General features: G+C 25.9%; 1 protein-coding gene across 5 annotated transcripts; it reads left to right on the forward strand.

Moving 5' to 3' along the window:
* The first annotated feature begins 5,900 nt into the window (after positions 1-5,900).
* On the forward strand, positions 5,901-60,713 carry LOC135924221 (multidrug resistance-associated protein 1-like). Of its 5 annotated transcripts, XM_065459272.1 has the most exons (29): positions 5,901-5,908; positions 5,953-6,055; positions 9,534-9,650; positions 11,004-11,141; positions 11,896-12,066; positions 12,246-12,305; positions 12,350-12,411; positions 25,074-25,220; positions 27,548-27,832; positions 28,562-28,739; positions 28,930-29,184; positions 30,002-30,205; positions 31,623-31,769; positions 32,148-32,241; positions 33,189-33,541; positions 36,434-36,662; positions 37,095-37,267; positions 37,466-37,673; positions 38,127-38,199; positions 38,660-38,957; positions 42,991-43,216; positions 51,028-51,172; positions 51,502-51,667; positions 51,735-51,934; positions 56,407-56,635; positions 56,971-57,351; positions 59,479-59,645; positions 59,741-59,935; positions 60,348-60,713. In XM_065459272.1, exons 3-29 carry the CDS (start codon positions 9,561-9,563, stop codon positions 60,460-60,462), a joined length of 4,989 nt encoding a protein of 1,662 aa, XP_065315344.1. In that variant the 5' UTR covers positions 5,901-5,908; positions 5,953-6,055; positions 9,534-9,560; the 3' UTR covers positions 60,463-60,713. The 5 variants fall into 5 exon arrangements, with proteins under 5 accessions (XP_065315344.1, XP_065315343.1, XP_065315342.1 ...); XM_065459270.1 differs by lacking the exon at positions 5,901-5,908 and having other exon boundaries at positions 5,958-6,055; positions 37,466-37,586; XM_065459269.1 differs by lacking the exons at positions 5,901-5,908; positions 5,953-6,055 and adding an exon at positions 6,689-6,706.
* Positions 60,714-68,046: the final 7,333 nt, after the last annotated feature.

The following is a 68,046-nucleotide window of genomic DNA, read 5'->3' on the forward strand; positions in this document are numbered from 1 at the left end:
GGTAAATTTTTTTCCTTTTGAAAGTTTAGCTATAAGATCATTTATACGTGGAAGTGGGTATCTAAAGTCTTCGAGAGCTGGGTTTATAGTGCCTTTCAAATCTGCGCAAAGCCTGATGCTCCCATCATCTTTGTATACGGTGGTTATAGGACTCGCCCATCACACATCATTTACAGGTTCAATAATTTTTTCGTGTATCCATCAGAGTTGTTAAACGCTATTTTTAAAAGTAGCGCGCTACCGCTATAGCTATTTGTCAAAAAAATTAGGGCGCTACCGCTTTCGCTATTTGTCAAAAAAAGTAGCGCGCTATTAGCTACTTTTTTTCAAAAGTAGCTTGAGCTACTTTTAAGCTACTTTTTATAAAAAAAAATTTAGAAACAAATGAAACAAATTTTTTTTATTTTGCTTATAATGTAAATGTATAATAAATAATATATAAAAAATCAACATTTATAAATATAAAAATAAAGTTAGTTTAGATTATAAAAAAATAAGCAATATAAATAAATATTTGATATGGAAATGAATCTTTATTAATTAGAATTACTTCTGTATACTCTTTTATAAAAGTATGCTCTTCATCGTTAATATATTCAATTTCAACAAGATCACAGAGATAATTAATCTCTAATCTTCTTTCCTCCAGAAAAAAAGCGATTAGTTTTATTGCTTGGTATACAGAATTCCATCTTGTACGATTAGGGGTTAATAAATACCTCCCTAATTTTTTTTTAAACATGTCAGAATTTTTAGGAGATTTGTTCTGCTTATTCCATAAAGTTTGACATTTATAAAATGTCGATCTTGACACCCTTTTAAAATCTTCATTATTTAAAGCTCCTTCAGCATCTACTGTTGCTATCAAATTTAAATTATGACAGGAGCATCTCTGATGGCTGGGTAACATTGTGGAGATAGTTGAAGATCCTATAGAATATTGATTAGATTAACATGTATTATAAAATAATTTAAACCTTCTTCTAATATCTCATTAATATCATTGGCATCAACACCTATTTCCTCCTCTTCCAATACATGTTGACTATCATTCTGTATCTCATCTTCAGCATTATCCTCACCAAATATTCTATATTCATATTAAATAGGACAAATTAAATTATTCATCCAGTTTTAATAGAAATGTCTAGTAATATTTATCAAAAATGGTGTGGAAAAATCATTTCTTAGTATTCTAAATTTTGAACCTCAGGGATTATAATGTAACTAAGCAAAAATATTTTATCAAATGAATACATTGAATGAATTCCCTGTACTGTATATAAATTGATGGCAATTAATCAATAAGAAATAAATATAGTAAAAATCTAATCATCCATGAAATATTCAATAACCATATCTTATTAAATGTTAGATTAGCTCAATGACACTGTACAATAAAAATTAATGAAATAATCCACCTCTGTTTTATATTTTATTAGTTAATTTCCCTAATTTTATTTATAATTTGATATAAATTATGATAATCATAATATTATTAAAATATGTGTGTATTTAGTTAATAAAAATTCTATAAATAATGTGAAATATTAAAATACTAAATATTTTATAGATTAAATAATAACCATTCCATTCTGATTAATTTACTGCCCAAAAAATCATAACTTAAAATAAATATTATAAATAAATTTGTGATATAACCTAAATGCCTTCAGGTAGTTAGACCCATTATCAGTAACCATCTTGCAAACTTTATTATGAATCCTAAAAGACTTGTGGATGTCAATAATTTTATTTGCAAGTACGTCATATGTCTGGCATCCTATAATCCTTTTAAGGGCTAAGGCTACAGATCTTCTTTTTAAAGTCCTAGGGTCTAACCAATGGCCTGTGATTCCCAAATAAGCTCTAAAAATATTTAATCAGATCAATTTATAAATATAAATAAGTTTTTACCTTCTGTGATGTGTCCAACTATCTGCCGTGGTACATACATAAGATATATCTGATAACTCTACTATTAGAGCATCTTTCATCACTTTGAAGTTGTCGGCTATTTTATTCATAAGTGTCTGGCGACATAAAACTGTTGTTCCAGGGGATAAAGTTTTAATCATCATAGTAAATGATGGATTATCAACCAAGGACAATGGCTGAACTGTGTCAATAATAAAATCAACAATTACTTTATCAGCCAATTTTTGTGAAATATTGGCATGTTTATTATCAGTTAATTTGGTTTGGATAGTATTTGTCTTTTTGAATGAAGATTCTCCTATATCAAAATTTTTTATATGTTTCTCTATTTCCTTATAGCAATTGGCGTGAACAGTCTAATAAAATAAATAATATTATAATGTAAAAATAACAATTTACCTTTAGGTGTTTCTTCAGGTTATAGCTACTCAATTGATTTGATGATATATATTTTTTAAAATTTTAAGCACAGGAATTTGAATCCAGATTTTGTTTTAATATTTATTTTAAAAAATTTTTCAAATCTAGGGAATGGGAAATCGTTATTAGAGTTATTAAGTACATTTTCTTCCATTGAATCTTCCATGTCCGAATCACTTTCAAGGATTTGGATATCCATGGGTGATGCCATTTTAGATTATTAACACAGATTGAAAATATAAATTAAAAATTGAAAATATATTTAAATTTCAAAATTAAATAATAAATTATAAAAATTATAATTAATTATGATATTATATTTAAATTTTCATGTTTATACTTACATTCATTATATTTTTTAAAAGTAGCGAAGTAGCGCGCTACTTAGCTACTTTAAAAAAAAGAAGCGCGCTAAAAAATTAAATAATTAAAAAAAAAGTAGCGGCTATTAGCTATAGCTACCAAAAAAGATAGCGCGCTAAGTAGCGTGCTACTTTAACAACTCTGGTATCCATCTTATCAGTTCTTCGCCCACAAGATCAATCTTTGAATACGGTATACGCCTTGGTGGTAGTATTTTAGGTTGGGCGTCACATCTTAAATGTAATTTGACATTTACTTTGTTAATTGGTTCGCTAGTCAATTTGGATTCACAATCTTTAATAAGTTTATTGATTTCGTCTTCATAATTGGTATCGACATTTCCTATGAATTTATTTAAAATATTTCTAAAGGCATTGATCCAGATTCTTCCTAATAATGCATTCTTTCTCGAATCTACAACTACTGCTAGTAAATATTTAGTGATTCCTTCATAACTTACTTTAACCTGAGTTGTCCCGATGATTTTAATAGTTTTCGTCGTAGGCTGTAAGCCGCAAACTGGATTTCTTCATTTCTCTTATACCAATTTTTTTAGCCATATCATGAGGTATGATGGTATATTTTGATCCAGTGTCGATCTGCATAGTAGCAGTAATATTATTTAATTTCAAAGTAGTCATAAAGGCACTGTCATCACCTTTATCTGTATTTTCAGCCAGGTTGTTGACATTGAAATCATTCTCATTATTATCTTTGGCAGTGTCAACTTTATTTCCCCAATTTCTTCAATATTCATATTACAATTATTGCTATCGTAGAAGTTTTGATTATCATACTGGATTTGTTTTTTGATTAAAATCCTTCCACCTATTACGATCGTCATATTCGATTTGTTTTCTTTGGTTATCATTATTATGCCACCTGTTGTTTCCTCCATAACTTAATTGTTGTTGAAAGATCGGTAATTATTATGATTTTGATAGTCACATTGAATCTGCCTCCTCTGATTATAATTAAACCAGGCGTTGTTCCTACCATAGTTGTTGTTATAAGATTGATGAATATTATTATGAAAGTTTCTGTTGCTGTTGTTATACCGATGTAATTTTGATAGTTACTATTATTATACTGATCATTTCTATAGTTGTTATTATTATAATTGTTATTGTTTCTAACGTTACTAAAATTCCTATTCCTGTTGTCGTTAACATTACTAAAATTGTTATCACCATGATTTCTATTCCTACTATCAAAATTTTGCCTCGATAAATAATTAGGTCTATTATAGTTACTATTAATCTCATTCCTATTAGAAATACTTTGGGTATCTAAATTCTTATCATTATTTCTATTATTGTCATTATTTTTATTAAATTTTTTATCCCTACTAAAAACATAATTAACATTGTCACTTTCTGATTTAATGTTAATACTATCTAATTTTCTTCCTATTTCAATCATTTCATCTAATGTGTAGTTAATATTTTTATTTAATTTATTTTTTATGTCATTTACATTAGATGTTCTCAATTTTTTTTTTAAGCGATCATCATTAATAAAATTATATTGTCTACTTAATTTAGACAATCTAAAAAACCAATCCAAAAAAGATTCATTAATACCTTGTGAAGCAAGATTCAATATCCAAACATCTTGACTGGGTAATAAAATTTTTAATTTTTTGATAATATTATAATCTTTGATATCTTCCTTAGTACATAATGACTTAATTTTATCGTATAGGTCATCAGATAAATTGCTCATCAATGTTTCAATTTTTACTGAGTCGGATAAAATTGTTTGAGAGAAATAATCGTCAAGTCTTTCCAAGTATATGTCCGTTAAGGGTCCCTCCAACTTTGGGAACTTAACTTGCTAATTTTATCATCCATAATGCAGATTTTTATTTAAAAACTTATTTAAATTAGCAAAGATACATATTGTCACTATTATGTATTCAATTTTTTTTTCCCAAATTGCAAATTTTTATTTTAAAACTTTATTTACATAAGCATAAAGAAATTTTTTTTTTACCTTGTATGTCCTTTATGTCAAATAATTTTTATAATTTATTACATAATTTCAAAAATTTTTATTTTTATTTTTATTTTTTTATATTTATCGGGATATGCACAATATATATGAGATTTTTTTATACATCATTGTGAGTTATCATTCCGGAGCATCATGTTATATAACAATAACTATGGTAAGAAAAACGGTTTTAAGTTATAATTATTTTATTATAAAACTAAAAAAGGATACTAAAAATAAATATAATATAAGGTATTTATATATATGTATTATAAAAAAACAATTTAAACGAAATATATATTTTAAGGCTATAATAACAATTTAAGTTAAATAAAAAAATCAATCGATACTTAATAGAATTATAAAAGAAATCTTTCAGGGGGGGGCAATCAAAAAAATTTATTTTTAGTTCAAGGGGTTAAGACTCCATTAAAAAATTTTTTTTTTGCTTCAGGTGGCTATTTGAATTTTTCAGGGGGCTCGAGCCCCTGCGCCCCCCCCACCCCCATTAACGATGCCACTGATGACATGGATCGCGGCCTTTTGAGAAACGGTAATGGCGATGGCCTAAACTGTCGATGGGGAGCTGACAGACATGATAGGAATGTGATCCTATCCTAAACGAAAGCCTAATTCTCAAGATTCTTCATTGGAAAGATGTAACCCAAAGTTGGAGCTAGGGATAATCTCAAGTCATTTATAACCTAAGTTGAAAGGTTGGATTGTTAGGAAAATCACATTTTTGATTTATTGACGAGATGAGGGTTAAATAATTAATGAAAGACCATTGAAAATTCAAATAAAGACATTATTGGAATGACGGATTAATTGTTTCTTCTAGTTTTGTTATCTGGAGGATAAAGGCAAGGGAGCATTTGAAGCCAACTCCAGATAGAGATCTCTATTGCTGGTTTATATTGCTACGACGTGAATTAAAAGAATATAATTTTATTAAAAAATTTTCACGTCAATACATATCAACTGTCTCAAATAATATGACAAGTTTGATGTTAGATGTCAACATTCTCATTTTAGGAAAATTACAGAATATTTCTCAAAACTGAAGTAAATAATGTTTCATGGATTAAAGTTTTGCGATTCTCCTTTATGGGTAATTAGTATTTTCTATGGTATTCATCTTTTTTTATAAAAATAGGATACAAATTTTACCGTATTTTCAAAATATCCAGATGTAACAAAATGTTTTCAAGATTCTGTTCTTTTATTTTTACCCAGCTTTTATCTTCTATTTACTATCCCATTTTATTTATTATACTTGTATCGATATGGCAAAACCCATATACATCATCACATCACTACCTTAGCATTATTTAAAATAGTAATACCACTATATTTTAAATTTATGCTGAGTAAATTTCTAATTGTTGATATTTTAATACAGTATATTATAAAAATTAATTTTTAGGTAATTCTAGTAGAAACATTAACTTGATTTTTCAGTTTGTCAGAGATAATGAAATGCTCAAATTTTTTATCCAATATTTCATTAATATTCTAATTTTTATGATAAATTATTTCTTATACTTCTATCTAAAATTTAATACCTTCAAGGAAATCTAATGTTAAAATTTAAAAAGTTTTTTAAACTGATATCACAGGCATTAACTGCCATAACTTCATAATATCCAAATTCATTAATTATGAGTTTATTAAATATTATTTCCAATGGTGGCTATCATTTGATTTTGTTTATAAATATTGAGTATCATGCGTTTGTTGATATTGATATATAATTTAAAAAAAGGATTTATTCTTTTTCATGAAAATATTTTGCAAAAATAAATATTATAGTTTACCTCTGGAAGCACTTGGTATATTAGATTTAAAAGATTCCTTTATGAAGGAATTATGATCAATTATAATAGAATAGGAATTATCTAAGGTTTTGATTTGCAATCACAATAGGATCTAGATGGTGATTTATATCATTATTTACTGAATGTTGTTTACAACAGAATAAAATTTTGAAGTAGTTTTAATAATTGTCATATATATTTTGACAAATCATTTATTAGTTAATATATTTTTAGGGCATCACTAAAATACGTGCCCTCGAAAAACTACGTGCCCCCTATGATAGAAGCCTAATTTAAATTATATTATTTTAGAATCGTATTTAGCTTCATAAGATAAGGCCGAAAATGTTTTTTTTTTCATTTAAAAAAATGATAACATAAAGTTTTTAAAAAATTATTTTTTTACATGACTAAAATATGTGCCCCTACGTGCCCCCTATCAAAGAAGCTTAATTTATAAAAAATGAACGCAGAATCATATAGAGCTTATTAAAAGGTATAAAAAATGTTATTATTATTTTTTAAAACTTATTATAACCTAGTGGGCTTTTGAAAAAACAAAAAATTTTTTTTGACTTAACTACGCGCCCCTATGTGCCCCCTATCAAAGAAACTAAATTCATAAAAAATTAAAGCATAATCATATTAAGCTCATTAAAAGGAATCAAAAAATGTTAATTTTAAGTTTATAAATTATTTATAACTTATTAAAATTCAGAAAAAACACTAAATTTCTTCTTTTTTTGACTAAACTACGCGCCCCCATTAAATATACATTATTTTTTAAAAATGAATACAGAATCACGTATAACTTTTCAAGGAGATTCAGAAAATAATATTATTTATATATTTTTTAAAAAAATTTTATTATCAAAATAATTTTTTTTGACTAAACTTCGCGTCCTCTATCAAAGAAGCTTAATTCATAAAAAATTAAAGCATAATAGTATTAAGCTCATTAAAAGGAATCAAAAAATGTTAATATAAAGTTTATAAATTATTTATAACTTATTGAGATTCAGAAAAAACACTTAATTTCTTCTTTTTTTGACTAAACTACGCACCCCCCTAGGCGCTCCCAGTAAACATACATTATTTTAAAAAAATGAATACAGAATCATGTATAACTTTTCAAGGAGATTCAGAAAATGGTATTATTTATTTTTTTTATAAATTTTAATTATCAAAAAAAATTTTTTTGACTTAACTACGCGCCCCTTATTAAAGGAACTTAATTCATAAAAAAATAAAGAATAATCGTATTAAGCACATTAAAAGGAATCAAAAAATGTTAATATTAAGTTTATAAATTATATATAACTTATTGAGATTTGGAAAAAACACTTAATTTCTTCTTATTTTGTCCCGGTAAACATACATTATTTTTAAAAAATGAATACAAAATCATGTATAACTTTTAAAGGAGATTCAGAAAATGGTATTATTTATTATTTAAAAAAAAATTTTTTTTTTGACTAAACTACGCGCCCCCTATCAAAGAAGCTTAATTCATAAAAAAATAAAGCATAATCGTATTAAGCTCATTAAAAGGAATCAAAAAATGTTAATATTAAGTTTATAAATTATTTATAACTTATTGAGATTTGGAAAAACACTTAATTTCTTCTTATTTTGACTAAACTACGCGCCCCCGTTAAATATAAATTATTTAAAAAAAATGAATACACAATGTATAACTGTTAAAGGAGATTAATGTATATTTAATGGGGGCGCGTAGTTTAGTCAATAAGAAGAAATTAAGTGTTTTTCCAAATCTCAATAATTTATAAACTTAATATTAACATTTTTTGATTCCTTTTAATGAGCTTAATACGATTATGCTTTAATTTTTTATGAATTAAGCTTCTCTGATAGGTGGCGGGTGGTTAAGTCAAAAAATTTTTTTTTGATAATTAAATTTAAAAAAATAAATAAATAATACCATTTTCTGAATCTCCTTTAAAAGTTATACATGATTCAGTATTCATTTTTTAAATATAATGTATATTTACCGGGAGCGCGTAGGGGGGCGCGTAGTTAGGCAAAAAAAGAAGAAATTTCCAAATCTCAATAAGTTATAAATAATTTATAAACTTAATATTAACATTTTTTGATTCCTTTTAATGAACTTAATACGATTATGCTTTAATTTTTTATGAATTTAGCTTCTTTGATAGGGGGCGCGTAGTTAAGTCAAAAATTTTTTTTTGTTTTTTCAAAACCCACTAGGTTATAATAAGTTTTAAAAAATATTAATATTCTTTATACCTTTTAATAAACTATATGATTCTGCGTTCATTTTTTATAAATTAAGCTTCCTTGATAGGGGGCGCGTATTTTAGTCATGTAAAAAAATAATTTTTTAAAAGTTTTACTATGTTATCATTTTTTTTAAATGAAAAAAAACATTTTCTGCCTTATCTTATGAAGCTAAATACGATTCTAAAATAATATAATTTAAATTTAGCTTCTATCATAGGGGGCGCGTATTTTAGTCATGCCCTATTTTCAAATTAAAATTTTTTGCAAAATAGCATATTGTTATTTTATAATCTTAATTGGGCCATTTAAAATCGACTCGAATCTGGCTTTTTATTAACAATACCACCAACCTTAATAAGCTCGTTTTTTGGGTGAAACTGCTTTAAAAAATTCTCTCAGCCCCATGAAAATAAAATCAGATTTAACCCTGCTTTGCTATTACCTTATATTGTGCATTTGATTATTTTACAATGTTTATTGGTTTGTCAAAAGGCCTGATGGGTCAATTTTTTAAAATGGTCCAATTAAGATTTTAGCCAAAATAATATTATGTTAGCCTGGAGATTTTGCCCATAAATACCAGAAAGGTTTGGACCTCTATTTGCCAGATAATGAGGCTAACAATATTATAAAAAATTTTTTAATCAGGTATTTTAAAAAATCGACTCAAATTGGGCTATTTAATAAACACTGTTTATTATAGATTTACATTTTCTTATATTTATTGCATCCCCTCAGATCCTCACAGTCTTGCTATGCTTAATCATGGTTGCTGATTTAGTCATACGAATTATTCATTCGAAAACTTATATTATTTCAACGATTTTATTTCCCGCACTTCTTGTTGTATCTTACGTAATTAATTTTTTTTTACATATAATTATATAATATAAATTTCATTTTTTTTTCTTTACAATTTAAGAAACAATATTTTTAAAAATTGATTTAGAATTGTTATTTTTAATCATAGTACATTTAGTTTAAAATTATCAGATAAAAAAACCGGTTGGTTATCTTATATAAGAAAGACATAATTTTTATTCATAAACTATGAATAAAAATTAATACTTTATTTATTAGGCATACAAATATAAAAGTAATAATACAGAATACTTATCCAATATATACAAATAGTTTACATGTACAACTTAAAAATATACTAAATCTAGTATATTAAAATATTTAATTTCACGTAAATATACATTTAAAAAAAATATTGTATTTATGAAAATAATAAATATAAGTAATTTTTACATAACGGATTAAGAAAAATATATAATTTAACAATTCTAGAAATTTTAAGAAATTTAACAACCAACTACTTCATAATACAAAGTATAATAATGGGAATATAATTAGTGCAAATGATAATACGAGGAAGAAGGGGGGGGGGGTAATTTTAAATGATTTAGGGAAGAAGAAGAAAATCTAGATTAATCGAGATCCTCGGGGAATGAACCTATGAAGCATGTGAAATTAGATTTTATAATCTGAAATCCTATGCGTTGACGTAAGTTGAAATGCTTTTTTAAATAATTTTTTTTTCGATAAAAGCTTATTTTAATATGTGGCACTACATTTTTGTGTTTATTATGAATTAAAATCAAAGTATAATTAAAAATTGTCCACCTTATATTTGATGTTTGGTAAGATTTGAAGTGATTGCTAAACATTACTTGTGATAAAACAGAACTAACTGAAAAATACAACTTGTTAAACCACAAGCATAATTTAATTGGTTAAAAGGAATTATTAAAAATTTTGTTAAAATATAATAAAATATAAACCTAACTCCAGCCTATATTCTTTTTATAAGGTGAAATATTTGACGCAAAAAATCAAAATCACACCCTTTACATAAACTTTTAAAAACAGTTAAAAAACACTTTTCATGTTATTTTTCAAGAACTGGCTCTTTTGTAAAATTGATTATGTAAATTAATTCATAATATTTTTTGCGGGAATACTTGACTTGAGGTCAATAGTTTTATCTCAGGTTTAGGCTTAATCTTATGATCCTTATAACTCGAATAAATGATTATAAAATAATTAATTAATGTGCAAACCACAAAATTGCGCTACAGCTATCTCCTGTGTATGGACACTTAATTAATGAATCGCCAATCTTGTAGTATATATATTAATCATTAAAAAAGTAAATTTATCTGCAATGTACCTTTTTTTTAAACAAAAAAATTAAAATGTCAGGCTCTTATGTCTTTCTTATTGTATTACGAGAGGCTGAAAGGGATATGGTCTTCAGGTTACACCTTCAATTTTTGGGTTCTGTGCTCTTGCTACCTTATCGTATACATTTGGTCAAGAAGTATATATATGGAAAAATCGGTGAATAATATTGACCTTTAATTTTAAATTAAGTATTAAAAAATAAGGTTAAAGGAAAAATATTTTGGAGTGAGGGGGGGGGGAATTATAACCAAAAAACATAAATTAAATCATAGGATTTCAGGAAAGCGGATATTAAAATGTTAAAAGCATTAAAAAAACTTATACCCGAGGGCGTTATAAGGGCTGGCCATGATTAACTTCTTTAAAGCTGCGTTAAAACGCTTTCAATATTAAAAGCTTAATGTCAAAAGTCATCTTCCAATCTTTTAACATAAAGCCTTTTTTAAACGCAGCGTTAAAGTGAATCAAGACCAGTTTTTAACATTGCAAACGTTTTAAGAGGAAAAAAGCCCCAGGCCTCCTATTTTTTAGCCGGTAAAAATGGGCTTAAATGCTAAAAACATAGTAATTACCCAATATAGTCCTAAGTGGGTTATACATAATTGTTAATTATCTATATCATTTTTATAATTTAAACTTTAAGAAATAAAAAATTATTTTAATACTCTTATTTAGTGTTGTTAAATGGCTCGTTTTGAGCCAAATTTTAAAAACGGCTAGCTCAATATTTCACCAGAATACTATACGCAAGCCTGAATATTTTGTTTGTAGAAGGAACAAAAGTTTAGACATATTAGCGAAATCTAATATTGAGTTAGCCGTTTTTAAAAATCGGCTCAAAACGAGCCCTTTATTAACACTACTCTTATTTGATAAATGAATACATTACTCTTTTATTTTTTTTAAACAGGTCCTTACAGAATTTTTCCAGTATACCCTTTACATAATGCAGTTGGCCATAGTTATTCTCCAAATAATTCTGCATTGTTTCAATGCTAAAAGTCGATCCAGATTTGACGATAATAAATTCTTATTCTTGAATAAGAAATTTCGAACCGGACGCCTTTCTTCAAAACATAAAGTAAATGATTATATTATAAAAACAAAATTTGTTTTATTATAAACATCTTAATTGGTGCTCTAAAGGTTACTTTAACAGGTGACGTATTTTTTTTTACTTTAATATCACTTCATTTTAATTATACTTTTTATAAGTATATCGCATTTATTATAAAAATCTTACTTTTCTCACTTACATAGGCTCAAAAATCAGAAGAAAACATTAAACTTACTTCAAAATCAAAAGATGAAACCTCTCTGGTAATGATTACATCTTATTTTTTTAAATATTAAATCATAAACAGAAAACATGTCCTGAAATATACGCTTCGTTTTTATCGAGAATTTCTTTTTGGTGGGTTAACAAGTAAAATTATTCATATCAAATGTTTTTTAGCTCACTTTCAACGATTTCTGTTTATTTATATGGGGACATCGCTAGGGAGGGGACACGACGTGCTTGCTCAGGACTAGTGTTGTTAGACTTTTCAATTTTTTAAAACAGCTAATATTTTAGTCAAAAATACTAACAAACCTCTAGATTTTGTTACAGGTGTCTAATCTTTTCTGCAATCTTTGAGCAAAATCTCAAGGCTTGCGTAATATTTTTTTGGATAAAATATTGGGTTAGCCATTTAAAAATGGTGCCGCTTAACAACATTACTCAGGACGTATAAATATGACCCTTTAAGCTTGGTCAGAGGTGAGACCCCAGCATAAAAAATTAATTAAAATTTCTTGGGACTAATTACAATAATTGGATTGGTATATTATTCTCTAGGATTAGGATATTATTTATCTTTTTTTTTAATCATTGAGATGTCCTCTTATTTTTTAAATATGAAATTTTAATTTGGAATGAGCACTCCATTTTTTTCCGAAATATTTATTATTATAAAATAGCAATATACATTTTGGCATTAATGTGTTATTTTTTCAACTTTAAATGTTTTTTTGACCGCATTTTTTTATCCATCATCTAGAAAACCTACCCTATAAGTTTTTAATAATTTTGCTATTGATCTTTGACTCATTTTCTAATTTATATAAAAGATCTACGGAAAACTAAGATGTTATGTATAAGTTCAAAAATTAATGGCAATTTTTTATAAAAATCGCAGAGTAGATTTTGTTAAACAAGTTGGAATACATATCAGGTAAAATCAAATTTTTAAAGTTGAAAAAATAACACATTGATGCTAATATAGACCAAAAACCCGACTTACCTTAGAGCCGATACCTTGAGCTACACCGGGCAATTTTTTAATTTTAACGGATCAAGCCTGGCAATTTTACATGCAATATTTTTGGATCAGGTCTGACAATTTATACTAAAATCAGGCGGGGCTTCACAAATCTTTGATTTTTCGTAAAATTATAATAGGCCAGCCAGTGCATTATTTTGTAGTGCTGTAAGCATTTCCAAAAAGATCGAACGCATTCACGTTCTTCAAAATTTATGGTAATTTTTTTAAAAAATTTTATTTTATATAAAATGTTAAGAAATAAAATAGTTTTATTATGATAATGTAATTATAAATACAATATAATATAGCGAATAAAAAAATATTTTTATTTGTAAAAATTTTTTATTAATTTTTAATAACAATTGTTTTTCAAAATTTTCCTCTGATAGAAAGGAACGTTTGGCAGTTTTACAGCATTATCTATAACGCGCTCTACAAGGACAGAGAGGGTTGCGGTATTATACTTACTTAATAACTAACTCTTTTAACCTAGGGAATTTATTAAAAACATTTATTATTTTGTCCTTTGCTTCAAATAATTGAGATAAGTTATCCATCCTTTACTCTCGAAATTAAAGTTCTTGCATTATCATTTCTAGGGTTTTCAATGCATTTTTTTAATAATGTACGCTTATTTTTTATAGGATTGTTCTGTGGAAGTTTTATCCATGGCCATTGAAGCTTCAATGCTGGATGTATAATTGCAGATAGAACATATTGATCTTCATATATATGTTCAAATCTTTAAAAAAATAATATATATCTAATTAATTTGATAAGGTTTAATATCCTTTATTAATCCCATTTAATACTGCGTCTATCATTGGTTGTGCATATTTAAGGCCACTATTTAAAAAAAAAAATAGCTATTGTTATTGTTGGGGTCAAATAGTCCAAATGCATTTTTCCTCACTTTAGTGAGCTAAGTTGCAATAGGTTCCATGATCTATTTTAATATTTGAAACAATTATTATAATATTTATTCTAAAAAAATTTATTAGGACTTACGGTACAGTATTTTTCCAAAAAAAATTATCATTTATTGAAAGTCTGTTCAATCCTCCCATGTCCCACACTTTGTCAAATAAGTTGGATTTTACTAATGAGCCTCAAAGAATTATAATAAGAATTCCATCTTGTAACAATAGGCCTTATAAGAAATCTTGAGAAGTTATTCTTTACATCAGCTCCAAATGAAGTAGATTGATTTTGCACTTATCAAGTGCACTATATGTTTTTAAAAGATAAATTTTCTAATGCTTTTTCAGCATCAACACTTGCCACTAAATTAAGATTGTAACAAGCACAATAGTGATGTTTGAGCAGATAAATAAAGTTTCCATCATTATTTTGATTATCAAATACCTAATGGTACTGGTTTATCTTCCTCATCTTCAGATATTTTCTTTAATAATCTATAAATTATTTAAAAATAAACATAAAAATTAAAATATGGACTATTTATTTATACTCAAATTTTAAAAGATTTCTTGCATTATCGGTGTATTTTAAATTTTTTGAGAAGGTTTGTAGGAAAGCTAAAAATGTCGATTTTCTTTCCAAAATGACTGAATCCAACCAGTGGACAGTCATGCCTAAAAATGAACTAATAATATATTTTAACAAATTGATAGATTCAATGTATTATATAAATAATACCGATGGTATGATGATCAAGTATCTGCTGTGATACAAAGAATTGTTTATTTGCCCAAACAAGTTATTTTTTTATCTAGTGATGTTGTAATCTTTAGATATTTTTAATACAAGTGTTGGTGTAACATAACCTTTTTATTTGGTTGTAAAGTGGTTATCATATTTAAAAAACAAGGTTTTTCAACTATATTAAAAGGCCCTAGTTCTTCTATTATAAAATTTAAAATTGCATCATCTACTTATTATTACATCACATTTAATGTATTTTTTTTCATATTAAAAAGCAGAGACCTGCAGAGTACCATTTGTACGGCCCGACCCAGATTTTTTTTAAAAAAAATTTTTTCGGCTTGGCCCTGATTATTTTTTAAAAATTATATTCGGCACGGCCTGGCCCGAGTTGTTTTTTTAAAAAAAATTTCAGGCCTGGCCTGAATTTTTTTAAAATATATTTTTTTTATTTTTAATTTTTATACCTAATAATGGCGATTTCAAATATTTCATTTTAAAATATACGGCTCGGCTTAGGGCCGGGCCTGCAGGTCTCTGTTTAAAAGATTTTGTTTTTTAAATTTATAAGCTTTTAATTTTTTTTATTATTATCACTATAATTTTTTATATATTAATTAATTTCTTGCAGCAAACTATCTTGAGAACTCTATAAAAATAAAGTTGATAAATTATGTTACAGATGATAATATTTTATTAAATTGGTAATAGCAAAGTAATGACTTTAAATAATTTAAAATTATTAAAAAAACATTTTGCAAATGCAATTTGATTTAATATTAATATTTATATTATAACTAGCTAATAACCCGTCAAGAATGACAGGGTTGAGGGGTAATTAGTTAGTTTGTGTATATGGTACTAAATATGCTTTATAAAATTTAGGAGAAAAAGAGATAAAATTGTTTCAATGTAACCCGTGAGCATTAAGGGTATTAGAAATATCAAATTAAATTTGTGATAGAAATCATATTGGGTAAAATTTAAAATAGATATGCTTGAAATTTTTTTAATTTTAAATATGTACCAGACATTGGCCTGAAATTTTTTTTCTCAAACCTGGTCAACCCATAATAATTTTGTAATTTTTTTCCAAGCCTGGAGATAGGTAAATCTCTGAAAACCATATTGTTGGGAAAATTTTCTCAAGCCCGCCAAAGACCATAATAATTTTGTTAGTTGAGAACTGAAATAAAATATATAAAAGTCATAATTCATTTAAAAATAAAATCAGAATATGAATGTTGCATGGGCTTGGCTTTTTAATCAGGCCTGGCGATTTCTGTAAAAAAAAATTTTCAGGCCTATGTCTAGCCCATATTTAAAATTAAAAAATTTTCAAGCATTTCTATTTTATATTTTACCCAATATGATTTCTATCACATATCTAAATTTTATTCTAAATATAAAATTAAATTTAAGACATTTTTATTAAATTACAATAAAAATAAATGGCAAAATTTTATGAAAGTTACATGGGACTTGGTATTTTGATCAGGCCTGGCTATGTCTGCAAAAATAATTTTCAGGCCAATGTTATAACCCATATTTAAAATTCAAAAATCTTAATCTCTATTTTATCCAATATGATTTTCATCACAAATTTAAATAATGATATTTCTAATACATGCTCACGGTATAATTGCAACATTTTACCTCTTTTTCTCCTAAATTTTAATATTTTTATATAATTAAAATTTATTAATAAAGTAATACCATACACACAAACTAAATAATTACCCTTCGACTCCATCAGCTAGTATGGTGATAAACGGCAAAATTTTAAAAATATCAGCTATTAATTAATATTTTAAATTTAATTATATTCAAGTTGGTGCATGCTTAAAACATACGCCTTTGAAACGGGAGGTTTGTGGTTCGACTCTCATAGAGAGCAAAAAATAACATTACACTATATATTCTCCTTAAATTTTAAATTATAAATACATTAGGAAGATACGAAAACAATCATGTTTTGATTATGGAGATTATATATATTAGATAATTGCAGATTCTTTTAATTCAATATTCATTATTTTATATTAAATATTTTTATAAAAATATTAAATTTATCATTTATAGTATTTTAACATTGTAAATAAAATTATAAAATCCTAGGTATAATAGATTCAAAGAAATCATTTTTTTTAACTCTTATATAATATATAAAAGTTAAATTATAAAAGTTAAATATTTCTACATAAATTTATACTTCAAATTGTGTTCAACAATTAAAATATAAAATCCTTGATTAAAATAATAGTAATTAGATTATAATTTAAAAAAATGACATTAAAAAAATGATATCAACAATTTTCTATCTATGTACAAAATTTAATGATTTTTTCTTAGAGCAAAAATAAATTATTAACGGGCTGCTTAGTTAAATTACATAAAATAAAATAATCAATATTACAATCAAATGTCGTTTTAAATTGGAACTTAAGATTTTGAAACTGATATAATACTTTTTGGGCACATTTTACATTTGGTTTATATTGAATTAGTTCCTTCAATATAGGATGTTTATAAAATATTTATCATAATTAGGCCATGGTAAATTCACGTGATTTTGAATTTTGAGAGTCAGATAATGATGATGAAATAATAATATCCATGCTTATGCCAATCTATAAAATTAAAATATAAATAAAAACTATCATATCATATCATATCTATCAAGCACTTAATAAAGGCATGTTAAAAAAATTCAAATGTGAAAAAGGAAAAACAGCTGATTAAAAAATATAAGTTTTCTTAAAAATATCGGATTAATATTAAATTTTTCAAATAAATAGAAATAAAAAGTGTTTTTTAAAACTGAACGAACGTAAATTCTAACGCGTTCGTCAAAAAAAAGGAACGCCGTTCATCATTTTTTTCAACAACACTAAAATTTTGATATATTTATTTGAATTTCTTGCTAATATTTTGAATTATAGTATTTGAAACTTAATTGTAGTATACATTTTTTTAAAGAGCTGTCTATCTAAAATACTAAAAAATTATTTACGATATAATTCATCAATTACACAATACAGATTACAATTTTTTAAAATGCTTATATTTTCCTTATAATTGATAAATACTAAACTATATTTTTTTACTTTAATTAATATCATATACACTACGGGCCATAAATGACTGCCCACCCTGCATTTTTACATAAAAAATTAATAAATGAAAACCTTTTAACTTATTTTGGTAAAAGCGAATTGATTAATTAATTTAAGATGTCTAGACATATTTAGAAATAAAAAACTCGTAATTTCGATAATTTTTTTTATGAAACTTTAGCCTTTGAAAACAACATGTCAAAAATGACCAATTTGGTAAAATAGGGTTCATTAGTTTTTTTCAGCAACAATTTTAAGTTGCCCATTGTTTTTTGGAAGAAAGTCATTAATCACATTCTAATTGCTTATTAATACCTATTTTTAATTATTTTATAAAAAATTCCTAGATTTTTTTTGTTTTAAATCATTGTTTAAAGAAACTTTTAGTCTTTATAAATTTTAACGAACATTCGACCAAAATGATTAAAAGAAAAGAAATTTATATTCTAACTAAATGCAAAATAATTAATTTACACATAGGTGGTAAAAGCAATCGCCGAATTTCCAGAGATTTAACCCTTGCTCGACTAATGCAGGGTGGGCAATCATTTATTTATTAAAAATACGCGGTTACCATACAAAAAATATAGAAAGAAATAAATATATAGATTTAAAAAATGTTAAATTTTTTTTAAATAAAAAATTGTTACATAAAGATGTTATCTTATAATATATTATTTTTATATAATTTTATTTATATTATAATTAAATATATGAATATTTTTTTTATAAAACGATCTTATATATTCTTTTTGTATAGTTTTATTTTATTATATATTGTCGGAAAAAAATAAATATTATTTTTGTATATATTTAATTTTTTTAAGTAACGAGTAGCTCGTTACTTTTTTGAAAAGTCGGTAAAGCGCGTTTCTTTTTTAAAAAGGTAACGAATAAAGGTAACGCGTTCCTTTTTTCAGATGTAACGAATAACGGTAACGCGTTTCTTTTTTGTAGTAACGTTTACAGCACTAATAAAATATCACATTTTGAGATTTTATTTATTATTTTAATTTTGAAATATTTTAGGGCCTAGCTGGCACCATTATTTTTTTGTATATTTTTTAAAATTATTATTTAAAAAAATAAATGACCAATACCTCCCCCGTCTCTCTCCCATTGTTTTATTTAAAATTTGTAACAATAATTTAGCAAGATTTTTTGGTTCTTTAATTTCAATTTATTATAATTATTATTAATATTTTATTTATTATTTTAAATTTCAATGATTAAAGCGCCTAGATGGCACCAGTAAGTTTTTGTTTTAAATTTTTATTTAAAAAAAATTTTTATATTTTAAAATTTTTTTCAGACAAACAAGAGCGCTTAGTACTCAACACAGCTGGTTAAATAATGGGATGTTATATAGAGTATTTTAATAATAAATAAAATCTATAATGAAATTCTCTGTAAAATTTTGTTATTGGATAAATCCTGGCTACGCCACTCTTTCATATTTATTTATTATGTAAACAAAGTTTTTTAAAATCACTATTTTTTATTCTTTAAATTTATTAACAATTATAGTCAAACCAATAGCAATACTAACACAAGAAATAGAAGATGTAAAAAACTCAATATAATACTTTGAACCAACACCAATATTTTGTTAATTTTGGGTTTTTAATGTTGGTTTCCAGCACAATACTTTAGCATAATTTAATTGCTTATATTTTGGGCTGTGCCGATCCACATATTTTTACCGATCCTATCAGATATTGCTCCAAAACTGATGCGATACTGATACCTATCCGATATTTATATTGAACCAAATGTAGTTAAGAAATCAATACTTTTTATGCAAAAAATTAAATTATGCATTTAATTTAATCTTTTTTATTTCTACAATTAAGACTATAATTTAAAAAACATATATTTGATAATATATCCATTTTATGTTGGTATGAATTATAAAATTGTATTTAATATATAAAATTCTATATTAGATTTTTTTTAATAAATACGAGAGCCTCTAGATTTTCTGGCAATAAGCTTCTACCATATGGAGTATCTATATGCTGTACTGAAGGTAAACTCAGATGATTCCACAGATAACGCATTTTGCAAAATTATCTTTGTCTTTTGTAAAATATTTCCATAATTCAGATACCATATTTAAAAATATTCTATTATTTAAAGTTTAATTAATAAAACGTTATTATTTAAAAAGATTTAAAATAATTAAAACTTTGGGTGTTCCTTTCTATTTAAATAAAAATTACTTTAAAAATAATATAAATCTCTTTTAAAAAGAATAAAATTTAAAGGATGTTGTGCATTTGCATTGTTTAAAAAAAAATTATTTAGAAAATATTATAATGTAAAATAAATATACATAACATAAAATAAAATAACAAAAAAAAAGAAAAGTAAAAGATCGGATCTGTTTTTACAGGTATCGGCTCGATCCGTTATTTTTGGAAAATTCTAAATATCGGTGGCGATCCTATCTGATATTTAATATCGACACAGCCCTACTTATATTTTAATTCCATGATTAAGCTTTTCAAAATATTATTCTATTATTAAAGTAATATTTAAAATAATGATATATTAATTTATCTTTTTACCTTCAAATGCTTTTTAAAGTTTGAACTGCTGGACATTGAGGTTGAAATATTTGTGTTTGGATATAATTTACATTTCCAAAGTGTAGACTTAGTACCATTAATTTTCTTTATTGGTATAAAATAAATATATTTCAAATTGGGGCCAGGGAAGGGTTAAATCATCTTCATCTGAAGAAGTAAGTACTATGGACATAATATTCTTAAAATAAATTATAAGAATAATAATATCATTATTAACATTTACTTTGAATTTTGATTGAATATTAATTTCGACAGAAAATTTAACAACGAGAATTTAAAATAAAAATGAAGGCAGTGGTTGATATGAATTAAAACTCGGATTAAATTATTTATATTAATAATTAAAAAATAAATAAAAGCAATTTTATAATACAATAAAATATGTCCTTCTTTTTGTTGATATTTTTTAAGAAAAAATATAAGCCCAAAAAAAAGAAACGCGTTACCGTTACTCGTTACCTCTAGAAGAAGATAACGATTGGCGTCACTTTTTGACGTTTCTTCACAGCACTATATTTTATTATATGAATTAAAAATAATATTGACAATATAGGGGAAATGCGCCATTTTCCTTTTTTGAAAAAAAATTATTAAAAGAGGAAAGATTTGTTTTGACTTTTAAAGAAAACGGGGTGTATGATCAATTGCGAGAAAAATTTAGTGAAAATTTTTTTTTGAGGGAGAATTATGAAAATTGATTTTGTGAAAAAAGGTTTAACTAACCCCCCCTCCCCCACTGTTTTGTAATATTTTTAAAAGAAAATACATGTTTGTATTTTTAAGCGTGGCGATTAAAGGTGTGAACCCGAGTCTTTCCATGGGGCTCGTGAGAGCTGGTTTAGTCAATTTTTAGACCCAAACCCCGAATCTGGGGGTTACACAACTAACCAATTAACAAAACTTAATCTTTTTTTTATTTAAATAGTTTTCAAATCAAGAAATTTATTTATACGTGTAGATAATCAATCTCCTTACTTTCAAATTTAAATGGTTATGTAATTTAAAAGTGTGCTTTCCTCTCTTAACCTCATCTACTCTTCTGTTGTGATTTAATCTTGACGTGGATGCTACTTATTTCAAACATTGCATTTAAAATTAATAATTGAATTTTCTTTGCTTTTGGGAAAACGGGTGAAATCATATTTTAATTCACGTCGATGTTATATTCTTCCATGTAGATCAAATCTAAGAAGTTTTTTAATCTCATTAGCTTCTCCCAATTATAACATCCACAACAGTTATTTGTACTTTGGTATAAAAAATGTTAAAATTTTATGAAACATATATTTTTTAATGTTTACCTAATAAATTTTAAATAACAAATAAAAGTAAAAAAATTTTAAGCGGTCCGCTTGCAATTTTTAATATTATTTAGCTAGCTCCCGCAATAAGATAAACGGGCGTTGGCTAAAAGTAACCTCATTTCAGCAAAAAATTCAAAAAAGTTGAAGAATTAATATTAGACAATTGTCACTTTTCTATGGTACAAATAACTCAAATTTTAACTTAACATGTTTACAATAAATATTTTTACCTATTTGCTTTGAAAAAGTTGAAAAATAACGATTATGTCAATTTTTACTTTTCTATGGTATATCTTCACTGAAAAACATGTTTACAATAAATATACTAATTTGCTTTGAAAAAATTCAGAAAAGTATAAAAATACAATTGTCACTTTTCTGTGGTATCTTCACTGAAATTTTAATTTAACATATTTACAATATATATATTTACCAGTTTGCTTTAAAAAAATTCAAAAAAGTTGAAAAATAAATATTATGACAATTGTCACTTTTCTATGGTACATACATCTTCACTGAAATTTTAATATAACATGATTATAATATATATTTTTACTTATTTTCTTTGAAAAAATTTAAAAAAGTTCACAAGTAACGATTATGACAATTGTCACTTTTCTATTGTACATCCTCACTGAAATTTTATCTTAGCATGTTTACAATAAATATGTTTACCTATTTGCTTTGAAAAAATTCAAAAAAGTTCATAAATAACGATTATGACAATTGTCACTTTTCTGTGGTATCTTCACTGAAATTTTAATATAACATATTTACAATATATATTTACCAGTTTGCTTTAAAAAAATACAAAAAAGTTTAAAAATAAATATTATGACAATTGACACTTTTAAATGGTACATCTTCACTGAAATTTTAATTTAACATGTTTACAATAAATATTTTTATCTATTTTTTTTTAAAAAACTCAAAAAAGATTATAAATAACGATTATGAAAATTTATCACTTTTCTATGGTACATTTTCACTGAAATTTTAATTTAACATTTTTAAATATATATTTTTACCTATTTGTTTTAAAAAAATTCAAAAAAGTTCACAAGTAACGATTATGACAATTGTCACTTTTCTATGGTACATCCTCACTGAAATTTTAACTTAGCATGTTTACAATAAATATGTTTACCTATTTGCTTTGGAAAAATTCAAAAAAGTTCATAAATAACGATTATGACAATTGTCACTTTTCTGTGTCTTCACTGAAATCTTAATTTAACATATTTATAATATACATTTACCAGTTTGCTTTAAAAAAATTCAAAAATATTACGACAATTGTCACTTTTCTATGGTCACTGTAATTTTAATTTATCATCACTATAATATATATTTTTACCTATTTTTTTTAAAAAATTCAAAAAAGATTTTAAATAACGATTATGACAATTGTCACTTTTCTATGGTACATCTTCACTGAAATTTTAATTTAACATCTTTACAATATATATTTTTACCTATTTATTTTAAAACAATTCAAAAAAGATAAAAATTCAAAAAAAATTATAAATAACGATTATGACAATTGTCACTTTTCTGTGGTATCTTCACTGAAATTTTAATTTAACATCTTTACAATATATATTTTTACCTATTTATTTTAAAAAAATTCAAAAAAGATTAAAAGTAACGATTATGACAATTATCACTTTTCTATGGTACATCTTCTGAAATTTTAATTTAGCATGTTTACAAATATATATTTTTACCCATTTGTTTTAAAAAAATTAAAAAAGATTAAAAATAACGATTATGACAATTATCACTTTTCTACGGTACATCTTCACTGAAATTTTAATTTAACATGTTTACAAAATATATATTTACCTATTTACTTTAAAAAAATTCAAAAACGAATATGGCAATTGTCACTTTTCTATGGTACATCTTCATTGAAATTTTATTTTAACATCTTGACAAAATATATATTTACCTATTTACTTTAAAAAAAATTTAAAAACGATTATGGCAATTGTCACTTTTCTATGGTACATCTTCATTGAAATTTTATTTTAACATCTTTACAATATAGATTTTTACATATTTACTTAAAAATTCAAAAGGTTTAAAAGATAACAATTATGACAGTTATCACTTTTCTATGGTACATCTTCACTGAAATTTTAATTTAACATGTTTACAATATACATTTTTACCTATTTAATTTAAAAAAGTTCAAAAATAACGATTATGACAATTGTCACTTTTCTATGATACATCTTCATTGAAATTTTAATTTAACATGGTTATATAACATATTTTTACCTATTTACCTTAAATAACTCAAAAAACTTCAAAAATAACGATTATGGCAATTGCCACTTTTCTATGATACATCCTAATTTAAATTTAACATGTATATTTTTGCCAATTTGATCCAAAAAAATTAAGAAAAACAAAATATTATTAAAAATAACGAATATGAGATTTGTGACTTTTCTCTGATATCTCAAGTAGTCGGAAGAACTAGATTAACCCCGACTATACAGTGGTCAGGTTCGGTTAGGCTCAAAAAATTGATAGTCGACTAAATTAATCGATTAAGCATGTAGAATAAATGGGTCGGCTATGCTGACTAAATAGATCAACTTAGTCGAATAAATTAGTCATTTTAGTCGAATAAATTAGTCGACTAATAGACTAATTTGTCGCTAAAGTTTTTAGTCGATTTCCATTACTACGACTATTAGTCATAGTCGAAAGAACTAGACTAATTAACAACACTACATGGGGTTATGTGTTTTTTTTTCAAATTTTATAATTTCAGGCCAGACTCTGATTGAATAAATGTAATTTGCAGGGTTCTATGCCTGAATTATTATTTCTGACTTTTTGGCACTTTTAAATGGAAAGAACGTCATGGCTTTATAAATTGTATGAATGATATTATTATAAAAAAGTATTTTATTATATATCAAATTAACAGATCCTATATTTTTTAGAGATTGAAAATTATATAAATAATATACTCTTCATTTCGATATGCATTTTTTTATCGAAAACTTGTGAATTTTGGCAAATAAAAATATGAATTCATTTCTAATCAAAATGTTAACTATAATTTTTCGTGTGACATTTTACAACAAAGATTAGTCTTATATGGTAGCAAATGTCCTCTGACAAAATTGGATTTGTGGCAGTTGGCCGATAAAGATAGCTCGTTGAAACTTTGTTCATTATTCGATAAACATTGGTACCACTATATAGACAAGTTTGAACAGAAAGTCCAAAAAACGTAATATTTTAACCTTTTTACGATTTTTTTAAGGGATATATTAATTGATTACTTTATAATCCTTGCAATAGTGTAGGTCATGGTCTGTTGCAGTAACTATGATTATGATTTAAAATACCTTACAAGATTCGCAAAGATCATAATTCTGATCGAATTCTTCTAAGATATTATATGTATAAAATAAAAAACAAATCTTTATTTAAATTGTGTTAAGAAATATTTTTCATTGAATATTCCTTATTACTAGATTCTTGTAATTGCTTTTATAACCTTGAAAATAAAAGCAATTGATAATAAGATTAATTGTTATTCAAATATATTTGTTAATTATGTGTTATCAATAATATATTGATTTTATATAACTGTCGAAATTTATTGCAAATATATAATAAAATAATTGATTGTTTTCATGAAAGTTCAATGGCGCAGCCGAGGAAAAATTGAATATAAAGGAGTGTATCAAAGATGGAATTCATTTTTACAATCGCCAAAATAAATTATTTACTTTGTGTTTACTGAAGACATTACTTATTAACTTTTAAAAAATTATTACTCGAAGAAAACTAATTTTATCTTTGAGAGATATTATTTTTTCAAAATGGAACAAAGATAAGGAGAAACTATTACAGAATATATAAAATAAATTAAAGATAAAAGCAAACACTTGTGATTTTAAAAAGATGTAAAATAAAGTGTTACGTGATAAATTCGTTTCGGGAATTACGAATGAAAAAATATTAATAAAGTTAATCAACACTCCAGACTTGACATGGGAAAAAGGCTGTTCAAATCGCTACATCAATGGAGACTACGGAAATGATAACGTATACAAAATTATCTGCAAGAAATGAAATAAATAAAATATCAAAAACAGTGACAAGGGAGAAGTATAAAAATTTTAAACCAATATCAAAAATTATTTATTATTGTTGTGGATTAGAAAACAATATAAAACTACTAAAGTACCCAAATTTTCAATTTGTCATAATTGGGGTATAAAAGACATTTACAGAAAGTATTAGGAAAGAATATATTCGAAAGATAGATGTCCCAAAAAAGGGCTAGAATGTTTTGAGGATTGGGATTCTCCGGAATAGTCGCGGAAAAAATTTGAGGTGAAACTATTGATAGATAAAATATATATTAATTTTTTAATTGACATAGGATCGACAGTCTCCATTTTAAATATTGCGGATGTTTACCATTTAAAAATATCAAACGGATATTTTTTAAAAATCTTATAGTAATTTAACAATCAATATTCGAGGTAAATGTATATTACCCATTAAAAATAAAATTATATATCATGAATTTAAAAACTCGATAGCCAAAGACATTGATCCTATAAAAAAAATCGATAGCCAAATACATTGATTACCTTTTCAAATTGAGAGCTCAAAAAGAGAGAATAGATATAATTGAATCAACCTTGAAGATAATGGCAATTGTTAATAGGATTAATTGTTATTCAAATATATTTGTTAATTGTGTATTATGATTAATTGATGTATTTATATTGATTTTATAAAAGATATATATAACTGACGAAATTAATTACAATTATATAATATTCATTGCTTTTACGATAGTTCAATTCTCTATAATTAAATTCTAAAGATTAAGCTCACATAGATGCTAATTATACTTATACTTGTGGTACCTTGTTGATATTTATATGGAAAATATATCAAATATTTGAAGGAAAATAAAAACTAAGTAAGGAAAAGTTCTCATAACAAGTATTCGAATTATTTCAAATATTCGAATACTCTTTTTAAAAGGAATTTATGATACTGGCCGGGTATTGATTAAAAAAACAAGCCAAGAAAAAAAATGGGCAGACTTGAAAAATAGTATTATTAAGTTCATGCCGGATTTAAGATTTTAACTCAAGAGGTCTCTGGTAAAGAAATATTAATATCAGTTACTTGGCATCTTATTCACTATAATCTGCAAATAAAACTGTTTTGATTTGTGGGGAATTTGTGTTAATTAAAAATTAATCACAGTGCACTTAATTTATTTATTGAAATTATAAATTTGTTTGACCAATTTTTTCGCTTAAAATTCTGAAGAAAGTTTTAAAGGGAGGAAACATATCCTTTATATTTGCACTATTTTTTTTTCTTTGTTCTTTATAGTTATTGCTTCAAATTATTGTGAAATTTTTTAATTCCATTATTTGCAGATATGAAGGAAAATTACGAGTTTATATAATTATTTAATGCATAAGTGTATCTATTATATTATTGCCGTTATTTAAATTTGAATTTATTTTTCTAAATCATTGCATCATCAAATCCCATATGACCCACTAACGTTTTTAGCTTATGCGTTCATAATCGTCTCCCGACCAATAAATCCACTCGAATGCATAAAAATCCTGAAATAGGCATCTATAAAACTTCCACTAGCCAAAAATTACTGCGAGGTGCCAAGGCATTTGATGAAAATTCGCCAAAACCCCAATTTCATTCAGAAGATGAGTCAATTAAACTCAATCCATCATTGACATTCGTTTTATTTTGCTGCTTTAAAAGTATTATATGTCAAAGTATACTTTACAAACTCGTCAGTGACTTGCTCATCTTTCTTAGTCCTCAGATATTAAAGTTGAGTTAAATTTCTTAATTAGAATATATCTTGGTTCACAATTTTTTTATCTATATATTTTTATAAAAATTGAGTTAACACCCAATTTGGAATATTAAAAGTTTAATCTAACATGCTCCTCTCCACCTTTCAAGGAAAAAAGACTCTATTTGCATATTAGCAATTGCAATTAGTGATGTGAATCGGCCTATTTCAAGCTCATATCTAGCCCGATTTTTTTAAAAAAAATATGTTTTGCCCAGCCCTATTCTGATCGAAATATATTTTTATTTGTCCAGCTGGCCTGGCCCATCCCTAATTTATTTAAATATAGAAAAATTTAATACTTTTTTTATTGTAAAAAATATTATACATATAAAAAAATTATTAACGTCTTGTTTCTTGCTAGAATTTTAAAATATATCAACCTATTTGATAATAAGTATTGATATTATATTTAAAAATTTAAGTCCACCCGGCCCGGCCCAAAATTAAAAAAAATAAGCATGACCTAGCCTGAACCTAAATTTTTTTTAAAAAATAGACCCGGGTACGGGTCGAACCGATTACCAATCTCTAATTGCAATTAATTTGAAAAAAAAATCGAGTTTACAGGGCGGGTGTTAAACTCTAACATTTTTATAATTACTAATAAATCTCAATTATTTCAATCGGGTATGATTCATCTGGAAATTTATTTAATCATAAAATGATATATATGTTATTTTAAAACTCAATTTAATTTTCAGATATCTAATATCTTTCGTGAACTCCAAAAGCCAGTCTTTATGGATTGGCGTATTTTATGCTATCACAATGTTAGCCGCAGTTATCTTACAAACCATAATCCTTAATCAATATTTTCAAATTGTATTTGCGATAGGTATGCGCATCAAAACCATTCTAATTTGTGCCGTTTACAAAAAAGTATACTTATATTTTGCATACCATCAAACAATTATTAATTATTGACATCCGGTTTCGCTCAATTTATAGAATGGGTTTACTTCTAATTTACATAAATCTGCTTTATAAATAGTTGGCATTTTTATATATTTTATTTTTAAAAAAAATCTTAGTCCAATTTTTTTCTTCTATTCTCACTCAATACTTAAAGGCTTTAAGACTCTCTAATTCTGCCCGCAAAACATCCACGGTTGGTGAAATAGTTAATCTGATGTCAGTGGACACTCAAAAGGTATCGGAAGTATGCTCCTATGTTAGTTTATTATGGAGTGGCCCTTTTCAAATAGGTATTTGCATGATATTTTTGTGGAATATCCTCGGACCTTCCGTTTTATCTGGTCTGTTGGTTATGGTTTTATTGATACCACTAAACGCGGTTATGGCTAACAAGATAACACAGCTTCAAGTATAATGCTTAATTTAAAAAAAAATTCAACTGGGTTCAATATGTTATCTATTTTTTAATTAATTTTTTGCAACTTATTGTTCTCTTTTTTACATGTTAAGAAAGATTTTATTTCTAAATTAGTCAAATAGTTTTTTTTTTTGCCATCCTTTGGCCGTGTTCAATTTATGAAAAATTATTGATATTTTAGATTTTCATATGGTTATTTGTATTTGTATTTAGATTTTTTGAATCGTATAATATCTTCATATCAGCTCCGTTAAAGTTGTCTGAACAATTGGAAGCACTAATTATAAAATATCTGCTATATTGTGTTTTATTAGTGCCTGTGTGTTCTATCATTATATTAGCTATTATAAAGAGGGAAAAAATATTAGCGACAAAATTTCCGTTAACAATAAGATTAAATAGTGTTTGGTATTATTTTCTTCCAGGGCTTATTTGTATTTTATTAAATTTGATTTAAATCAAAAAAAATTATGCTTTATACAAATAAATTTTTTTATAATTACAATTTTTGCCAACCTTAATCGACATTTTCAATCGAAAGAAGTTTCGTTGAAACACCTCCCATAACCTACATCAGAATTGGGCAAATCCCAGTCCCAGACTATGCTGGTGTTTAGCTGTATTATGACCCCACCCCGTAAAAAAATCGGCCAATTCTGAGGCTGCTCCCTAAGTTTTACCTGATATTTAGACTGTTAAAACTGAAAGTGTTCTAAATTCCCTAAGGAAATTAGCTCTAAGAGAGCTGCTGATTTTTTAATCATAAAATAAAAGTAATTTTATTTATTTAAAAAAAAATTATCTCAAGGCTAGCCAAATGAAATTGAAAGACGAACGTATCAAGATTATGAACGAAGTTTTAAACGGGATAAAAGTGATTAAATTATACGCTTGGGAACTATCATTCGAAGATAAAATTCTTAAAATACGTAATAAAGAAGTGGACATACTCAAAAAAATAGCATTCTTATTGGCTTATTTCTCCTTCATTTGGTGTTGTGCTCCTTTCTTAGTAACATATTTCAAAATATATTTTATATATTATATATTTATGAATTATATTAAAAAGGATTTTAACATAACGTCGTCATATAGTTTGCCAAGAATATTTTTTTAAAATTTTATAAAGGATTACAAACAAATTAAAAAAAGTTAAAGGAAATAGGTACATTTAATCTTTCATCTTATATAAATTAGAAATTATAAATTATAAAAAAAAATTTTTGATTTATGGCTTAAAATAACGCTGAACCATCATAATACATTTTATGTTCTTTCGCCCATACACTCTTTTTTTGCTTTTGCTTGCTTTTAGAGGGGGGGGGGCTTTTTTTAACTTTATAGTTTCTTACAAATTGAACTTTAGAAATATGTTTGTCTAAAAAATGTTTCGTTGTTTTAAATAAACGTAGTATATTTAAAAATTATGTGAAAAAATAAAACAAACTTTTTTACTTTTTTTTTCACCGATTCAATCTTTCAATGCTTGTGTTTATTGGAACATTCCTACCAATTTTAAAATTCGATTTAGATTTTATTTCACTCAGACTTTAACATTTATTTTATTTACTAAGACTCAATGATCATCTCTCTTTGTCTCTAATTATTTTCCATTTTTGCATTTAGAATCGTTTGCTTAAGAATTTTACAACTTTTTTAAATTGTCTCCAACTGTTTCTTTACTAGTCGATAATTTTTCAGAAATTTTTTCAATGGAAATGTCTTTGTCATGTTCCTTCACAATTAACCTTTAAATATAGAGTAAGGTATTTTTCGCAAAACTCGAACAAAGCTAAAAAAAAATTATTCATTTTGCACATTGTTCTACGATTTATCCTTTGAGAATTCACGGCCACGCGCTTGTTTTTTTTACAAAGAAGCCGATATAAAATATTAAAAATGGAATATTCTGACATAAAATAAGGAATGTTGTTTTTTTCTTGCAACTATTCTTTTCAATATCACATTACAATTTTTTTAAAAGCTAAAAACATGTTTAAAAATGAAGTATTCCGGTTCATATATATAAGACTACCTAAATGTGTTTAAAATTTTGTTCGAGTCATTGGAAACCTTAAGTCTAATTTTTTTCCATTAAAATCTCAGACACTTTCCTAAACGTAAATATAGGATAGCAGACAAATAATATTTATTAGCAGACGATAAAAACTATTTTGAATCTTCTTTTTTTCATAAAATTGCCAACCAGAATTGATTTTGAATGTTAACCTATCCTATCTATTTTTCATTTTGTAAAATTTTATCCCACATTTTTTTTGCCAAATATTTTAACTTTTATAATGTCTATAATATCGTAAAAATTGTTTTACTATTTTTCCAGAAATATAAGAAACAGAAAAAATTAATTAATGAATTCATAAACAAATATAAATAGTAAAAGAGAATGATATATATTTCTCGATATACAGGTATCATGCGCGACTTTTGCCACCTATGTTTTAAGCAATCCCGAACATATATTGGATGCCGAGAAGGCTTTTGTGTCTTTAGCTTTGTTCAATCTTTTGCATTTCCCACTATCCATGTTTCCCATTATTATAACCTTCACGATAGAGGTATTCAATAACGTTTTTTTTATACAGGCTATGCCAATATAATAATATTTTTTATTGATTATATATTATTGTGTAATCTTAAAAAAATGTCATTTTCTTGTTTAAAATTGTTTAGTTATTTTAATGATTAGCTATTAAAATTGTTTTAATACTGTCTATTATTTCTGAATCTTCATAAATATTTTATATATTTCTCTTTAAATCTAAATAAAATACATACAATTGAATATCCTCTAAATTCTGCTGTGAATATCTTCTAAATTCTGGTGTCATTCATATATAATGTTAATATATGAAACAAGCAATAATTTACATGAAAAAAACATTTTACCAAATTTATGTATTAACTTTTTAACATGCCTATAATTTATAATATAGGCTAGAGTATCCTTAAAACGGCTATGCAGATTTTTACTCCAAGATGAAATAGAACCCAATTGTGTCATCAGAGAAACCCTTAATACGAATGATAGTATTCATAAATGATAATATATTTTTTATTTAAATTCCAGATTTAAAACTTTACTCCATTAACGCTCAACATTAAGTAATAGGGTTGACAAAAATCGCGATTTTAATAAAATAACTAAAATTTTAATTAGAGAATTATGGATTTAGACTGAAAAATAATAAAAACCTTTTTTTTCCTACGTACAATTTTTCCTTGCAAATAAAGGTTCAATGCTTTAGGAAACTTTGCCAGAAAATTTTTAATAAATACATATTGATAAACTATGATATAATTTGATATTCTGTCAAATAAAAAGCCCATGATATGTATATCACATATATATATGTTTTTTTAAACAAATCGAACTATTTAATATGTAAAAGTTTACAGGAATATTTGTTTATTCAATCCATCATTTAAAAAAATCTTAATTACAAGTTTTGGGGGAATTGTTTATAGCAAAATATTGCATAAATATAGAGAATAAAAATCAAAATATATCAAGTAGATTTAAATTTATTAAATGATTATTATTGCTATTTGGTATTTTTGATTTAAGAATTAAATTTAAGATAATCTAAATTTTTCTCTTTCACTATATTAAGTATTTAGGTAAAACTTTGTAAATATAAGGCCTATTAAAAAAACATTTTTTAATAGGGGTTATTTAAATTGCGATTTTTATCAAATTGATTTTTTATTAGTCCACCCTACCTTGCAACATAGAGAAAAAAATATCAAGAGGCAATTGGCTAACCCATTGATCCTTGAAAATCGATTATTAAATGATGATTCTTATTTTTTCTCATTATTTTTTTTAATATAAATTAAATTTAAAAATACAGGAACATTTTATTACCAGTTTTTGAGTGCTAAACAATCCGTTACTAGTTTAATTTTTATAATATATTATTATATAACTAGAAAAAAATTATTTATACAATTTTTATTTTTCTATCTTTTGTAAGCTAACAATGATGTAATCATCGTGAAAAACAGCAACTTCGCTTGGGATTTCCCCAAAGGTTCCCAGATCGAAGATACTCCTGAATTAACAACCGAAGCGCACAAAGTAGGAAAAGTGACGAAAGGGAACGGCGATACTATTTTTCAGTTAAACGATTCAGCTATTAGTCTTAACAACAAATATAATAATTATAACAGTCCAGTGCTCAAAAATTTAAATTTTACCGTAGAGAAAGGTCAATTGGTAGCCATCGTTGGAGCTGTAGGTTCAGGTAAAAGTTCTCTACTTTCCGCACTTCTTGGGGAGATGAAGATTGTTAATTCGACGAACTTTCAAAGGGAGATTAAAGAGAACGTTAGTTTTTTTTACAAAATAATAGTTTTATTACTTCATTTTTTATAAAAAGTTTTATTTCGATTTATGATTTTTTTTATATATATCATTTTGAATTTGTTATGCTCGATTTATATATACAATTATAAATTCTACTCCCACTTTCCATTTTCATAACATAAAATCATTTATTAAATTAAATCAAAAGTGAAAACTTACAATGATTTTTGCAAATAATTAAAATTTATTATCAAATAAGAATGGTATAATAACAAACATTGAAAAAAGATCAGCATATACATATAATGCTATTAAATATTCACGCAATCGAATAAAATAAATATAATCTATTATATTAAATGCTGAACAAATTCATTAATATTAAATGCAAAACAATTTCATCCACAATGAAAAACATTTTCATCAATATTATGCAAATCAATTTCATCATTCATATAGAGGGGATCTGATGTTCTTATAATTTTTAGGATTGATCTGCTTCTTTAAAAAACATTATTGCAAATATAATTCATATTTTACTTTGGATCCTTTTTTATCTCAAGTGGTATAAGTAGTAATAGCCAATGACATAATTTTTGCTAAAAAATATTTGAAGGAATCTTCACCTAGCCACTCCAAAGAATGTTGATATAATATTTGTAAAATATAAAATTTAGCAATAAGCCTCTTATATATTAGAACATATAAATTTTTACCTTAAGCAAAATTTAACATAAAGTCTCGCGACAAAACACCTAAACATTCTTCAAATATTTTTTTAGCAATAATTACTTATATATATACATCTTGAGATAAAAAAAAGGATTCCAAGTAAAATATGAATTATATTGGCAATAATGTTTTTTTTAAAGAAGCAGATCATTTCTGAAATTAAATGAACATCAGATCCACTCTACCTCTTATGAATCATGAAATTGTTTGCATTTAATATTGATAAAAGATTATATTTATTTTCTTCATTTATGTGATTATTAAATGGCATTATATGTGTATGCTGATCTTCTTTCAATGTTTGTTATTATATATTTACTATTCTTATTTATATTAAATTTAATAATTAGCAAAAGTCTTTGTAAGTTTTCACTTTGTTTTAATTTTAATAAATGATTTAATGTTTGGAAAATGGAAAGTTAAGGAGTAGAATATAATATTATAAGAGGTGTTATGTTATCAATAAAAAAAATATAATTATTCGATTCCTATTTATCAAATCTCATTTGTTTTACATACTCAAAATAAAAATTTAAACATGTCCATCTTACTGATATAGGATTTTTTATAGCAATAAAGTGAGACTCAAAGATCTAATAAGAAAGCTAGCTATTTATAAAACTTATGTATATCAGCTATAGCTAAAATGAAATATTTTGGTGACCATGTTAATTCCATATTTGTATTTAAACTTATAAGTACCATTCAGACATTTTAGCTTATTTGCCTTTTTAATAGTAGTACAAGCTGATCCAAACCGCAAAACCCAAAATTTTATTTATTTTATAAAAATTGAAAAGAACACCTAACGTTTTATTTATTTTAAATAAAGGAATTTTTACAAAAGATAAAGATAATTTTGCTAAATGCGCTATCTGCGGAAATCGAATTTCACTGGGGAGAATAATAAAAATTGTTATTTAATACTACCAATTTCCATAAACATTTAAAATGAATCCATCAAACTTCATACGAAGAGTTAATACAAAAAGAACGAAAAATATTAGAAAAAATAACTCAAATTTTAAACCATTTTTAATAAAACTAATATTTTGAAAAGTTATCCTAAATCCATAATTATTTCTAATTTTATAGGAGAAATGATAATCTGTGACCACCAGCCGATTTCAATTTTGAAGGAAGACGGCTTTATTTTACGTCATTTATGTCCAAATTATAAAATTATCAATAGGAAGTATTCTCCACGAAGAGTTATTCTTTTGATATGTATATGAAAAACTCTCCTAAAAAATATTTAAAGAAATTTTTATTGATGATTCTTATTTTTCCTTTACCATAGATATATGGACTCTAAATTCATGTGACGATTATCATATCTCATTAACACAAGACTTTAAACGAACAAATAGAGTTTTAAATGTTAAAACATTTAATGTGTCGTATACAGCAATTAACTTTGCTCGTAATTTGGACGAGATGATAAATTATTGGAGGATAAAAAAACAAAATAACCTAACAATTCGAGATATTGAGCCTAATATAGCCTATGCCATGAAAAACGGGGATTATAATTTTATTTATCATATATTACTATTTTAATATTCATAATACTATTCAAAATAAAATGCATACATTATTATATATAATTTTTTTTTAAATTATAAATAAAATTAAATCTATAATTTGATTTTTATAGAAAATATGAATTTTTTTTATTACATTTGATTCAAAGGGGGATGGTAAAAAATAAATATTGGATCGGTTTTGAACTAATATCTGATTAGATCGGTGAAATATATGTAGATCGGCACAAGCCCTAGCTTATATTTATATAAAAATTATATTAATTACAATAATCAAATATTGTTAACATTTAAATATAATTATAAATTCTATTATCAAATTATTATTTATAGGCAAATATTAAATATTTATAAATTCCACAGGCTTTGTAATAGAATGAATGCAAGTTTGATTAATAACTTTGCCTAGGGAGTATTTTTCTCCATGTCATCTTTTTATTTTATTCTAAATGTTAGTTTAAATTCAAAAACATGATATAATCAGATAAATCGATTTTTATAAAAAATTATGATTTAATCAAATAAATCTATTTTTTTAAAATATTTTTTAATAAAATAATTTATGCCAGCCCTATTTGAGATAGCTCCTACCCAAGTGTATAGATAAAATAACTTATAACAACCACAAAAATTAAAGATATCCTTTGCCACCATTTCACATCCGATGGTAAAAATCCGAGGATCAGTAGCATACACCTCCCAACAGCCCTGGATCCGAAATGCTAACCTTCGTGATAACGTCACCTTCGAAGCACCCTTCCCGTTCGACTCTCTCGCATATATACAGGCCTTACAAACCTGCGACTTGATCAGAGATCGCGATTACCTACTGCCAAATGGGGATGACACCGAGATTGGGGAAAAAGGTTTAAAAAATGACTAGGATCTAATTAGGATGAAAAGGGTAGGGGAGTATTTATAGTAATGAGGTATAAAATGGTTTTGGATCATTGAATTAAAACGATTTTATAACTACAATTTGTTTTAATAAGAAAGAAGACCCAGAATATTGACATTTTTTTGTTACCGACATTGACATCTTGTTGGATTATAGTTCCACCTTTGGGTATCCTTAGGGGTCTCATCTACTCCCTTACATCACTTTCCTTCCAAGAAAGTTTTTTAATATATATTTTTATGTAATAATTTATCATTCCTATAATGGTAACCAGATGGCATGGGCTAAATCGCTCTCGAAATTGATCAAAGAGGAGTTAGAGCCTTATAATGTTCTAGCTAAAGTCACTAAGCTCTTAATTATTTTTACTGAACATATATTATTTCGGTAACAATAAAAGGCGTAAATCTTTCAGGCGGCCAAAAGCAAAGACTTTCACTAGCCAGGGCGGTTTATCGAAAAAAATTAATTGACATTTACTTATTCGACGACCCTTTGAGCTCGGTAGATGTCCACGTAGGAAGACACATTTTTGAGAACGTACTGGGACCCAGCGGGGTGCTTAAACATAAGGTTTAAAACATTATATTAAAGAGAAAAAAACAGACAGAAGGGCAAATAAATAAACAATCTTGAAATATAAAATATTAGAAACTTTGAATTGAATTGAAAAATATTATGTGTTTTAACCTCCAAAAGTAATCATCTCGATAAAAGCCACCCATTTTTGATTAGTTTTTATATAAATTTTTATATTTTATCAACGTTCAGACCCGCTTATTGGTTACCAACGCATTCCATATACTTCCCGAGGTAGACAGAATATTGGTCATGAAGGATGGGATTATAGTTGAACAGGGGACTTATACGGAACTCTCAGCTAAAAATGAAGGTGTTTTTGCCAAAAATTTAAAAAATTTCATGAGTTCACGAGCGGGGTGGGATGAAACTAACAATGAAACGATTATTTGTGAAGGCGGTTTGTTGAAATATTTAAATTAAATATATTTTATATGTATACAATCATTTATTGATATTTTTCATTTGATAAGAACCCAAGATAGTATTAATAAGTAAGAAAAAACTTATAATTTTATAAATAAATACAAAATAACCCTCGTTTGCACACAAAAAGTGTTTTCCTATAAATTTTTCGTAAATTTATTGAAATATAAATAAAATTGGTTCAAAATGGCGATAAAAACAAAATTTCTAAATCTGTATATATTAAATAAAATATGGATAATTGGATTCACAGTCATATATATATAGTATGTCCTCGATCATTCTTCGAAATATTGTTTAAAATATTTTAAGTATTTTATGGTATATGTTTTAACAATGTGCTCGATAAATAGTTAACCATCTTTATCATGAATATTTTATTGACTTATTATTATATTTTTTTTTAAATTGGGATTTACACCTAAAGGCTTGATGAATAATTCAAATGGCGATTTAAACAATTTTGGCAAAGCGACTCAGACTGCTGCAAACGGAGAGAAGTATAGAATATAAATACTAAACAAGGACTCAACCACATATTTTAAAATTGTAGCCACCCTTCTGATTACATAGATGATAGGGAAGTAAACACTTGTATTTAAATTGAGTTTTTTTAAAAAATCTCTAAAAATGGAGGAAATATCACCCATATTCCCAGTATGATTCCCTTTGAAATTTTTTTTGTGGGCTTCTCCTTCCAAACTCCGATTTGCCCGGCCAATGAATCAAATTGGTAATATGGTTAATATTTCCTTCATTTTTAGCGATTTTTTAATAAACTACACAAGTGTTTCCCTAGCATTTATAATATTAATTACAAAGTTACCTTAAAAATTCTAGAAGATATACGCGAGATTCCCAATTTTTAGCTATTTAGAACCTATCCCCCATCTGAATTCCCAAAATATTTACATCTTTCCCATTCGTCATATAATAAACAATAAAATAATCATAAACAAGGGCGAATACCGATGATTCATCATTGCGCACATCAACCACCTTATTGATAAAAAATACGGGCCAGGTTACCTCTCAAACAGAAACCTTAAGAGATTCATTATTATCGCTAGAATTAGGGATCCCTGGTATCGAATCTAGCGGATTGTTGAGTGAAGATTTAGAAAAAGAAAAAAGCGATGGTCATAACACACCTGATATGGTTAGGAAACGATTAGGAAGTAAAGAAAAGATCTTTGAAGAAGTGAAACGAGAAAATGGCGGAGGATGGATGACAACTGAAATTTCAGAGACTGGAAGAGTAGCGCATTTAAATTTACGATATTTTATATTATTACGGTACCATTTTTGGGAAGATTACTATAATATTTAATCTTGTACCAAGATATTTAACTATTTAATATGTCAATCATATTCTATATGTTGTATTCCATATCAAATCAACTGAAGATTCAACCCGTCCAACTTCTATTTTTTTTAAAATTTGTATGATGGTAGTATATACACTAACTAGTAAAAATATAAAATTTTAATTCTCAACTTAGCTTACTTCATGAGGTATGGTTATCTTTAAAAATGCCGAAATTCCAAAATACACTATATTTAATTTTAAATATCTCAAAAAATAATTAAGCCAAAGAGATGATTTAAATTTTATTAAATAGCTCTTGAATAGCACTTTAGACATAAAATTTATTTTATTAAAAAAATGTTTATTACCAAAAACCGGAAATAGAAAACCGGAAATGGCTATAAAATAAAAATTGCTCTTTTTTCTTTTAATTTTTTTTACAGATAGACATTATACTTCTTAATATTTGTACAAAATCCTAGATTGGGACGAATACTGGGTCAATAGTTATTACACTTTAAATATAAGCAGTATTACTTAAATCCTATATTATACCAAATATAGAGTAATTATTTTTTAAAAAAGTGGGCAATATATGTGAATAATAGCATTAAAACTAGAATCCTAAAAAATCTTATTTGCATTTTTTAAATGTTAAAAAACTCAAAACAACATTTACCAAATTGTATTGTATTATTTTAAATATAACGCAAAACGCTTTAATTTGGAGGCATTATAAGGAATAAATAATAAGATTTTGTAAAAAGTAATAAATTAACAACTATGATAATAAAAAGTGAGAGCAATAATCTCTTCACCCCAAACTAAAGATTATATACGTCCCAAATTTCTAAATTCGAGATTTTTTGACCTGGCAACTCTGTGAGTGAATGATGAAGTTTATTTTTCATTGCCAGATAAGTAATTATTATTGTGATCGTCAGAAATTTATTTTTATTTTAAAGATTATTTTTATCTACTTATAATTAATTAAAATAAAATAATTATATTTGGCATAAAGTCAATATTCATAATTAATTCCAACAGTAAAAGCCGTCATTTTTATCGATTAATTTTACAAAGCCCTTTTTCTAAGAAATTAAATTTATTTATTAATTTAAAAAAATTATATTTTAAATGTCTACAATTCTTGTAAAGTGCTGCAACCCATTTCGAATGAAATCTCATTCAGTACGTTACGATCTTAGAGGTGTTTTACAGTGGATGATACAAGTGAATTTTAGCTTATCAATTAATCAAAAAATTTATAGTTCTCGGAAAAAATTAAAAAAATATTCAACAAATCCCATCTTACCTTTTACTTCTACGATCTCCATCACATTACCTTCTATTTCTAACTTACCTTCTACCTCAACTATTAATGAAATATTTAGCGATTCTGAACCTAATCAACCATGCAATAATCCCAAATCTTATACAAATTTTAATACTTCAATTTTAACTTTTAAATGAAACTTTGCCATTTTTAGTGGAGACACCTATTAAAAAGAAAAGGTTAAATGAAAAAAAATATCCTGTAAATAAATTTTTGAAAATTCAGGGAAAAATTAAAAAAGTTTTTAAAATAAATATAGAGAATCAAGCAAAAAAAGATGAAGCCGAAATGATATATCAACTGAAAGAAAAATTTGCTACAAGCTCTCGCAATGAAAAAATACAAATCTTGCGATAGTTTAGGGGAAATTACTAAGAGGTTGGCGGTTAGAGCAAGCCTGCAACGTCCTCATGAAAATCATATAATAACTACTATTGATTTATATAATTATGTGAGAATCTATCCCGGAAATTAATTATATATTTGTTAGCATTAGAATATTTAAGAATGGAAATCAATCTTGAAAATAGATTTTTAATGGCCAAACGAATTCCCGGGACACAAAAATATATTTCATTTATTCCAATGGAAGGCAAAATGAAAGTCAAATTTTATTCTAATTCATTTCATTATTTAATGTATGATATTATTTACTTAATATGTTTATTAGAATATTAATTTCCCATTAATTATCTAAATAAAGTTATAAATATTTTTACTTACAATTATTTTCCTTCTAAAAAAATAGCTATACTTATGTGCTAAATATGACACAATGTCTACTAGTGATCTGCATAGGACCTAATTTTTCTAGCACGGCCAGAAAGATTTATGAAAAAAAATATCCGGCCCGATCCCAAACGAATTTTCTTTTATTTGTTTCGTAATTTACTATACATTTAGTATAATATAGGATTTAAGCCATATTACTTATATTTAAAGTGTAATAACTTTTGGCCCAGTACTCGTCCCAATCTAGAATTTTGTACAAATATTAAGAAGTATAATGTCTATCTGTAAAAAAAATTTAAAAGAAAAAAAGAGCAATTTTTATTTAGTCATTTCCGGTTTTTGGTAATAGACTTATTTTCATTAAAATAAATTTTATAACATAATAAAGAGCTATTCTAGAGCTATTTAATAAAATTAAAATCATGTCTTTAGCTTAATTACTTTTTGAGATATTTAAAATTAAATATAGCGTATTTTGGAATTTCCGCCTTTCTAAAGATGGCCATATCTCATGAAGTAAGGCTATTTGAAAAGTAAAATTTTACATTTTTATTAGTTAGTGTATATACTACCAACATGCAAATTTTTAAAAAAATTGAAGGGGGGTCGGGTTGAGAATCGACTTTTTTTGGTTGATTTAATATGGAATACAACATATAGATAAATAAATGTTGTCTAGATTAATTAAAAAGAAATATATAGTATATACCAGAGTTGTTTTTTAAAAGTAGCGCGATATGTCAGTAGCGCGTTATTAGCTACTATTTTTAAAAGTAGCCAAGGCTACCTTTTATAATTTTTTTTTATTTTTTGCATTAATTCACAAAAATCAACATTTATAAATAATTAAATATAGTTAAGTTATTGTTTATTTATGTTAAAAGACTAAAATTAATGTAATTAAAATAATTATTTATGGTAATATTTATTTTGTTGCATTTTAAATAATATAATCATTTCTATACTATCACCCCAAGTCTAGAGCGACGATCAGAAAGAATAAGTTTTCCCTTATTAAATAATCTCCCAACAAGCACCTGAGGACAAGGCAGTATTTAATTTTATAGACATATTTTAAGAAAAATTATCAAAAATATTGAGAAAAAACGCGTCTAGGGGATTTTCTATTATATTAGTACCCTTTATTTCAAAAAAAATATAGTGGAAGTCTTATTATTATACCAGGGGATAGAGATTTAATCATCATGGCAAGTGATGGATTATCAACCAATGACTTGGTTGAACTACATCAATTATAAATTTGACAATGACTTTATCAGCCAGTTTCTGAGAAATATTGGCATGTGCAATATTATTAATCTTAGTTGGAATTCAATTGGTCTTTTTGGATGTAGTCTCCCCTATACCAAAATTATTAAATGTTTTTCTATCTTTTTAAAACTGTTGGCAAGAACATGCTTACAAAATAAAAATACTATTAGAATTTAAATATGGCAATTATCTTTAGGTGTTTTTTGAGGTTATGGCTACTAGATTTATTTGAGGATACAAATAAATTTGTAGCCACCTTTTGTTTTTACATTTAATTTGAAAATATTTTTTAAATTTTGGAAGTGGAAATTTTTTTTACTGTTATCAAGAACATTTACTTCCAGGGTACCTTCCACTTCATTTTATCATTATTTAACTCATATACATCGATTTCTATATCCATTTGCGATGACATTTTAAATAATATACACTAGACGATTTAGGTTTATAATCTAAATTGAAAATATAAATTTCAAAAATAAATAATAAATCATAAAAATTTGAAAGTAGTTAATTAATTTCAAAAAAAGGAGCGCGCTAAAAAAATAAATAATTGGGAAAAAGTATTTCGCTACTTTAACAACTATGTATTTGACCAAATGCTTTTTTATAACTCGATTTATTATGAATATAATTTTTAAGGTTAAAATTTCTCTATACCTAACCTACTTCAAAGCCCTGAAATACCACATTTTCGCCCTAGCGATTCTTCTGTTCGGCGTTTATTACGCACTTTCGGTAGCTGCCAATTTTTGGCTCAGTGACTGGAGCGATGATAAACCTATTATGATTAACGGAACTGCATATCAAAACATTCCTCTCAGAAATAAACGCTTAGGAGTTTACGCTCTGTATGGATTCTTGCAAGGTTTGTTGAAAAATAAAATACTTAGTGGGGAGGGGGGGGGTTACAATATTTTATAACAAATCAAACCACTACCTCAAACGCCCACAAAATAAAATTGCTATCATAATTACCCTGATGATCCCTTTATTTGGAATAGTTTTTACTAGCGATAGATCATTACTAATTCGTAACATTTTTCGCTTTGTATGGCCGAGAAATATTTTACATAAGTTGCCCAGCCAGTCCCTAAATATTTTATTTTATGAGTAGAAAATTCATAAATTCGCATTATTCAAATTTTTTTTAAAATATAAGCTCGCCTTCTCCATCCACCTATAGGTCATTCCATGTCAAATCAATCACTTTTCGGCCGACCCCTTTCGATTTCGATAAAAAATCGTAGGCTGGTTATATATGTTCCCATTAGATTATAGACAAAATTTTAGCACATTAGCAACTATATTAGCGTAGATAATCGGGGTTAAAGGTCCAAAAAACGTCTTTTTTGCTTTTTACTGATGTTAAATAATTATTTTTTAATTTAAAATAAATATGATCAATCTAATATCAATAGCTAAGTTAATAATTGATGATTATGGCGAAAACATCAAAATTAATTTTTGATAAAATATGGGTCATCTTATGGTCAGTTGAAAATTTTAAATTAATATTTCGAAATGAATATGATCTCCGATTTTTAATTTTTTTAAGAAATATTATCCGTTTACTATTTTTTTAATAATTTCTTCAACAATTAGCATGGGTGAATATTTATTTAAAAAAATATTGCGATATTTATTTAAAAAATAGATGGCGCTATATATAATAGTTTTAATATGTTAAAATTCATTTTTTTTATTGATTAAAAATATTTTAATGTATTATATCATACTAAATCGATTACAATGTGCATTATATATATTTATTCGTAATTCAGATCATGAAATTTTTAAAATCTTCACAAATTTTGCCTAATTAAGATAGTTTAAAAATTAATTAAATCTTACTTCATCTAAAGGAATACAAAGCCTGGCTAGCTTGTGAGATTTCTTCAGGAGATAATATATATGTTCGACTGGTGGGAGTAGAAGGATTGACCAGCGAGCGAATATGAGATTTAGGCAACACTAAAATATCATCTTTCAGAGGAAATTTAAATGATGCTGAAGGTCCACAAGCGTGTAAAAATCGGATTTTAACTTCTTCATTTGTATTTAGTTTATCGATTATATATCCTAACCACCATTTATCATCATATACACATGTTACATATCCATTAATATTTTTAAATATAATTTTCTCATTTTAAAACGAAACTTGTTTTATATTATATTTTTTGGAATTTGAATATATTTTGGTTTTTAGTCTATTTTGTTCAATGAGAATAACCCCGTGAATTTTTTGAGGACGGGCAGTGCAGAATTAAATCTTTTACGAAGGGCTAATTCCCCTTCGATATATTCTTGATTGGAACATATTCAAATTGAATTCCATTAATATTTTCTTTAGCATAATTATATAATTCTAATGGGGTTAGGATTTTATTTTTATTTGGCTTTTGAAGACTAGCTCTGGCAACTAATCTTTTGACATATCCTCCGATACCGTCACATGCATTTTACCGTGAACAGTGGCAAAGAAATGCCATTCGGCAGGAATATTAAAATCGTATTTATGAAGGCATATGTTCAGAAAATTTTTGCGATTCTTGTATTGAGACGCGGCTCCATCTGAAAAATATATTATTTTTTCTGGTTTAGAATTAAATTTGGCTGTTAAGAAATTAATAAATTTTATTTGATAAAGGTGGGCTGCACTAGTATTATGGTTTAATGATTCGGATATAATAACAAAATTTATATTTTTTAAATCTTCTCCAGATTTATAATATGCTACAAATTGATATATAGTGGTCTGCACGTTGTTCCAATGAAATCCCTGAACTTCATCTTGTAAAATGAAGGAATAATTCTCAGAATAATCTAGATTTGTTAAAAATTCCCCATCTTTTAAATTTTCTTTGAAAATAAAATTTGTTGTTTAGCTTCAAACGAGTGACGCAGTAAAATTTGAACTTTTTCTAATAGATATTCGATGAAATCATCAACGGACTTTATAATAGTTTCAAGATTTGCTCTATCCACCATGATCCATCGTTTAAACGTGACATATTCTATACGATTTCTATGAAACAATTGGTATAATTGGCCCTTAAGAGATTCTATACCAGGGAATTGATCACAATTTGTTAAATAACATTTTGGCTGAGATTGATTACAAATAATTTGCCCTAAAAGATATAAGAATTTATACAGTAATTTTCTCCTACTGTAATTTCAGCTATTACATTTGTCATTAATTCCACATTCTGATGAATGGCGCAGACACAAACAGTGTGTGTGCCACTAGCTCCAACTAAAATACAGTTAGTTTTTTGGTCTAAGTTCGGCAAATTTAGAGAATCCAATTGATATTTGGGTATTCCTCCTTAAACATCTTGCATATTTTTTAAGATTATTTAATATAAGTTTTTTTTGGACTGGTTCTTTCTCGTCTTTAACAGATACATAATCTTTTATTCCAGGCATGAGTCGGCTTATTTCATCAGAATAAAAATCTTTGACGAGTTTAAATGTTTTTCGTTTAGTATCTTTCCTGCCTTAGTTTTGGGAATGAAAGAATTACACTTTCTTTTACCACCATTTTGGATTTTCTTGCCATATAAGATGTTACGTTGAATTCCGCTTGAATTTTATTTACACTCCATCTTTGAGGCAAAATTGTAAGAATTTGATATTGTTGATTTTTTGATAATTTATCAAAGTTATCCTTTAATATAATAAGAATTTTCTCTTTCATTGGACTATCAATCTCGGAATCAGATATTTCTAAAACCTTTTTATTGCTTTTTCAATTTTGAATTTTATTTTTAGGATATTCCTCCATTAAACGTTTTCTTTTAATTGGTGATTCTCCAATATTGTGTAATGTTTCATTAATCGATTCAAAGGCATCCAGATTATGGGTTATTGGGGATAATCTTCGAAATTTTCCTTATCTCTGGTTATTTTTATAATTTAAGATAATGACAATTTCATATCATTCTTGGTCTTGATGGGTATGACTTAGTCTGGGGGGGTGGGGGATAGGTCTGGTGATTAATGTGATTTTCGATTTTTCCATTAATAATTTTAATAATTTTCCTGCACTCCTTTAATCCTGCCTTTTTGTTCATGTGCTAGTCGGATTTTTTAATTATTTTTAATTTACATTGAAATATTAAAAAGATTATTAAATTTTTTTATCCTGCGAATATCTCAGGAGAATAAGATTTATAAAGTTATTTAATCGAATTTTATGATATATTATACATTAAAAAATTTTAATCAATAAAAAAATGAATTTTAACCTATTAAAACTTAAAGTATAAATATCGCAATATTTTTTTAAATAAATATCCAGCTATGCTAATTGTTGAAGAAATTATTAAAAAAATAGTAAACGGATAATATTTCTTAAAAAAATTAAAAATCGGAGATCATATTCATTTCGAAATATTAATTTCAAATTTTCAACTGACCATAAGATGGCTTATATTTTTAAAAAAAATTAATTTTGATGTTTTCGCCATAATTACCAATTATTAACTTAGCTATTGATATTAGATTCAATATTTGATCATATTTAGTTTTAAATTAAATACTAATTATTTAACATAAGTAAAAAGCAAAAAAAGACTTTTTTTGGACCTCTATAACCCCGATTATCTCCACTAATATAGTTGCTAATGCGCTAAAATTTTGTTTATAATCTAATGAGAACATATATAACCAGTCTACAACTTTTTATCGAAATTGAAAGGGGTTGGCCGAAAATCTTGATTTTTTGCTCATTTGACATGGAATGACCCCTATATAATATCTAACCCGCGGAGCCCACACGTTTTGAAATATTTTCTATGAAACCCCCATATATTTGTATTACAAATATAGGCGGCCATATAAAATTATTTTCTGGGACATAAATAGTTTTGAAAACATATTCAGAGATAGATTAAAATATTGGCTTAATTAATTTTTTTAAAGAGGGGTCAGGTAATCTTTTACTTGGCTTCGATTTTATTCACAGAACGATTTATTTAATATTTCTTTCTTTTTATGGAGATATTTGGGAATTTCTAGGTATTTAATTTTTTATTCTAAATTGAGAAATGGATTTAAGGTTATTATAAGTGATAAGGTTAATTACCAAGATTGAGTATTTCCAAATTAATTAGTAATTCAGATTTCTGATTTAAAGGATTATATTTTAAGATCGCAGTTGATTTTGAATATATATCTATAATAGCAACATTATGTATTACACTTGTAAGTAGGGCTACCCTTATAAGAAAGATATAAGAACCTTAATTTCCATTGGGTAAAATTTATATTGATAAAAATTTGTAAAAAATTAACTTGGGCCAGAATTTTTGTAAAATTTTAACGGGTCCAGCTGATTTTCTTTATTTTTACGGGCTGGGCAATTTTTTGAAAGATAATAGCGAGTCGGGCCAAGCAAATTTCAAAAAAAACTTTAACAACCCCGACCTGGCAAAAAAAATCTGGGGCCAGGCTGGAAAATTTATGCCAAAATTCTTGACGGGCCAAAGCGGGCTTTGCAGACCTTATAATAATTATTTCTTTAGAAATATTAAATGATATTTCGATCTTTTATCTATTTATTATAAAGTCTAACATCTATGACAGTAATATTCATGTATCATTGGAGATAATACATTGATATCAATTAATTATTTAGGATATAATAAATAACACTGTGTGACAAATTTCTACTTGATTTTTTGGGAGAAAATAAAATAAACATGTTTTAAGACAGTTTTTTATGCATATTCTAAATCCGCTGTCAGTTTTTTCCAGCACGTCAGGTTTTTTTATTTATTTTAGGTTAAAGTGGCCAAAAAAGCCATTTTTAGTACTTTTTGAAGGTTTATAACTTCGGTTCTAATGATCCTTACAACTAAAAAAATATCTTAATTTTTGCAACAAACCTTCCTTATTATTATTATACATTTTTTTTTTATAAAAAATCCTTACTCAATTTTTAAACCTATATTTTTTTATTTTACCTTTATTTATAAAATCTTTTTTAATATAGCTTACATTTAATATATTTATTTATTGTGGCTTTCGTTCTCTTCGCTACATTGCACACGGTACGATTCCCAAACAATTTATTTTAAATGAAATAGTTATATTTCTCATATTTCAATAAATATATTATGCTAAGTTAACCCATCTCATATTTTACTTTCGTCAGGATTGCGATCATTTTGAGATCGCAGCATATCTTAAATTCGTAAATGGAATAATTTATTTTTGACAATAAATATTTCATATGATTCATTTAACTGGTTGGAATAGGCGATGGGAATTGATGGCTTAGAATTTCCGTTATGAAGCAAAACTGCTTTCAAGCTATTTTTGCTTGAATCGATGAACAAGCGCCATTCATCGGGCACCAATTCAATATTAAGTTGTAAAAAAAGTTGACCTAGATTGTTGGAATAGTATAAAAAATTTTCGTAAGAGAATACATTTTTAAACGGTGCTCCACGGAATCGGTATGAAGTTTGAACTCCATTTTTTTAAATTTTAAAATCATTAAGCCTTGAGTCTAAAAATTTGGACTTTCTTTTTGAAAGTTGTAAATTTCTGGTTATGTCATTTAGTTGCTCTTGTGACATAAATGGCGAATCCTCTTCTGGATGATACTCAAGATCAATATTGTCATTGTACTGTCAACGTAATTTTTCCAGCTGCCAACTATTAAAAAAAGTAACTGTTGTATGCATATTATATTTTATCGGATAAACGACCGAAAATTTCAGGATAACGAATTTCCTTCTTATTTTTTTTGTTAAACCCAAATGTACTAATCGAGCAAAAATAACAATCCCACGAATGATTTCTTGCTACGTGCCAAAATGCAGGTTTCGAATAAGGCAAATATGATCGTTTTCCATTTACCCATGAATTAAAAGAATTATAACATGTTTTACATATGTAATTAGGGGCAAATGGTTTATCCAAATCGCAGAGTGGAATATTGTAATAAATTTCATAAATCCTTTGAATGATTGGAGAAATTGGACATTTTTGTGCGGGCAATATATAACCCGCACAGATGTAACAAAATTTAGAGACACACTTTAAACAAGGGGACCTCGGCATTAATTTTTTGTAGAATATTATATAAGGAGGGAATTTGAATAATATTTAAAATCCAATTTAAAAAAAAATTAATGAAAGAAATTAAAAGTTTATGAAAAATTAAGCGCGAAAAAAAATAATTCTTCTCCTTTCTTCCTACTCGTTATTTGGCATTATTTATTGCCCATACTAAAGGGTTCAAGGTACTCCATTGGAAAATCATATATTTTGATATAAATTGATTAAAAAAACAAATATTCTTATATACATCTAAAAAAGATAAATATTAATAAAAAATATGAAAAAATTATCAATTATTGCATTTTAAATGAATTTTGCTTCAAAAATGCTCAATTCAAAAAGATTACAAATTAAAAAAGTGGGTACAGATATCTGATTTTGGTATAAATTGATCATAAATGCATAAAATATTACTAAATACAACTAAGATAAATATTACCTTAATTTTGCTTTAAAAGTGCTTTATGCAGAGAAAATTCAATAAAAGCGTACAAATTAAAAAGTTCGAAAATATCTGTACCGACTTTTTTAATTTATAGATTTTGGTTGAATTTTCATGGCATAGAGTACTTTTGAAACATAATTAAAATTAATATATAATCTTGAGCATATTTGAAGCAAAATTAAATAAAATTTATCTTCTAAAGTAAATAATTTTGATAGTAATTTAAATTGAAAACTAAAGACCCCCAAAACGAAATTCTTTACCATTTTTCTCAAAAACCAATCGATAAAAAATTATAAAAATTAGTAAATTTATAAAGAAATATAAGTCTAACACTATCACCAATTTTCAGCGATTTTTATTCCGTACTTTTTAAAATATATCCGTATAAAGACCTAAATTTTACCATTTTTGAGATTTCGAAAAGTTGTCTTTATACGGTGCAATTTTTAAAACTTGACGTGTAGGGAAAATTTGGAAAACGGATTCGAACTCAGCGTCAAATTCAGCACCAAAACTTGTTTTTATTTTCTTCTCCCATTTTTTCTTGTCACACAGTGTAATTAAACTCATAGATTTCATTTCGGAAATAATGAACTCAATGATATAGATAATCTAAACGTAAATAATGTTGACCCTGAAAACCTTTTTTATGAATAAGATTCACTTTTTAAAAATGATTATGTTTTTTTAGACACTGCTAAGACCTTTTATAAAATAAAATAAAGATTTTTATTCTTTTCTAAGTTGTAATGATAATAATTAAGACCAATACTAACATAATATTAGTATTAATATTGTTATTGTAAACCAGCTCTACTTCTAATTATGGCATATAGGAAACCTTAATAAAGAAAGAAAATACATACTAATATTTAATATTATGATATACAGTGTTGTGCTTGACAAAAAACATTTCCATATTTTTTTGATTTACTTGCAAATTAAATTATTTAACTTGCAAAAATCTAAGAATTTTAATATGTTAGTTTAACATTTTGCGAGTTAAATAATTTTATTTGCAAATAAATTAAAAAAATATGGAATTTTTTCCATCAAATTTCCAGTATACTATTGATAAAGTATAGATCATAGGCAACATATCCCAATACATTCAACAATAATTTTTTATTCAACATACATTTTTGAATTAGGCATCACAATAATGGCGAGCATTGTAATTGTCGCCCTGTCAATGGTAGCCGCTTCCAGATATTTACACCAAAAATTATTAAGAAATATTCTTCATTCACCTTTGTCATTTTTTGATAGCACTCCTCTAGGAAGGATAGTTAATAGGTATGATATAAATTACAAATAGTATGGTTATAGCAAATTATAAAACGGCCTGGTCAAGTTTTTGCCCTAAAAAATTAGTCTCAAGCTGAAATTCAGATTAGAGGTTTAAGTCAATTCTTTAGACTAAAAGCTTGGCTAAGCCATATTGAAGTTGGCTAAAGTAAGATGATTTAACAGTACTAATTACAATAAACCTATTTATGGAGACTTAAGAAAATGATATATAAATACATTTTTTAATAAATTGTAATATAATCTGCTAAAAAAAATTTCGTTAAAAATTAAATAGAAATAATAAATCGCTAGAAAATTTTTCCTTTAAAAATAAGATTCTCTAAAGATTTGAACACAATAGACAATAGCCTACCTCCTACCATACGCTCATGGCTCACTAATTTTTACGCCGTACTAACCACACTATTAGTTATATGCTGGAGCACTCCTATGTTTTTGATCTCGGTCGTACCTTTAGCCATCATTTATTTCTTCATTTTGGTATGTATGATTTAATATAATCAGAAATATTATTCTATGATCTGTTCTCTTAAAAAACATATATAAGAAATTTTACATACCTACTTCTCGCCAGCTCAAACGGTTAGAATCCATATCCACATCTCCTATATATTCCCATTTTCAGGAAACTTTGCTAGGAGCTTCCACTATTAGAGCCTTTGGAGTTATGGATAAATTTATAACAGAATCGTATAGACTCGTGGACCAAAATCAAATGTGCTATTACCCTAGTCTAGTATCTAATAGGTATTGAATTCTCCCGTCCGAATTATGAGTAATGTTATTAAACGGCGCTACTCGAGTCGAGTTTTTAGTCATAAAAAACGGCTCAGCCTCGAGCGGCTCAATGAGCCGACTCCTGAGCCGATTTTATATTTAAAAATATATTATATATAAAAAATCAAATTCATAAAGAATTATACAAATTATTATTTTATATATATAATCACCAGAGTTGTTAAAAGATACTTTTTAAATGGATCTAGATACAGATACTTATATTCAAAAAATTAATCTTTGAACCTTTCATGCATTTAAAATCGGCGGCAAATATTTTTTCTTAATCCTAGAATTAGATATACCGCTAACGTAATTAGGAAATGATGCCATATAAATAATAAATATTTTTTAAAAAATTTTTCTCTATCAATAAAAAAAATAACAATTGTTCTTAAAAATACCCCTCCCCCTCCTTCCTTTAATTTAATTCTTTTTTTTACACGAAAAAAGACATATATATCCCTACCTAATATAACCCTTAAAAATGATAAGGTTTAAGATTTTAATCTTCAATTTTAACAGTTTCCTATTCCTATAACATAAACATGATCCCTGTAAACTTATTTATTGTTGGAGATAAGAAGATAAGATATAATTTATTAAATTTGGAGATAAGGAACATAAGATATATCTATATGTCACCAAATACACATATATACTTCTAATTAAATTGTATAATATCTTAGATTTTTTAACTTTAAAGTTAGATTTGTATCTTTCCTCTTTTAATTAAGTATCTAGTATAAAATGGACCAAATAAGCACACATTTTTTTAAATTTATTATATCACCTTAATAACGATGTTGTTCCTTAAGTATACGAAGTTAAGTAGATAATTTATGTATACACTTTCTATAAGAAACTAATCATATTATTGTCAAAGGCTTAAAGAAATTTTATTAAGTCTTGGATTCAAATGAAATTATATAATTATCAACTATAAATTGTTTCTTCAAAATGTCTATTCCGCCAATATTGGAAAATATTCTATCATTTTATTAATCCTTTGACACCGGTAACTTATAACTTTCTAATTGTTGTTATATTTTTATTATTTTAATCTGTGTGCCAGTGATTTATATTTTTTTATTTTCTCTCTCATTTTGTTATATATTTCTTAAGTCTTAATCTTTAGACATGTTTTATGATAACTTATTATTTATTTTTATATTTTTTTAGATAACTTATTATTTATTTTATAGTCAAAACAATAGATTCTTTATTATAAAATTGTTTCTTATATATAGTCTTTTATAATTATGTCAATTAACTTCTACTAATATGCAATGTGATGTTTTTGACACCCAATACAGCGGTTGACTAATTTTTCGACATCTTTATCTAATTTTTCCCACCATATATAATGTCTCATAATGGATTTCATCGATGTAATACCGGGATGGCCTGTATGTATACTCGTTTTTGTAGTGAATATGGAATTATTAAGCGACCATTCCAAAATAGGATGCCGTCATCATTTTCTATTTCATCTATTCTTGTTCTAAAAGCTTGCAATTCTGGTGCTTGATTTTGTATATTTGTACTATTTAATAATATTTTTTAAAATTGGATCTTTAGCAGTTTCATCTCTAAGTTCTTTTCTTGATAGAGTTAATGTGTCATAAGTAAGATTTCGTATATATTTCACTGTTTTATTTTCACTTGTTTTTATTATCATTTTTCTCTATTGGGTTTCGCGATAAAGCATCTGCAATTATATTACTTGCACCATTCTTATACATTATTTCATAATCATATGCAGATAATTTATAAGCCCAACATAACAATCTTTGGTTTGTTAAGGCGTTTAAATCTCTGTTATCCCCATATATTTTTATTAAAGGTTTATGGTCCGTTCGTATTTTAAATTTTTGTCCATACAAATAGTTATGAAATTTTTCTACGCCGTTTACTATGGCTTTGGCTTCTTTGTCGATTGTCGAATAATTCTTTTCAGCATCTTGTAAAGTTCTCGAGGTGTAAGCTATAGGGTATTCGTTACCATTATCATATTTTTGCAAGAGTACAGCTACAAATCTTTGGTTTGATGCATCTGTTTCTAGTATTAGCTCAAGATCCGGTTTATAAAATTGTATAGTATTGTGTTCTGTTACTATTCCTTTTGCTTTTTCAAATAATGCATAATCTTTTTTAGTCCAATTCCATTTAACATTTTTACTAGTTTTAAGTTTGGTATGAACCGTGTATAATAGTTTAATATACCTAAAAATGAATTTATGTCATGTCTATCTTTTGGCGTTGGATATTTTTGTATTGCTATTATTTTATTTTTATCAGGGTGTATTCCATTTTGATCTATTATGTATCCTAAATATGATACTTTTTCTTTCATAAAATTTATTACGCAAGTAATTTATTATATTTTATATAAACTAATAAAAATATATTTCATATAAACTACTAAAAAATACCTCATATTTGTTCCAGGCTTATTTTTTTTTGTTAAACCTCTCTTGCAAAAATATTTTATGACTATATATAGATTAAGGTAGCCCCGAAGGCCTGGTAAAAGCGGACCTAAGGCCCGCCCAAAATGGGGCCTGGAGGCGAAGCCTTCAGAAATTTTATAATCCCCCCTTTAGGAAAATCTTGGCTACGCCTATGGTGGGTGGGAAAAACAGGCATTACTAAGCTATTTTATTTCTATTCTTCTTTTTTTTTATCAATGTCTGTTAATGATATGTTGAAAGGAAAAAAAGACATTTCCGAAATCCGAAAGAAAAAACATGAGATATCAGATATGTTCAAATCAAATAACAACAAATAATAATATAAAATGTAATGTATAAAAACGAAAAATAAAAATAATATAAAAAGTAAATAATAAGTTATCAAAAATATAAAAATAAATAATAAGTTATCATAAAACATGTCTAAAGATTAAGACTTAAGAAATGAAATATAAAATGAGAGAGAAAATAAAAAAATACAATCATTGGCACAAAGATTAAAATAATAAAAATATAACAACAATTAGAAAGTTATAAGTTACCGGCGTCAAAGGATTAATAAAATGATAGAATAATTTCCAATATTGGCGGAATAGACATTTTGAAGAAACAATTTATAGTTGATATAAATTTTGTATATTTAATTTGAATCCAAGACAATAAAATTTCTTTAAGCCTTTGACAATAATATGATCAGTTCCTTATAGAAAGTGTATACGTAAATTAACTACTTAAAACTTCTTATACTTAAGGAACAACATTGTTATTAAGGTGATATAATAAATTTAAAAAAATGTGTGTGCTTATTTCCTCCATTTTATATTAGATACTTAATTAAAAGAGGAAAGATACAAATCTAACTTTAAAGTTAAAAAATCTAAGATATTATACAATTTAATTAGAAGTATATATGTGTATTTGGTTAAATATAGATATATCTTATGTTCCTTATCTCCAACTTTAATAAATTATATCTTATCTTCTTATCTCCAACATTAAATAAGTTTACAGGGATCATGTTTATGTTATAGGAATAGGAAACTGTTAAAATTGAAAATTAAAATCTTAAACCTTATCATTTTTAAGGGTTATATTAGGTAGGGATATATATGTCTTTTTTCGTGTAAAAAAAAAGAATTAAATCAAAGGAAGGAGGGGGAGGGGTATTTTTAAGAACAATTGTTATTTTTTTATTGATAGAGAAAAAAATATTTATTATTTATATGGCATCATTTCCTAATTACGTTTGCGGTATATTTGATCCTAGGATTAAGAAAAAATATTTGCCGCCGATTTTAAATGCATCCGAATACGAAAGGTTCAAAGATTAATTTTTTGAATATAAGTATCTATATTTAGATCCATTTAAAAAGTATCTTTTAAATATAAAATAATAATTTGTATAATTCTTTATGAATTTGATTTCTTTTATATATAATATATTTTTAAAGATAATGTCAGCTCAAACGCTCATTGAGCCGCTCGAGTCTGAGCCGTTTTTTACGACTCCGGCTCGAGTTCAGAGTCGACAACACTAATTATGAGTTTATAATATTTGTAGTTTTAAAATATATTGCTCTATTTACGATTTCATATTTTAATCACATTGTTAAAGTTCAATTAATAACGCTTGACCTATTTTTTCAATATACATAAATTTTTATGTTAATATTTTGAATAAAACTTTATCATTTGGGCTCTTGGTTAGAACCTTGCAAGTCGCGTCTCGGAATTGGGCTCGAGTTTATAACTAAGTAAAAATTGACCAAGCTTTAACCTAATAAAATTAGGATGGACAAAAATATAGGCTTTGGCACATTTTGTTCGATTTTTTTCTATTTGTTACACCTTGAGTAATTTAACACTTTTCTAGGCTTGAGAAATAAAAACTTGATCCCAATAACTTTAAAAATTATAAAAGTTATTCTGTTTTGAACAAATATGAATTACTGTAATAAAATATAAAAGATGGCTGGCAGTCCGACTCGAGTTCATAGGTAGTTTTATCGTATTCTTCGCTGCGCTAACCATAGCTCTCAACAGAGATAACATTAAACCGGGCCAAGCTGGACTGGCGTTAAGCTATGCTCTTAGTGTAACCCAAGCTCTTAATTTGCTAGTTAGAATGACTTGTGATTTGGAAACTAATATAGTCGCTGTGGAGAGGATTGCCGAATACTCTGATACCCCTACAGAAGTATTATTTTAGAAAATTGCAAGTAAAGATTCTATAAATCATGTGCCAAGAAAACAATGAATGAAGTTATGTCTTGGAATTATAAAAAGAATATAGACTCATACATTATTGCCTGATAATAAAATTAAAGATTTAAATATATGGAATATCTAAGTCATGCTTAACATTATTTTAGGACTATATAAATATAAATTAATATAATTTAGTTGCGTTCTCTTATTATTTGAAAATATTGGAATCTCAGCCCAAGATTAATTTTGTTATTATGTACCAGCTTTGGTGAATTCCTAAAAAAAAATGAATATCATATAATTTTTAAAAAAATATTTTTGAAGGCCCTCTGGATAATTCCTGACCATAAACCGCCTGCTGATTGGCCCTCTAGAGGCTCCATTGAATTTTCTCATTACACCATGCGGTATCATTCGGCGGCCATGATCGCTTCTGCCCTACCTCCGGCACTCAACGATATATCCTTCCAAGTGCAGGCTGAATCTAAGGTGGGAATTGTGGGGCGCACTGGAGCCGGAAAATCTAGTATAACAGCAGCCCTGTTTCGCATAGTGGAGGCTGACGATTCTTCCACAAATTTTATGGAAAACGAAATTTACAAAGTTTCTAAAACCCCGAAAATATCTAAGATATACGTTGATGGAATTGATATCAGTAAACTCGGGTTACACGATATTAGGAGTCGGATTACTATAATACCTCAGGTTTTCCTTATTTTAATGTATAATTAAGCATTATAAAAAACTATAATGTTTTGTTTTTTTAAAAATCATATTTGTAGGGTAAAAATAATTATATACATTATAACATTATATAACTATATACCTTTTGATTCTTTATGCATTTACTTAAATATGTAAAATTCAGTACCATATTTTAAAAATACATATTTTCCACTATAACTCACTTTATTAATTCTGATAATCAAATATTATGTGATAAAAGGTAACAGAATGATTTAATTTTTACTTATATATTTTGTTTCAAATATATTTAAATGGAAATATCTCCCAATTTAACATTTCAAAAAAAGAATTTAGTTCTTTGTTTTTTTTAAAGGAAGTTAGTTATGAGTTGCATTCCTAATTTCTTGAATTATCCAAATAAATAGTTATATAAAGGTCAATTTCATATGCCTTGAATTCGTATTTTGTACCTTTAATATTATAATTTTAGCGACGTTTTAGACTTGCATTATTAAAACTAATTTTATTTTCAATCTAAACATTTGAAAATATAAAATAATATTAAATTTTTTATTACATGAAAAAATAGTATTGCTATGGAGAATCAAAATCATGCTTATTATGTCTAAATATTTTATGAACATTTGCATATTATTTGAACGAAATGTTTCTTTAGACCACATCTGTGGCAAGAGCTAACAACATCAATGCTCACACGCTTCCACTCACTTCATTGTAAATTGTATAATATATGAAGGTATAGCAAACAGGGCCATCCTACCCCCTCTCCTCAATAATAATACACATATCATAATTTGTAAACAATAATTTAAAAGTAAATATATTTAAAATATCGGTTATAATTAGGGATGTACCGATATTTTTAATTGGATCGGATCGGGCCGATATTTCCCCAATTTTAAAATATCGGTTATCGCCCAATATTGTAAAATTTTTCGATCCGATTCGATATGAAATGGCGTCTTTAACAAAAATAAAATTTTTAAAAAGAGTTATATCTAAAATCATTTATTTTTATAAATAAAATCTAAATCCATTTTTACGTATATTTTTTTAATAATATTAATAAACATTCTGCCATATTGTTATATTTTTTGCGTATTCTGTTTATAAAAGTGTGCGATAATCTCTTCAGAATCAGTTTTTAGTGAAGCCGTTCGATATATTAATGTTAAATATTATTTTAAATATTTATTTCATATTCATATATATTTGTTTATTACTTATTATGTATATAAATTAATGAGTTACTTATTATATAAAAGTGATTTAACAATAAAAATATTTTATTGAATTGTATATAAACTATAACTGATAAATACATTTAAATGACATAAGTTATGGTATAGTTAAATTATAGGTGTTATAATAATAAAAAAGTATATTAAAAATTAAAACCATTGGTATCTTTACAGAATACAAAATTAGATATGATATCGGATCTGTAATCGGCCGATATTAATTTAATATTGGGAATATCGGATCGGATCGGCCTCCAAAAAGTGATATTGGTACACCCCTAGTTATAATTAAAAAAAATTCAGATAAAACAAAACAAAACAAAAAACGAGTGAAACCTGTTATATTTGCCTAATTAAAAGAAAAAGAAATATATAAATAAATAATTGAACCTGTCGTTGACTAAGTATTTTATTTACTTTATGTAAAAGAAATAAATATCGTGGTAACGAAGAAAAAGCTGGTTATTTTTTTACATATTGACGATCATTATAAAATTTGTAATCCGAATTATTAAAGCGTTATTAAATATTAATAATGGTCATTAATGGATTTAATTAACAATTATATATCGACATTTTGATTTTTATATTTGATGAATATCGTTATTATTTTTATATTTGAATGCAATTATTTTATATCTGAAGATATATCGTTATTATTTTTGTATTTGAAGAAATCAACCATTATTTAATATTGGAAAAATATTGTCATTATTATATGTTTGAAGAATATCGCTATATATATAATATGATATTGAATTAATATTCTATATTGATTAACATTTTTTTTAATGATAACCCAAAATTATTTTTAAAAAAAGAATGCAGGGTGAAGTTAGGTAACTCCTACTTATAAAAAAAAATCATCTTTTATATCACAAAGGATTCAATCCTATTTTCTGGCACCCTACGGTTCAATCTGGACCCATTTAACGAAAAAACGGACATCGAAGTATGGGAAAGTTTGAGAAACGCCCACTTACACTCTTTCGTATCTAATTTGCCCCTAGGAATCGATCACGAAATTGCTGAATACGGGGAAAATTTGAGGTTTCTTTTAACTTAAATTTATATAAATATATAATTACATCATATCTATTCGAAATGCTATATAAAGACTCAATTTATCGGATTATTAAAAAAAGTTTGGGACAACGACAGCTAGTTTGCTTAGCCCGGGCCTTGCTGAGAAAATCCAAGATTCTCGTTCTGGACGAAGCCACGGCGGCTGTTGATTTGGAAACAGATGAGCTCATTCAAAAGACCATTGTTGATAAGTTTGCACATTGTACGGTCCTCACTATAGCTCACAGACTCAATACCATCATCGATTACGATAAGTAAACAATTACTTAAGTTACTAATCTAATTAGTAAAAAAGTGCATAAAGTGTGTCATGTTCGACTTATTTAGCTTCGGCTAAACAGACTAAAAAGTAAGAAAAAAATACTAAAAATAACAATGCCACCAAATACTTAAACAGATCAAAATAGGTGTACTAGTTCAAAAGCTGTTTAGTCAAGTAATAAATAAGTTGATTTATGACACAGCCTTACTACTTAATTGGAAATAAAGAATGATATTCAGAGAGAAGAAAAATGTGTTTTTTAATAAATTTAAAAAGAATGAGGAAACATTGCGAATTACTCAAACAACTCGCAAAAAAATTCTACGATCATATCCCATAAATTTTTCTCTTATGGTCTTTTGCCCTAATTATCAATTAACTATTTGTTGATGAATTTATTTTAGAATCCTTGTACTCGATCATGGGAGAAATGTTGAATTCGATATTCCTTCAAATTTATTGCAAAATAAACGTGGCCAATTTTATGGAATGTGTCTGGAAGCTGGTCTCACAAATTAGAGCAATTTCATCTAACCATCACTATATAACATTATTAATATAATTTATTTAAAGTTATATGACCTTAAAAGAATCTGCTAGAAAAATTTTTTCAAGTTATTCCCATATTATTACAATATTTTATTCTTCGGAACCATTCAAAAATTCCTCTAAATCTAAATGTCACACCTTTCTTTTTAGTAATTTTATAAACTTCAACAGCTGTTAAATTACACCTAACATAAAATTATATCAAGTCATTATTCATTAAATTCACGTTTCTCTAAAATATGTATTTCAATATTGACATTACAGTAATAACAATCACATGAGAATATTATTATATTCACTCGTGCCTTTACCAAAATTTATTATCTTTTTAAACACAATATTAATTATATGATAATTGTTATATTATTTTTAAGTTATTTTTTCAAAATATAAAATTATTATTTGTAATATACACAATTATTTTAAATATTTCATATATAATTATATTAATAAAACATTATACTTAGATAGAATAATAATTATTTAATCATTGATACTTTTTAAACGATTTTTTAAAAATAATCATTCAAAATATAGATTAATAATTGTTGATTTTAAATATTTCGCATATAATATATTAATAAAACATTATATTCTGAATATTAATTATGTAATGATTGATTATTTTTATAGTCACAATAGATTCTTTATTATAAAATTGTTTCCTATATAGTCTTTTATAATTATGTCATTTAACTACTACTAATATACAATTACATTGACCTCCATAAATAAGATAATATAAAATGTAAGAAATATATAATTCAAATAGCGTAACCTTTTAAAATATATATAAACATTCAAATATAACATATCTTCTTTCCCACCAAGTTAAGATCGTCTATCAATCTTTTATTATTTTTCCTTCATGCCATCCTTTTTCAAGTGGATTTTTTATTTACTCCAAATCCTTGGTTCGATGCATCTGTTTCTAGTATTAACTCAAGATCCGGTTTATAAAATTGTATAGTATTGTGTTCTGTTACTATTCCTTTTGCTTTTCCAAATAACGCATCATCTTTTTTAGTCCAATTCCATTTAACATTTTTACTAGTTTTATTATGTAATTCGGCTATGATTCCATGTAAGTTTGGTATGAACCGTGTATAATAGTTTAATATACCTAAAAATGATTTTATGTCATGTCTATCTTTTGGCGTTGGATATTTTTGTATTGCTATTATTTTATTTTTATCAGGGTGTATTCCATTTTGATCTATTATGTATCCTAAATATGATACTTTTTCTTTCATAAAATTTATTTTGCTTGTTTTGACTTTTAATCCCTCATTTTGTAATTTTTTAAGGACTTGTTTTATATTCTCGATATGTTCAGTATCATTTTTTCCTGTGATTATAACATCATCTAAATAAACTGCTGTATCTTAACAATCAGCCAGTAAATCTTCCATATATTGTTGAAATATTATTGGTGCTGTAGCTATACCAAAAGGTAATCGTAAATAGCGGTAGTATCCATTTGGTGTTACCATTGTTAATAATTCTTGTGATTCATCGTCAATGCTCATTTGTAGGTATGCATCTTTGAGATCTAATGTATATTTATTTCCATTGGCTATTTTTGCTATTAATTCTTCAAACGTTGGTAGAATGTGATAGTCTTTTAGTAGAAATTTATTTAACGTTACTTTGAAATCTCCACATAATCGTAGTTCACCTGACGTTTTACGTACCACTACCATTGGAGTACTCCAGGTTACTCTTGTTGTTGATGGATCTATTTTCTTGATTATATTATTTTCTTCCAAACGTTTCAGTTCATTTTCAATTTCTACTTTTAAAGGCAACGGTACTCTTCTAGCGGGCAGTGCAATTAGTTTTGTATTTTCTTCCAATTGTAGTTTTACTGTGTTCGACATTTTTTATTAATCCTAATTTATTATCAAACACCGTAGCAAATTCTTTATATAGTTTGTGAATATTTACGTTACCATTATCATTGTATTTATATCTATTGTTGATCATATTGATTTTTACATTTTTTGGTAACGATAAGTCAAATTCGATAATCCATGGAAATCCAAATAGAGCTGCATCATTTGTTTGTGTGACTAATAATGGAAGCCATTTTATGTTATTATTTAATTGTACTTTTACATCAGCTTCACCCATAATTTTTATTCTATTATTTCCATATGTAGTTGGTGCTTTAGCTCTTCTAAGTTTTGGCCTTCCGATTTTATTCCATATTATTTCATTAATAATGGTTACTGCCGAGCCAGTATCATATTCCATTTTAATTTTTTGGTTGTTTATTAATACCTCAATTGTTGGATGTTGCCCATATTTGTATATTTTTCTTATTGAGACATCCGAATCGTCTTCTTTATTGTAATTTGTTCCGTAAATCTTTTCTTTAGCTTTACAACATACGGCGAAGTGGTTTGGTTTCCTACATTTGCAGCACAATTTTCCGTAGGCGGGACAATTTCTAATAGCATGAAACCGATTACAGAAATAGCATGGTTTTCTCCAATTACTATTATTATTTGTATGGTAGTTATTATACCCGGGCACTAGTTCTCTTTTTACATATGCTTTATTATCCTTTTGATAGTGCCGTTTATCATTATTATTATACTGCCGATTATTTTTATCATGTTGATTTACCCGATTATTTTTATCATGTTTATTCGGCTCTTTGATTTTATATACCATTTTAGCATTATTATTTATAAGTCAGCTCGTTCCATCGCTAAAGCCAATTCTACCACTTTGTTTAAGCTTAACGGTTGGTCTTCGTCTTTAGTATCTGGATATCTTAATCGTAGTTCTTTATCCAGTTGTGACATCTTTAGTCCGGCGATTAATTGATCTCGAATTCTCAGTTCTACATTGTCTTCAAATTTGCATCTTCGGGCTAGCTCCTTTATATTTTTAAATAGCTCATTACGGATTCAGTAGCCCCACGACTTAATCTAAAGAAATCAATTCTTGATGCCAAAATAGTTCTTTCATCTTTATATAGTTGTTTTGCTATTTTATATATGTCAATCCATCCTACCTCCTCTATATTCCTAGGATAGAGTAATTTTTTGATATCAGTTATAATGTTTATTCCTCCATAAGCTATAAATAATTTTTTTAAAGTGGCGTCAATTTGAGGAATATTTTTCATATTTAGTATATATTTGATATTATCAACGTAGTCCTCGATAGAACAATCTTCCTTTTTAAAGTCCTGGAGAATAATTTTATCCATAATTTCTAAATATATATAATTTTATTTTTTATAAACAGAAAAAAAATTTATAATTCTATATATTATTAAACTTGACCGAAAACCGCGCTACTTAGATTTTTTTTTTATCTCGTCGCCATTTTTTATAGTCAAAACAATAGATTCTTTATTATAAAATTGTTTCCTATATATAGTCTTTTATAATTATGTAATTTAACCTCTACTAATATGCAATTACATTGACCTCCATAAGATAATATTAAATGTAAGAAATATATAAAAATAGCGTAATCTTTTAAAATATATATAAACATTCAAATATAACATCAACAAGGATTTGCTCTTAATTTTATCAAATACATAATAAATAATCCTCATTATTTTTTAAAAAAATTATCCTAAATTTATATGTCAATAAAAAAAAATATCTTAAAAAATATATAAATAATTTGCATATAAGTTTCATTAGTGTTTAATGGCATTTTTGTAATTTAAATAGACAGCATTTTTTTTTACTTAACATAAAAAATATATATCTCTTATCAAATTCTTTGACAAATAATTTCAGAAATACAAGACATACATTAAATTTATCTGAAAAACAACAATAACCCTATATAATAAACAACATATTTTTTAGATATAATTTTAATTGATCATATTACAAAAAAGTATAAGAGTCGGTTATTTTTATTTTATTTGTCATTATTCTATAATAAGTGGTTGCCCAGGCCTTCCCAGTTTCCCTTAATGCGGAATTTACATGTTTTTTTTTCATATTAGACTAATTGGTAAATAAGATATTTCCCGTTTATGTGATGATATTAAAAATTTAACTATCTCCGAGGCGGGAAAAAATTTTCAAAATTATAATGGGTAGGACTGGGCTTGGAATGTCAAAATTAATATTAGCTTGCACCTGACTTGGGAATATCTTTTACAAATTATCAAGGGTAGAGCTGGGTTTGATAAATTTTTTTTAAATTATAAGATCTTGGATGCTTCCTAATATTGTGAGCTTGAACCTGGCATGACATCTATCGTAAAAAATGAATAAAAATCTTATTCCCCGTCATTTTTGACGGGCTATCTACTAGTATGATAAATTACAGTTAATATTTTAATAAATTTTATAAATGCTTTTGATAATAAATATAAGTAATAATTTGCAATTAATTCTTTAATGCCATCTATTTATTTAAAAATATTATTAAAAATTAAACATCTTATTATTCATCCCACAAAAGATGTAATAAATTAGATATTTTTTCTACTCTTTTTTTACACGCTTTTAGAAAAGCTATTTCTGAGTTAAATTTTTAATACGATATATTTTTGTTATTATTACAAACTACTATTATTTTAAGATATAATATACCAACTAGAGGTGGTGCAACACTAACATATAAAATCTTAATTGCTTTCATCATATCACTCTGGTTCTTATTTTATAGTTACAAAATGTTTCATTTCTAATATGGCATCCTTGCCTATTAAATAACTCTAGACTTCAATATATTTGCATATTTTCTCCTAAAGATTTTTATTATTTTTTGTTTTATCATTTATTTGGCATAATAAATTCTTATATGAGTTAACATCGTGAGTGTCATGGCTATGACTGCAAATTAACCACCATCTAATATTTGTTTGGCTATGTAATTTAAGATTATTACTAAGCTGCTAAGAGCATATAATTTCATATTTTAAATAAGCAATAATGATCAACTGTGTAGTCCTTTATATATCATTAAAAATGGAAGATAATTTTTTAGAATCTAATAACTCACAATAATTTTCTCGATTACTTATCTAGCTTACATCATGTCATCTAAGAGGAAGCTCTAACCACCATATAGTTATGATTTGGATTGGTATTTATATTCTCTTCTTCAAGAATTGTTGATTTGGTTAGGCCTATAAATTTTTCCTTATTAGTCCATTCTATAAATCATTGTCTAAAATGGTAACAGAGAGTTATATTAGTTTCATGACCTTTTGTCAATGTAAGTTGCTAAGAATTATATAGCCTTATGTGGTTTTTAAAAACCATTATCAATTGAGGCATATGTATGAATTAATTAACCTTTTTTATCACTTGTAATTCTTTAGACGCATATTTTTTTTATATCAGCAATCGAAAATATTGTATACTATAATAAATAAATTTTGTATTAAAAAATATTATTTTTAGAAATGTCTTGTATTGTTTTAATTATTTATATGCCAGTTTATTTTGTAAGCATAATATAATAAATGACAAAATATGAAATTCAGAATAATTGTTCAGATTTAACAAATTTTAAAAAGAATAACATATAAATATAAAACCCGGCCGAAGGCTGGGTAAAAGCGGGCCGAACCCGCAAATTAGGGGTATGGGGGCGAAGCCCCTATAAATTTTTTTTAGCTGAGCACCCTGAGATTGTAAAGGCTAGCGACGCCTCTGTTTAAGCCCTAAATCTAGTATTGTCAAGCAACAGAATAGGCTAGGTTTACCTTATAATCCATCATACTGGATACTCGAGAACTATTGTTTAATAGTCTAAGGAAAGAGGAGTTGTGGAAAACAAAATCTATACCCGAGAACTTCAGTATAATTTAATTACTTTAAGGATGAGAGGTGGCTAATGTTAAGTTTAAATTCCTTGAAGGTCATAAATGATTACTATCGATATTGAGAGATTTAATGCTCCTATCTATTTTGATTATTTCTAAATGCACAAAATTTAATATATATTATTTAACCTCTGATGAAATTCAATGTTTAATTTTAATATTATAGTTCGATTAATATGGTAGAAAAATTTCGATTGCTTTGCAAAATCTATTTATTAATTTATGACGAAGCCAAAATAAAAAGTTAGCAAGATATAAATGATCAAAAAAATTATTAATCCTATTGAAAATGATAATACATGATAAAAACTCTATATGGTAGGAAAGGAGCCGATTTTGATTATAAATATCTATGTTAAATACGTATAAGTTAGTTGTCATGAATAAATTGAAAATCTTGTTGACCATCTAAAACATAAAAATTAAATAAATAATTAATAACTTTTTAATCTTGATATTGCATTATAAAAATTTTCCTTATTCAAATTTAATTATGAACACTGCGAATAATATTTTATTTACATATCTGCTAATAAATAAATTTTTAAAAACATATGAAAATAACCTACCCAAAAAAGTGCTCAATATTTCTCAACACGATGAGTTTTTGTCCAAATGCGTCATATAGTATATCAATCCACTGTGCTGTTACCTTGAGGCACTTTCCCGTTAATATATTTTTAAATATTTAAAAAAAATATTTTATTTGAATATAGTTTATATGGTATCTTATTTCAGAAATTAAAATCGTTTTTAAATAAATTTGTTTACCATAAAAAAGAAATTAATTAATTAAAATCAGAAGATATGACTACTTTATGTCTATTTAACAATGACCCATATGTATGTGATCTATAAGCTTCTTAGGAATATTCAAAATTTAAAAACTTTGGGTAATTTAATGATAACTTTTATTTAAAGGGTTAAAAGGCCATATATATTTTATCGGCTATAAATTAATATTTAAATTAGACAAATTGAATGTTTTCTTAAAAACAGATTCTAATTTTAGCCAAAAAAAACCCCTCTAAAAAATCTTGCATAAATTACAAATGGTTGACAGGTCCACCCTGTATTATATCGTAATATTTTTAAATGGAATCTAACATATTGATCAACTTTTACAATTTATATATTTTTTAAATTTCCATATATCTACCATAATGTCTCTTACATTTATTTCAAAGATTAAAATTTGAATATAAATATATTTAAAAAAATAGTGTATAATTTGTTTTGCATTTTCTTTGGTTTATTCGAAACTCTTTCAAAAACTAAACATTTCAATGGTTATTAGAAAACCCTGGAGATTCGAATAGATATATAAAAGGCATTATATTTTTCATCAGTGACTTCAGCTTTATTTGTAAAATTTAATTAATGGATTCGTCAACAAATTAAAAATAAACGATAACTGAATAAAATTAAACAAAATTTAATGAAATATTTGCCTTTTTTTTATCACTATACTTTTTTAAATATATATAACTTATTTGGGTAATAATATATAAATATTCAAATTCAAACAAAGAATAAAATAATACATTTTTTAAATAAAAATGGTGGTGAACCGTGAAAAATATAGAAATATTATTTATCAATTTTTCTACATGACGCCTAGTTGTGTCACTGGTTTTTACAATCTTCAGAGGGTTAATTTTTAAAAAAAAAATCCAAAATTTATAGGAGGCTCATTAAATTTTTCAGGGGGTTTGAGCCTCTCCCCAATTAAC

The sequence above is a fragment of the Gordionus sp. m RMFG-2023 genome, chromosome 2 (assembly GCF_954871325.1).
Source record: "Gordionus sp. m RMFG-2023 chromosome 2, tfGorSpeb1-WG-v2, whole genome shotgun sequence".
Lineage (NCBI taxonomy): Eukaryota > Metazoa > Nematomorpha > Gordioida > Chordodea > Parachordodidae > Gordionus > Gordionus sp. m RMFG-2023.

What these genes read in the sequence shown, in the direction of transcription:
- LOC135924221 (XM_065459272.1), top strand. Translation starts at nt 9,561, where the DNA reads ATGGTTGCTGATTTAGTCATACGAATTATTCATTCGAAAACTTATATT. An exon ending in TTATAACCTTCACGATAGAG is followed by an intron (nt 31,770 to 32,147) that starts GTATTCAATAAC and finishes TTTATAATATAG; the next exon opens with GCTAGAGTATCCTTAAAACG. An exon ending in CCTAGTCTAGTATCTAATAG is followed by an intron (nt 51,935 to 56,406) that starts GTATTGAATTCT and finishes AAAATATAAAAG; the next exon opens with ATGGCTGGCAGTCCGACTCG.